Genomic DNA, 67,829 nt, shown 5'->3' on the forward strand with positions numbered 1-67,829 from the left:
TGGAGTCTGCACGTCTGAGTCACAGGTGTTTCGCCCAGTTTCTGAGGACTGAGCATGAGTGTCCCCCAGACGCCACCCCCGTGCAGACCCAGTGCGCGCGGGACGCAGTGGTCCCTTCTTCCCTTTCGTAATCCAGGCCCTCCTTCTCCTCTCTCAGCCTGGGCTCAGCGGGGGAGAACCCACCTAACGCATGTGATTGTAGCTAGTGACCAGGCATGGAGGCAGGGAGGTGGGGGTCAGGAATGTGGCCCCTGGGATGCACCTGCGTGCACAGGTGTGGGTGTGGCATGCGCTGCAGTCTCCCCAACATTCTAGATGACTTAGCCCTGTGCCTGCAATGTCCATTATGTTTTCTGCCCAACTGAAAAAAAACAAAACCAGCCCAGTGCCTTTGGAACCCAAAGGGCAAACAACACAGCTGACCTGGCGCCAGGGGTCCTGCGTCAGCAGCCGAGTTACCAGTGAGGGCAGCACCAGCTACTAAACAGGGCCTTTCGCTTGGTAGATCCCACGATGCCGGGTGAACGTGGGAGGGGTCTGGGTGTAGTCAGGAGGGGCCCCTGAAGCCAACACCATCCTAGGTGTGCAGATGGGGGGTCCGGAGGGGGCATGGTGAGGAGCTGACAGCATCGAGTGTGCAGGGGCCCCTCAGGGGCTGAGGAATGAGCCCTTTGGTCTTCCAGCAGCAGGTTCCAGAGTGACCCCCCAGGACACCCATGGCTAGGGGAGGCCAATTCTGCCCACTCCCCGCCAAGGGGACACCCTGCCATCTGTGTCCAGAGCCTGCCCTCCTTTGTCCTGGACTGTGGCACCAGCGTCCCCACTGGCCTGAGGCCTAGGTCTTGCCCACTCTCCAACCCCCTGCCCCTGCCTCAGGCCTCTTTGGGGTCTACAGAACAAATCCCAGGCCCCTTGGGGGACTTCAAGGCTCCCCGGGGTGTCTCTCAGGTCTGAGCTTCCTGACCCTCCTTGCTCCTCTTCCTGCCGGGAAGCCTCTGCAAACCCCCGCCTTTCCCCAGCTGTCTCCCTCCCGGGACGTCCTCTCCAAGGCCCAGTTCAGGCTACCTCTTAGGAAGGAAGTCTCCGCAGAGGCCTCCCTGCACAACCAAGGGCCTGGGGTCTAAAGCGTCCTCATGCCTGGTCCATCTAGAGGCCAGGAGCATAAGGTCCCGGGGGGCTGGGCCTTCTAACAGAGAGCCTGGCCTCCCCGGCTCCAAGGTAAGAATTCAGCTGGGGCCAGGCCCTGGCACCGCACCGCCTGGGGATCCCAGGGAGAGCTGGGGTCTCTGCTCAGGCGTGTGCTTGCCTGGTCCTGCCCACCCCAGAGGGGACCAAGGGGCCGGATTCCCTCGTCAGGGCACGCGTGGCCGGAGGAGCGGGAAGAGGTCGGCGGGGTGGCGCAGCCCGATCCTCCCTCCTCTTTCTTCCCCCTCCTCCCCTCCCCTTCCCTCCCGCGGCCGGGGCGGCGGCGCAGGAGTTAACGGAGGGGGGGGGGCGGGGCGAGGCGGCGGGCGGAGCCGGCGCGGCCGCGGGCCAGGCGCCCAGGCGCGCGCGGAGCGAGGGGGCCGCAGCGTCCCCGCGCGCGGCCCGGGCCCGGCAGGAGCGCGGAGCCGCCGCCGCCGCCGCCGCCGCCGCCGCCGCCGCCGCCACCGCCACCGCCGCCGCCGCCGCCTCCGCCTCGGCCATGCGGCTCCCGGGCCGGGGAACTGGGCTCGGGCCCGCGCCGCCCCCCGCGCGCCGCCCCCGCTGAGCCCGCGCCCGCCCGGGCGCCGCCCGGCACCATGGTGCAGAAGTCTCGCAACGGCGGCGTGTACCCTGGCCCGAGCGGGGAGAAGAAGCTCAAGGTGGGCTTCGTGGGGCTGGACCCCGGCGCGCCCGACTCCACCCGAGACGGCGCGCTGCTCATCGCCGGCTCCGAGGCCCCCAAGCGCGGCAGCATCCTGAGTAAGCCGCGCGCGGGCGGCGCGGGCGCCGGGAAGCCCCCCAAGCGCAACGCCTTCTACCGCAAGCTGCAGAATTTCCTCTACAACGTGTTGGAGCGGCCGCGCGGCTGGGCTTTCATCTACCACGCCTACGTGTGAGTGCCCACCCGGGCGGCGGGCGCGGGTCGCGACGCACCCGGGCGATCGGCCGCTGGCGGCCCGTGGGCGCGCAGCTGCGGGCTACGAGGGCCTCCGTGTGTGTCCGAGCGCCCGCGTCGGTCACACCGTGTGCCTGGGGTCCCTCGGTTCAAGCGAAGGGCAGAGGCTGGAGAGCGATTTTGGAGACATCTGGTTGGAAGGAGTTCTGGGTCGGGGTGGGGGCGCCTGTCCCCCTCCCGCGCCCTCCAGCGGCCTGGTTGGGTTGCATCAGTCCCTCCCCCGCAGGATGGGGAGATGTGCAGCGCCCCAGCCTCCCCTCCTCAGCCCTGAGAGGCCCCTCCCCACGGCCACTGCACTGAACAAAGGGCCGGCCAGGGAGGGAGGGCGGCGCTGCCCGTCCTGTCACTGGATCTGGACTCCTAGAGGGCCCCCTCTAGATGGGTTCCCTCAAAGAAGGGGAAATGGGGGGAGGGGCTGGCCAACCCTTCCCCATCCCCCCAAGCCGCTCACTCTCCTTCTAGGGTGAGCTTCTGGGGTGCTGAAATGGCGGAGGGGTCCCATCATTACTCTCCTCCCCCAGCCGTAGGCTGAGGGCAGTTAGTTGGCTGTCCTGCCCCGTGGTGCCTGCACCCACCCCTGGCCTGGCCTGCGTCGCCCCACCCGCCCCTCCACCCAGCACAGCCCTGAGCCCCTCTGCAGCTGCTAGCTGGAGGAGCAGGTGCAGGCCTGACGCCCCTGTGCGCATTCTGGGCTCCAGACCCTCTTTATTGCAGAGTGGACCCCCAGGAAGAGGGGTGCCACCATCCTGGGGCCGCCAGCCCTGGCCCTGGGAGGGCTGTCGGTGTCCCTGGGCCCATTGTTCAGGGAACTCCTGGCTCCTGAGGCAGGGCTGGTGGCCACAGGCCGGCATTGTGTGCACACGGGTGTTCGAGCGTGTGGCGTGTGTGTGTGTGCGCGCGCGCCCGTGCTGGCGGCGAGCACGGCCTCTGAGCCTACAGGCGCTCTCTCCCATCCCAGCTAGACTGGGCCCGGGACTCGGCCATTTTGTGAGAAAGAGGCATTTGGGGATGGGAGTGAGGGGTGGATTCTGGGAAACCATCTCCGACCAAGTGCCCACCTGGGATGAGGGGGTGTGTGCCCGTGAGTGTGCCTGTGACCTGTGAGCGTGTGCTCTGGACGGACCCTCTGTGGGTGGGGGAGAAGACCCTGGGAGGAAATGCCAAGCTGCTGGAGGGGTAGGTGTCCTGGGGGTCACCACAGCCCTGGAGGCCTCCTGGCCACTGTCCCCAGACCCAGCGCTGAGCCACCCCGGGAGTCCCAAGAGGCAGAGGCTCCCCTGGCACTGTGTCAGCCCCCGCCTGCCCCAGGGAGGTGACCTGGCTCTTCCTGGGGCGGACATGCCCAGGTGCGCTCTTCCTCCTTGGAAGAGCCCCGTGCCTCCTCTCCCTGCCGGGCGGGGGCCAGCTCTGGTCAGCCAGGTCCTGGCCTGAGGTGACCTCTGGTGTGTGGGCACAGCCCAGCGGTGCCTCCACTCCTGTCTGACCTGTGGTGCGGCTGCTGGAGGGTTTGCTGTGCTTTGGGCACGAAGGTCCCCGCCGGCAGCACTTCCCGGGGTCCCCTCTGTGTGGCCTCTCCCTGCCCAGGCCTGAAGTGGCCGGCCCCGCTGTGCGTCCTGCGTCCTGGAAGCTGCAGCCTCCAGACCTGGAAGCAGAGCGTGGGGACTGGGGCCAGGCAGCTGCTCTCGGGTGTGGGTCTGCATTGCCCCCCCCGTGGGAGTGCCCGAGTCGGGACAGGTGGGCCTGCAGTGTATGCGGGTCCAGGGGCGGTGAATGGGGCACAGCTGCCCCTGCCCCCAGGGCACTGTGGAGGCTACCGCGTGGGGTCTCCACTCTCCCGGCGCTGCCCGGGGGTGCTCCTGAACGGCGACATCTCTGTCCCCCCCCCCCCCGGGTCCCCGGGCCTGCATTCACTAGCTGTCCCCAGGCCCAGCCCATCCTTGGGGCCCAGCCCACTGGACTCAGGAGGCCTTCACTGCCCCCATGCTGGTCCCCAGTGGTGCGGCCTCCCCTGTGCACCCCCCGCCCCCCCAGCAGGGACTGGCCCTCGTCTGTTTGGTTTGTTGATTAAACCAGCTCAAGCCCCTCCTGAGCTGGGCCTGGGGGGGGCAATGGGGGCAGGGAGTAGTCCCAGGGCTGGGGCAGTGCTGCCCTCCTGGGCCACCGTCCTCTGCCTTTTGCCACCAAAGCCTGGCTTCTGGAAGGCGGAGGTGTGCTGAGCCCTCCGGTTGTCAGAGGTGGGGAGGGAGGCGGCCGCCCTCTGGCCCCCGGGCTTGGTGGGCATCAGGCCAGGTGCCCCCCGCCCTTTGCGGAAGGGGCTGTCTTCATGGACGTGCCTCTGGGCCTGGAGCCATCGCCATCACTGCTTCTGCCTGTGAGCGGCTCCACAAGCACTTCTGGGGGCGGGAGGCTTCCCTGAGTCAGGGGGGATCCCGGACCAGGCTGAGGGGAGCCCGCCCGGGCCACCCCTCCCAGCCCCGAGGCCCTTGCAGGGTCCATTCCTCTGCTCCGGCTGGAGAGAGAGAGAGAGCAGTCCCCGCTTGGGCAGGTCCCCGCCCCGCATGACTCCTCAGCCAGATCTGGCTGGGATTCTGGGCGGGCAGGCTGGTGTCGTCTGCAGTGAGTGGGGGCCCTGTTGCGAGGAGCTGGGCCGTGTGGGGTGGGGAAGGGGTGCATCTCAGCTCCCCATTGCCTGCCCTTCACACCCCTAGGCAGGTCTCGGGGCTCCGAGGGTCTGTGCGCCCCTAGAGCAGGGCGTCTTTACATGAGAGGATTTTCTAGCTACGGTCTAGAGTTTTCATCAGTTTCTTAGAGGGGGTGTGAGCCACAGAAAAGGCCCCAAACCACTTCAGGGATGCGTGTTCACGCCAGTGGGGCCCCAGGGGCTACTCATCTGCTTCAGGCAAGCCCTCGGGGGTCCTTTGAGAGCCTGGGTTGGGCGCGCTGCCCCCTCCCCTCTCGGGTGGCAGTGGCAGCTGCTCCATCATGGTGGGGGGGGGTGGGGGGATCTCCCCGAGGCTCAAGTTAGGAGGGGAGGGGAACCGCACGTCTTCTGGGCCGGCCCGCTGTCTGCTGGTCTCAGGGGTTTCTCACTTTGTGGCCCCATTTTCACTGGTGAGGAAACCGAGGCTGAGATGGTCAAGTTCCTGAGTTGCCCCACTCACGCCAGACAGAAGGGGTCTCTGCCCAGTGATGGGAGCTTGGGGTGCAGATCGGTCGACTTTTCCAACATCCAAAAGCCACTTGGAGTTGCCAGGTGAGACTGTGTTTGAAATAGGCGGGATGGAAAATGCCGGTGACTGCAGGGCAGGGACTGGCCCCTGGAGGCCGGGGCTCGCCCGAGCGGCTCACTTTTGTGAGCTGCCTTCTCTCGGGCTGGTCCAACGAGCCCCCTCCGTCCTCGGATGGCGTCCAGGTGGGTCTCGGGGGGCCTCCGACGTTTCGGGGCCTGTGGCTGGGGGCAGCGGGATGGGGGCCTGGGGCCTCAGGGCCCTGCTGCAGTCCCTTGCGTGGCCTCGGATAACCCAAGTGGGGTTCCACATTTGGTCACATGCAGGCCGCCCGCTGCCCCCTCTCACCTGTCCGCCCTCGGGCGGGCAAGTGTGGGCCCACGTGCTGGCCTCTCTTTTCCTCGGTGTGACTGCATTGGGGGGCATGGGGGGGCCCAGAGCAAGTGGCCAGGGTGTCTGCTTCTGAGAGGAGACTGGGGTCTGAATGGCTGTATTCTCAGCTTCTTTCAGCTCCCAGACCTCGCTGCAATCCTGGGGAGGAAATGTCTATTGATTGAAGAGTTGGAGAATCTTATGGAAATTTCCCCAAAGGTGAAAACGGTAGGAGGGTTGTGGTTTCCAGGGAAACCAGGGCTCAGCAGACCGTCCCCGGCCGGCTGTCTGGAGACCTCAGGCCTCCTTGTAGGATTTCTCACCCACAATAAGACAATGAAGTGTTTCTTAATCACGGTGTCTAATTACACTGTCGTGAATCCCTGCAAACGGTCTGTGTCCTCAAGGTAATGGGGTCCGTAGGAAGCTCCGTTCTTGACAGTTTCACAGATCAGAACAAAGAAAAATCTCTGTTTTGTTAGAAACCAGTGCAAGTCAAACATTGAAACTAGTCTCTACGGGGTCTTCGACGTGGGCACCGCCTCTGAAAACACCTAAACCCGGAATGATTGTGAAGAGACGGGATTGTTTCCAAGAGCGAAGCCCGAGTCTGGTGGTGGAGAGAGTGTCTGGGGGTGGGGGTGGGGGTGGGGGTTCTTCCTGACTCGTTTTCGTCAGTAAATGAATCCTAGGCTGTGTTAATCTCTGCGCTCCTGCTTGCCCGCGATGAGGCCCGGCGTCTGCTCCTGGGCATTGCTCACGAGGTGTCCTGAGTCCGTCCTGGTGAGCCCACCCGGCTGCCCCCACCCCCGGAAGCTGCGTTCTGAATGCCCTGGAGAAGGAACAGGGTCCCGAGGACCGAGAGTTCTCTGGGGCCTTTCATGGAAGGTGCTGAGGGCCAGGGTGGCGGTGGGGGACCCCGCGGAGGGCCAAGCCTCTGTTCGCAAGGACGGGCAGGGACGTGCTGCAGGCATTCCGGGCCTGCTGTTCCTCTCCTTGCGGTGGACGGGACGGGTGGGACTGGGGGCCAGGCCTGGGGCTCGCGATGCTGGGTGGGCCCTGGGCTGGAGGCTTCTGCCCCTTCCTGAGGCAAGGCTTATGAGAGACACTGGCCTGTGTCCGATAGCCTCATTATAAACCGTGCTGCCTGGCTTACCTCGTAGGCGGGTCACTTGAAACGTTCTCGAGTGTAAACGGAGGATATTCCCTGCGTGGAAAGCGCCGGGTACGTGCCTCAGTCACAGACGTCACCTCGTCACCCCCACGCCCCCGTCAGGTGTGGTGTGAGGTTGTAACCGGTGATGGTTCAGAGGGCACGTGTGGGCAGAGGATGGCGAGCCGTGGGGACCGTGGGCTCTGGGTGGGCCTGGCGGGGATCCGGCCTGCACTGCCGCTCCTGGCCTGAGGGCCCGGTGTCCCCTCCTCTGGGACGTGGGGACACAGTTCTGTGCTTGTCTCCTGTGAATCACTCAGCACAGTGCTCGGAGCGTGTGACATTCATGGGGTCCTGGCCGCGTTGTTTGTCACTCAGCAAGGAGGAAGACCAGGCGGAGGGAGGTTGGCGCGTCTGGGACAGCACCCTGGGCCGTCCGCCCTCTGCGCGGCCCGGGTACGTTCTCAGTCCCATCGGCCAGTGGCTGGGCCTGGATGGAGGCGTTTGGGGCTGCTGTGAACGTGGCCGCGTGATTAGACACGGGGCCCCCAACTGAAGCTGCGTTTGTCCAGGAGGACTGGCCGTTTTCCTAAAGGACCTCACTGTTCTACAGCTGCCCGGGTATTGGGAGAGGTCTTCCTTCCACGGCTGAAGGGTCCCAGCACCCTGAACCTCCAAGCATGGAGGCCAGAATGGTTTTGGCTTGGAAAGGACCATTGCAGGCGGGTTGAACCAATGGACCCCCAGACCGTAAAGGGGACCTCAGGTTTCCACATGGGCTGCGTCCTGCTGAGCTGCACCCCCTCCTAAGCTGTCGTGTGGTGACTTAGCGTCACGTGGGCCGCCAGGCTGAGCCCACCTCCAGACGGCGCTGCCCCGGAGGCTCCTTCCGGCACGGCCACTCCCTTCTGAAGGCTGGTGCCCGCTGCGCTTTCCAACAGCGGTTTGCCGACAGCTCTGCGGCGTCGGGAAACGGGCCTCACCTGTGCCATGCCGTTCCCTCCCAGCTGTGGGGCACCCGGCCAGCAAGCCCGGGCCCGCTTGGTGGAAAGAAGAGGGGCGTGTAGCCCCGAGGTTGTCCCCCAGGGACTCTGCCTTCCATGCTGAGGGGAGGGTTTGACAAAGCTGCCCCCGGCCCCCCAGGCCCTCTTTCCACTTTTCTGCAGGCGGCCGTGGCCCGATGACCGCTCTCAGCTTGCTCCCCTGGCAGCTGGTGGGGCGGCGGTGAACCCCCAAAACCCCTCTTGGTGAGGTGGGTGCGTGCAGGAGGGGGTCAGGGCAGAGAGAGGACTATTTCTAAAGCCTGTCTGTTCCTCGTGTGAATTAAGACAGCCATGGCCAGAGTTGGAGGGAGGTGGTCCAGGGGCTGTTTTGCAAACGGTCTGGAGTTAGGAAGAGGGCTGGTCTTTGTTGTTTGAAGCTGGGCTGCACCAAGCTTTTAATTCATCCAGGAGGAAGCAGGGCTGGGGATGCCTGGGTCTTGGAGCCCCTGGGTGGGCAGCTCTGGGGCCTGCGTGCCTCCCAGTGGGGGCTGCAGGGCCCACATTCCTCAGTTTGCCCTAGTGCGTTTGGGTGGCTTCATCCACAGCCCAGCCAGAGCCCCGGGGGATGCAGGCCCCAGAGTTCCCTACTGTGAAGGCCTGGGTCCGGCAAGTGAGGGTTCCGTCATGCAAAGGGGGTTCCCCGGGGAACGGGCAGGATGGTGCCTGCCGAAGGGAGAACAGGGACAGCAGCAGGACTTATACCAGGTGTCATGACGCTGCAGGGTGGGGCGGAGGAGAGCCGGGCTGAGTAACGGACCCAAACGCACGCTGGTGAGCGGGGCCAGCAGCGCTCAAGCCCGGCAGAGGCTGGGTGAGGGCTGTGCCTTCTCCAGCAGCCCCAAGGACAGTGGGGAGACCCCTGGTCTGGGGAGGTACCCGCCCACGAGGGGGCTCTCGCTTCTTCTCGGCCACCAGCTGCCCAGAGCCTTGGTCCCACTGCCCGGCAGCTGGGATCGGCCAAAGGGAGGGCACGCTGGAGCGGGCAGGCCTTTTCCGGCAGCTCCTTGCAGAGGCCGTGTTGGCTCCGCTTGGTTGAGACGTGATGGTGGGTGTGTTCCAGCCGCCAGCCCTGAGTCTGACCTTCGTCTCCAGGATGTACTCAGAGCTGAGCGTCCTTAGACTCTGCCAGCTACCCAGCTTGAGTAAAATTAGGTCTTTAATTTTTTCAGATTACCCGGAATAATTTTTTTAAAATATTTATTTATTTATTTATTTATTTGGTTGTGCTGGGTCTTAGTCGCAGCACGTGGGCTCCTTAGTTGCGAACTCTTAGTTGCAGCGTGCATGTGGGATCTAGTTCCCTGGCCAGGGACCGAACCCGGGCCCCCTGCATTGGGAGCACAGAGTCTCAGCCACTGCGCCACCAGGGAAGGGCCCTGGAATAATTCTGTAAATGTACAGAACCGCGTTTGTTCCAGAAAGTCCTACTCGGAGTCACTGGAAACAGCGTCTCCAGGGATTCCTTAATCGTCTGTTGTGGTGACAGGTCTCAGCTCCCAGGTTGTTCCTGGCTGTCTGCTGCGTGTGCCCCCGCCCAGGCCCCTCCCTCCTCCAGGTCCTGTCTGGTCCGCCCCTTCCTTCCCTGGGACCTCAGTCTTGACCTGACTAGAGAGCTTAGAACTTTTGAGTTTGCTTTTACATTTAGGCTTGGAAAAAAATATTTGAAGGGTTTGTCTGAGGAAGAGGCCGGTTGCTCCTGGGATTCCAGGCGTTGGGGGAGGAAGCGGGGGCGGGGGGCAGTGGGATGTGGAAGTGGGAGGAGCCTGGGTGAGCACCTGCTGATCTATTTCTGTTCCTGGGAGCAGGGCTCTGAGCAGGGCCTGGCTGGTCCACTGGCGTTTACAAGTCTGTTCTCCCCAGAGACCAAGCCTTGATGTGGGATGTGGTGGCAGCACCGGGACGGGCCCTCCAGCAGGAGGGCAGGAAGTGAGAGAACTTGGAGCTCAGCCTCTGGCGGGGGTGACCCGGGTGAGCCGATGCAGGACTGGCGTGCAGGGCGCTGGCCACGGTCCTGATCACGAGCCCACGGCCGTCTCTCCAAGTGAGCTCCGTGCAGGACCATGGAAAGTGGGGAAATTTGCCCACCACTGGCTGGCCTGGGGAAGGGGCTCTTGGGGCAGGCGCCCGGCCACCCCTCGTCTGGACCACTTGCTTCCGTCTCCCGATTCGGCCTTTTGTGCTCACAGAGCTCTTTCCTCCTTGGTTAATGTTCTCCAAGACGGTCCTCTCCGATTTGTGTGGTGTGATTAGCCGAGAGCTGAATTAATATCGTGTGGACGGAAATCCAGTGTTCCAGGCCAGGCGGTGGGCAGACAGCACTGCGCGGTCTGAGCGAGAGGGGCTGGCGGCCTCTTAGAGAAACACCTGGTTATGGTCCCTTATCTTTTCTGACTATGAAAGTTATACACGTCCACTGTAGGAAACGGAGGAGATGCAGAAAACCTGAGGAGGAGCGTTTGTCTTTCCCGACTTACTTCCGAGCATCTGTGCCTGTCTCTGCGTTTCTTAAAGGAGATCGGATTCAGGCTCTGTCATCCTCCGTGCTAACAGTGTGTGGTGGGGATTTTCCCGTGGAATCAGACAAGTCTCTGCTGGACGAGTGCTGGGCTTTGTCTCTGTCGTCAGGGCTGCTGGTGCCCCTGGGGTCGGGGGAGAATGAGGTGGCCCTGTCACTCACTGAACCCTCACCCTACGCCCTCAGTGGCTTACGGCTGGGGAGCAGACAGTGCCTCTGGCCTGGAGAAGGACCCCAGGCAAGCACATGCCTGGTGGCCCCCCGGGGTCAGGACCAGGGCTGGTCCAGGAGGGGGCTTGTTAAAACGAGGTCCTGCCCATGGCTGAGCCCTCCGTCGCTGTCGCTGGAGGTGTACAAATGGAGGCCGGCAGAACACCAGGAGTGTTTTTAGGAGACCACTGAGCTATGAGCCGTGGGGCACGGGGGGAGTGGGCCAGCCCGAGAGCCGCTTGGAGGGTGTTCAGGAAGGGTCCGTGGGAGCAGGCCTGGCCGTGCTGTCGACCTGGGGAGGCGGGTCTGTGAGGGGCCCTGGTGTGGGGGTACCCTGAGCGCCTGCATGGGGGCCTGTGCTCACGAAGGGGATGTCAGATGCCGGGGGTGGTCCAAACTGACCCCTCGTGGGGGGAGGAGCACCTCTCCCCCGAAAGATGGTATTTGCCCTGGGTCTTGACCTCAGAGGCCTGTCCACGGCAGTGCCTCCCTCGGGGGACCCCTCCTCTCCTCACCCCGCTCCTGCGCAGGCTTCCATGTGGTGGGGCTATGGGACCCGCAGGGCCGGAGTCAGCCATGGTGACTGTTTCGTCAGGCCAGCTCCCTGGACAGAGCCTGGCACTCGAGGGACCCCAAAGGTGGCTGCGCTGGGGGTGTGTGTGGCAGGCCTAGGGGACGCACCCCAGGACGGGGACCCCCAGAGTGAGCCGGGGCCGGTGGAGACCAGGACTTACAAGGACAGAAGAGCTCAGTGTGGACCATGGAAGAAAACACACCTGGAGGGGGACCCCCGCCCCACAGCTCAGGAAATCACCCAGCCAGCGGTTGCCTGCTCCCCACGTGTGCATGCTAAGGCGTCCCAAGGGGAGGCTGGGACCCTCCTTGCCCCCCAGGAGGCCTCAGAGCAGTGTCCTTCCTTGAAGGATGGGGTCAGGTCCCCTGCCGGCGGGGGGTGCGGGGAGCAGTGTGGGCAGAGGGGTGGGCTCTCCCACCCACATCTGTGCTGACGCAGAGGGGAGCTGAGGCACAGGTGGGGAGGGCTTGCCTGGGCACAGACGGGCGGATGGGCTTTACCCTCTGCTTCAGTCCCTGACAACCTGGCCTGTTTCTCTTTTTTTCTTTAATTGAGGTGAAATCCACAGAATGTGCAATTATTCAATTTAATTTAATTCAAGGGAGGCCTCGAATGCCAAGGCCGGAGCCGGACCTTCCCAGGATCTGGGACTTCCTGGGTCGGGGCCTGTAAGGTCTGAGGCGTTTACTGAGCACTTACTTGCCGCGTACGGGGGTCCTGAGTGCCCGCCTGCTTCACCCCCTACGGCCCAGGCTCGGGTGGGTGCTTCCGAGAACCTTCCATTCTCCTGTCAGCAGGCTCAGACAGGGCCTGGCGGGACTGCAGTGGGCCTGGGTGGGCCGCCCTGTGGGCGGGCCTCGTTTCCAGGGTAGGGTCTGCACACGGCCTCCCGCTCCCTCCGGCCGTGGCGGATCTCAGAGCGATTCCTCGCGTCTGGTTTGCGCCCGGAGCAGCCGTCAGGAGTCCGGGCTTCCTGCCCCCCAGAGATTGGCAGTGGCACCAGGTAGTGGAGGCAGAGCAGTTCATTAGGGGTGAAATCAGATTCCGGGCTGCAGCGCCAACTGCAGTCCTGATGGACGAGGCAGCGGGAGGTTCCCCGGGGACCCGGTGCGGGAGCTCGGGCCTCACGCTGGCGGCTCCTCCCCCCGGCCTCCCCTGGGCTCCCGGGCCACCCGGCCTTATCGGGGTGGACGTTGTTCTGCGGGGACCCCGCCAGTGGAAGCGGTGCTCAGGCTCGGCCCCGCGCGGCCGCGGTGAGCTGCCTCACAGCCTCTGTCTTCTCATCTGTAAAACGGATGAGCATCTTCTTCCAATCCGCTGGGTTGTCGCCTGCCTGGTGCCTAGTTGAATTGTAGCCTGGGGGCTGGTGCTTGATGTCAGGGACCCCCTCCCCATCCTCCTCTCCCGGCTCTGCCAGCCAGGGGCTGGGGGTGAGCAAGTGGGGTGCTGATAACACGACTTCCCTTCCTCCCAACCCTGCCATTCGCTTATAAAAGGTGTATTTCACTAAATACGTAAAATGAGATGAATAATCCCAGTCATCTCCCAACTTAGTCTTGGAAGGGAGCGAGGGAGTCTGGGCTGTGGGCCAGCACCATGGCACCCACCCTGGTGCCCTCCCAACAGTGGAAACCAGACGTGGGAATGAGGTGGCAGAGGCTTTGTCACGTTTTCCGGAAAAGAAATATTCCCTGCAGTCAGATGGGGGGGCTGGGGTGGGAGGGGAGAGCCGAAAGCAGTGGGGTCTCCCTCTGGAGGTGGGCGCTGCCCCCTCCCGCGATGGCGGGGCAGGCAGAACGCACACGTGTGCACCCAGGACCTGCGGCACGGCTGTGGGTGGGCTGACCGCCTCGAGGGGTGTTGTCAGGCCTTGACTGGGGGGCTCCCCTGGCCGATGCCCAAGCCTCCACCACCCTCAGTCCCTCCCGTCACCTCCCGCCTGCCCTGTCTCTCCATGCGTCAAAATCCCTACACTCAGGACCCTGCCGTGCCTCCACCTGTTTCAAAAGAGGGGTCCATCTCTGCCCAGAGCTCAGGCTATGTTAGTCCCTCCTGATGTCTGACTGAGGTCTGTCCTGCTGCTGTGGATCCTGCAGTGCTGGGGTCAAGCCCACCTTGTGGCCACTCGTGAACTGGGGGGCGCAGGCCTGGGTGTGCATCTGGGATGTGGTTCTGTTGCTCACTTTCCGGGTGGCCTACCTCCCCCCCTGCCCAGCTGAGCAAGGTCTGAGGTCCCTGGCTGCCCTGCCCCTCCGCCTGACCCCCGTCACAGCCCCTGGAATCTGGGGCTGGGGACCAGCTGCTTGAGCTGCTTGTCTCCTTGGCAACCGCTGCCAGGGAAGCATCCTGACGTTGAATTCATTATCATGATTAGCCACCATGTTCTGCCTTTGGAGCCACCTCCTGCCTCCCCTCCTTTCTTTTCCTGCAGCCTGGACAGTTCCCAGGCTGGAGGGCGAGAGAACTCCCCTCCCCCAGGGCCCTGGGGCCTCGGTCCCGGTGTTGGGGAGATGTACAGGATGGTGCTGGCCTTTGAGCTGAACCTTGCAGCAGGGGGACGCGTCTCCCAGCCTGTGGGCGGGTGGAACTGCTCACCGGTCCCCTCTGGGGAGGAAGCGGACGCAGCTACTAGCCGCCACGTCCTCTGGGGCCTGGGGGGTCAGTGCTCAGCACACAGCTTGCCTCGCGGGGCCTCCCAGTGGTGCGGGCGGCATCCACCCTGCACCTCCCCAGTGCCTCTCCGGAGGAGGAGAGGGGAGGAGGGGGGGTCCCTTTGATCCACAGCTGCCAGCTCCCATGAGCCTGCCAGGAGCCAGAACCCAGGTCACCGAGGCAAGAGAGGTCTTTGGGAAGGAAGGCCCCTGCCTGGCTCAGATTCCCCAGGGTCTCCAGGACGCTCCGGTGCCCAGGACCCCAGCATAACTGCAGCGGGCGACCCCGCGATGGGCCTCAGGGCTGGGGGTGATCACCTGCGTCGTCATGCGGGAGGGCTGGCCCCCCACCCCCCGGCGCCCTGGGGCTGGGCCCCAGGGAAGTGTCCCCTGTAATGGAGGACGCCGTGCCGGGGACCACGAGGCCAGAGGCGGAGCCCCCTCCAGCCTTGCGGGACGGGGGTGGGCTTCGGAGGTCTCTGGGCCCAGGATGCGGCTGTGTTCTGGGCAGGGGTGGTCGCCGGTCACAGTGTTACCCGCAGACAGGAGGGGACCTGGAAGTAAGTGCCTTTTCCCCATCATGGCTGCCTGTGAGTGGCCGAGGGGTGGGGGACATCACTGCCCTTTGGAGTTGTCCCTCTCTTGATCTGCGGGGGCCCTGCCTGCACCTGGAGGCATGGCTGGGGTGCCCACTGCCCGTGGGAGTCTGCTGCCCGCCTCTCCTTCCTCCTTGTCGTGTGGGTGTGCTGGCCTCTTTCTGGAGTGTCCATCCTGCTGCATCCCCTGCACACCCCAGGCGGTGCCATCTGTGGCCATCTGTCCCAAAACATCAAAAACAAACCTTGGAATGTCGCTGGCACTTCCTGGGGCGGGGCCGCTGGGGAGGTTCCCAGCTTGGGCTGCAGGTTTGTCTCCTGAACTGCTGGTGGGGCTCCCGCTGTCTGCTGGGAAGGGCTGCGCTTCGTGCAGCGTGCCCTGGCCATTCTGGAAGGTTCCGAGATGCTGGTCAGAGCGCCCTGGGGAGGCGGGGCTGAGAGGGCCTGGTCACCTTGGGACCTGGGTCTTTCCTGTTTTTCTTCAGAGGAATGTTTTTATACAGCATGAGGAGCTGGCCTTCGTGGGCGCAGCCCTGGACTCAAGTCTCCCTGACAGGTGACGATGGTGTCAGGCATCCCGGGGCCCCGATCTCCAGTCTGGTCAGACTTGCCCGCTGCCGGGTCCTGGACACACTGTCTCCCCCTCTCCCCCCGCCTGGCGCCACTCCACTTGCCCTTCCCTCTGCCAGGAACACTTTCCCTTCTCCTTTGGCCCCACCAGCCCTTCATCCTGCAGTGTTGTGGACACCTCCTCAGGGAAGCCCGCCATGTTATGCGCCCCCCGGCTCCCGCGCCCAGTGCTGAGCTGAGCTGCGTCCAGGTGCCCCGTCTGAGATGGGGGTCCTGCCAGTCCCTCCCACCGCCCAGGCCCCGGGGTCCTGACTCACCACCCTGGGATCTCCTCTGACCCTGGCAGATCCTCTCTGGGCATGTGGGCTCCTTTCCACCGCAGGCAGAGAATTACGAGTATAAGGCACATGAGACATCTGGACATTTTTTCCCCCAGGGCCCAGCTAATTGAATAAATTGGCTAATGAGCAAAGGAAATTAATTGAGGTTTTGAAACGTGACCGTTTCCCCGCGTGCGTTTTGTCTGCGCCAGCGGCCTCCGTTACCTGTCCGTAGCGCCTCTGCCCTGGAGCTGGGGGTGCGTCCGGAGACATCCTCGGGGCCACGCTCTGGGGAGGGGCCGCATGTGGAGGCGGGTCTGCGCCTCTCTGGGCCCGGTTGTCAGGCCTCTGGGGCACATGGGCAGGGCCGCCGCTCAGTGACGCAGGCTGGGCTGGGCTGGGCAGGGTAGGGCCCGAGTCACTGTCGCTGTGGCCCGGCTGAGGCTGGGCCACGTGGCTTTGGCTCTGAAGGGTCTCATCTCCCCTCCTCCACCACTACCACGGAGGATGGTGGTCTCGACTCCCTGGGGTGGTGGGGGTGTCCCAGTGGTGATGAAGTGGGAGGGGCGTGGTGTGCGGTCCCTGCCCAGCTTCCCGTACCAGGTGCCCTGTGCCTCAGGAGGCCTGGACCCTGTCCTCAGCCCTCGGGGGCTCTGCTCCCTGGGACCCCAGCCCCACCCTGTCCGCTCTGGCTGGACACCTGCTGCCCATCGGCCCCCGGCTCCGTTAGTGCCCCCGCCAGCACCGCCTGCAGACACGGGTCCAGCGGCCAAGGGCGCTGGGACGGTGTGTGTGAGGCTGGTGTGAACCGGGAGACAGGAAGTGTCTACTTCGGGGCCTGGGAGGAAACAGCTGTGGATGAGGAGAGGGGTGACTGCATACGGGGTGCCCTGCGTGGGCGCGGGCTGTGCGGCTCACTCATTTCTTGTTTGCCCAGGGGCCCGGAAGGTGGTGTCCCCCGTTAGTGTTCCCTCTGAGAGGGACGTTGGACGTTGGCGAGGGACGTTGGCGGGGGGAGCACGGTGGGCATCCTGGAGAGCAGCTGGGCCCAGTCATCACTGTGGCGCCCTGGGCTGCCCGTGCCCGCTGCACCGCCCTGTGCCTTCCCGCGCCGGCTGGGCGCCCGGCCTGGCTGACCGCCCTCTGCTCCGGCCCCCAGGTTCCTGCTGGTCTTCTCCTGCCTCGTGCTGTCTGTGTTCTCCACCATCAAAGAGTACGAGAAGAGCTCGGAGGGCGCGCTCTACATCCTGGTGGGTCCCGCAGGTCGGCGCAGACGGGCCTGATGGCGGCGGAGCCCGTGGGCGGCAGCCTGTCCCCGGTCCCGTTGGTCTGATCTCCCAGACGCCCACCGGCAGGGACCCCCGTCCTCCTGGCACCCAGGGCCCCTGCTCTTCCTGGTAGCCCGTGGGTCCCTCCCACCCGCCCCTCCCCCGAACACGCCCAGCACCCTGTTACCCTCCAGCCTAGGCGGGCCCCCCCCGTGTCGTCACAGTGCCTGAGAGCCCCCCGCTGTCCCCACCCCCCTTCCCGCCTTCTGGTCTCACTAGAGCCTGAGGGCCCCGGGGGCCCCCTCCACCTCAGAGCGTGGGGTGTTCCCTGGCAGATGTGGGCGTGGGCTGGGGGTTGTGAAGCTCACAGCAACCCCGTGATAGGTCGGGGCAGGCGCCATGGCAACCACAGGTACTTTCTGTGTTGCTGCTGGTGATGGAGGTACGGGGCCACAGGGAAGCTGATGCCGCCTCCAGACGCACCTCTGGGGAGCCCTCCGCCCCTGCCCGCCCTGCCTGTGTCCTGGGGCTGCCCCGGGCATGGGAGCCCCACCCCCGTGGCAGTTACCTGAGACCCTCCGTCGGCTCTGCCCTCTGTGTCCCCACTCGCACACCAGCTACACAGGACGGGGGTCCCCGCTCGCACACCAGCTCCACAGGACGGGACGGGGGTCCCCGCTCGCACACCAGCTCCACAGGACGGGGGTCCCCGCTCGCACACCAGCTCCACAGGACGGGGGTCCCCGCTCGCACACCAGCTCCACAGGACGGGGGTCCCCGCTCGCACACCAGCTCCACAGGACGGGGTCCCCGCTCCCACACCAGCTACACAACACTCTGCCCTCCCCCCCCACCAGCTGAGCCGGCAGTGGCTCAGCTGTGGCTTCCCCTGCAGGAAATCGTGACCATCGTGGTGTTCGGCGTGGAGTACTTCGTGCGGATCTGGGCCGCCGGCTGCTGCTGCCGGTACCGCGGCTGGAGGGGGCGGCTCAAGTTTGCGCGGAAGCCCTTCTGTGTGATCGGTGAGACCCGGTGCAGGTGGGGGCAGGCAGGACTGCAGGATCGGCTCCTTCTGGAAGTTTCTCGTCACCTGCCCTCTTGGCGTCAGAGCCCCTGGTTATCGTGGCCCGGGTGCAGGGCGATGAGGTGTCGGGCGGCCGTGCCCAGGGCAGGGCTGGGCTGGGCGGACAGCGGAGCCAGGCCCACGCCGGCACTTTGTGCGCGTCCGTCTGTCCGTCCTCCCGGGGCCCTGGCGGGGGGCTGCCCCTCCGCGGCGGGGGCCGCCCTGAGCTCCTCCGCTGTCTCCCGCAGACATCATGGTGCTCATTGCGTCCATCGCCGTGCTGGCCGCCGGCTCCCAGGGCAACGTCTTCGCCACGTCGGCGCTCCGGAGTCTCCGCTTCCTGCAGATCCTGCGCATGATCCGTATGGACCGGCGGGGCGGCACCTGGAAGCTGCTGGGCTCCGTGGTCTACGCGCACAGCAAGGTGAGCCGGCGCCGGGCTGGCTGGCTGGGGCCAGGAGGTCCGGCCAGGCAGGACCCAGCCCCTCGTTTCTTCTGGGCATCTTCCCGTGACTTGACCATCTTCCTCTTCTCTCCAGCTTGTCTGCCAGGTCCGGTCCCTCTGGGCCCCCCCTGGAGCCGGCTCGCTCCTTGGTTGGGTGGCTGTGCTGGATCGGTACCCACTGCCCCCCAACCCCCAGGCTCCGGCCCGTTTAGGCTGAGGCTTGTGGTGGCCGCTGGCCGTGGGACCCGCAAGGTGGCTGCAGCCCCATGTCCCGTCCAGACCCCGTCCCGTCCCTGTGTTGCCAGGGGCCCTGCCCGCCCAGACCCCGCCCTGCCAGGCTCTGCCAGGAGGCCGTCCTCTTGTGGGTGGGCTTATTGGCCCAAGAGTCCCTTCCCCACTACCCTTCCTGTCTGAGCCCGGAGGCTGGGGCTTGGCTGGCAGGACAGAGAGGGTGGTGGTCCCCCAGGAAGGGCAGCCAGTCGGGGTGTCTCCCCCAGGCTCAGGGAAGTTGGGGCAGGGTCCCAGCAGCCCCAAGATTCTCCAGCCTGACTGGCTGACGGCCGCCTGGGGACACTCCCTTCCTGGGTGGATGCAGCACTGAGCCGTCCCTACCCACCGTCCTCCAGGGGTGAGGTGCATAGGTGTGGGACCACCCAGGGCTGGAAATGGAAGACGCGCTCCGCCTCCCGCCTGCCCCGGGCTCGGGGCTGCTGGGGCTCTGCGGCCGGCTCTCGGGAGGGGCACCCACCCGCTGAAGCCCGGGGGATGCAGCGCCCAGCAAACCTCCAGGCAGGCGGGGCCTCCTGCTCCCGGGGGCGAGTCGGGCTGGACGCTGGCCCAGCGGCTGTGATGGGCCTCTTTCAGGAGCTGGTCACTGCCTGGTACATCGGCTTCCTCTGCCTCATCCTGGCCTCGTTTCTGGTGTACTTGGCGGAGAAGGGAGAGAACGATCACTTTGATACCTACGCGGACGCGCTCTGGTGGGGCCTGGTGAGTGCCCGGCCGCTGGGGCCCCTCCCCTTCACTGAGGACACGCTCACCGGGTGTGGCCTTCCTTGGGGTCCCTCCTGCGCACTGTCTGCCCGCCCCCCGCTCCCCACTCCAGGATGTGCCCCTGACCCCTGGGCCTGGACAGGAGACGCACGGCTCTCCCTGGCTGGCCTGGCCAGAGACGTCTCTCTGGGGCCTCCTGCTGGCCCCTGCTGACTGTGATGCCACGTGGACGTGGCGGCCCAGGCGGGGTGGGGGCAGGGGACGCGCTGGTCTGTGTGGGGTGGAGAGAGGCCTGGGCCCAGGGAGCCTGTGCCCAGCCATGGCCAGTCACCTCCCCTCCTTCCTCACTGACCACCTGTGTGACCTCGGTGATGGGGGCAGGGGGGTCCTGCGGTCCTGTTGATGGGCAGGAGAGTTTGAAAAAGGGGAAATGGACGCCCTGGCTCTCCCAGCTCAACCTGCCAGGCTGCCCCCGCCCAGGGTGGGTCCGGAGCTGGTGGATTTTCAGCCCGTGCTCACGGCCACCCACCCCCTGAGCCCCTCGAGGGCCACTCTCCTGTCACCGGGTGCAAGTGGCCTCTTCTAAGAAAAGCCTTCCTGGGCCCCCCTCTGCAGGGCCCCTCCTGCTCTGAGTGGCGATGCCTCGTGTTCTCCGAATGTGCCCTCTGGAGACCAGGCTGGGCCCCGCGGGCCTCGGCCCCAGTGGCTGAATGGACCTCGGCCTGGCTCCTCCTCCCCGTTGCCATGGACGTCCCCAGGCAGGGGGGCCAGAGTGCCCTCCTTTGCGAGCTCCTCCTGGGGGTACTGGACACTCAGCCTGGGGGCACTGGGCCGGGGGTCGTGTGGAGGGTCCCGTGGGTGTGGGACGTTAGAGCCCGTTGTCTCCTGGGACCCCAGACCCAGTTCCGAAAACGAGGACCACGTGACCTCGGGCAGATGCTGCAAATCCAGTCGCTGGCAAGAGGGATGCCTGCTTTCACCTGGCCTTTAAGCCAGAGAGCAATTTACTTGTAGTTATTGTATTAATTGCCGCGAGGCCTGGAGCCTGTGTCCCTCTAGCGACCACGTGGGAAGCAGGGTGATCGGGAGCCTGGGTGGGTGGGGCTCGGCGGGAGAGGGGAGCTGAGGCCCGGGCACCGGGAGCCGCGCATCAGGGCCCACAGCCGCTGAGCGCCCAGCCTCTGACCGGACAGCCCGGGTCTCGCCGCTCTCTTGGCCTGCCCTGCCCAGGCCCTCCGGGGGGGCCTCCCCATCTTTAAGAATTGAATCAAAATCTTAAACACGCCCAATAGTGCCTGAGTGTTACCGTGAAAACGTGCCCCCACTCCCATCCCCCACCTTGTGGTGCCCCCCCCCCCCCAGAAGACGGGGGAACCCTTCTGCGTATTCCCCACCTACACCGGGATTTCCTCTGTGAGCTTTATTTTTATTTTATTTTAGGCCGTGCCTCGCGGCTTTCGGGATCTTAGTCCCCCGAGCAGGGGTTGAACCCAGGCCCTCGGCAGTGAGAGCGCTGAGTCGTAACCGCTGGACCGCCAGGGAGTTCCCTCCCCTGTGACTTTAGACTTCAGAGGCTCACCTTGTGTTGTGATAGGGTGCGATTAGCCCCCTCCGTGTCCCTGTCATTCTTGGAAAGCGTCCTGCCCGAGCCCCCCTTTCTTCTGCTCTGTGGGCCGGGGGCCCTCGGAGGGGCCTCACTGGCGTCGGGCCAGTCCCCCCACTGCAGCGCGCTCAAGCCAGCCCCCCGAACGCTGGCCATGAACGCTGACCCCTGAGGGCTGGGCCCCCCGAATGCTGGGCCCCCAGGTGCCGAGTCTCCCGGCACCACCCCCAGTCTGCCCTTGGTTTGGAGGTCACAGTCTTCTGAGGGAGGAAGTTTGTGAGACGCGTGTGTCTGAAGGTGCCCCAATTCCACGGTCCCGCTGGCGGCCGGGCCCCTCCCCCCCTGACGCTCTTCTGGAACGTGGGCCCTGTGGAGGGGGGGGCTTCCTTCCAGGAGGCTGGTGCCCTTTGCGGCTTCAAAGTCTACAGCTTCCTCCTTCCCTCCTTCCCGGGGCTCCGAGGCCGCTGGTGAGACCGCTGGACCGTGGAACGTGTCCTATCTGGATTCCTCATCTCTTTGCCTACATCCTGGGAGGTGTCTTCCACCTGACCCTGTGTGATTTGGGTCTCGTTTTCAAGACTCTTTGTTTTATGGATACACTTTCGTCTCTCTGTGCAGGGATAACGGAATTTTTAGGAAGTCTTTGCCCCGTTGGAGGCTTTCTGACCAGCTCTGGGGTCCCAAGAGTAGGGCCAGGCATGGGGCATACAGGCCCGGCTGCTGGTGGGTGGGCAGGAGGGGAAGGGTCTCCCCTCTCGCTGCCCCAGTGATCGCCGGTGTTGGGAGGACATGGGTCTGCGGTCCTGGGGCGGGTGCAGGCGCCCTGGCACAGACTCGCCGTCCTGCCCTGCGCGCCCTGCGCCTACATCAGCGCCAGGTCTGGGGGCCTCTCCTTGAGCCCCGAGAGCCCTTGGCTTTCTCCCCACCTCCTGGCCTGGAGTCAGGCCCGCATCGGCCTCCGTCTTGCCCGGTTCGCTGCCCTCGCCCTCGGCTTGTGTCCTTTCACAGCCTTTCCTGTCATGCTGCCGAGTTTTGGGAGGGGGGGCGTGATTTTAAGTATTTTACGTCTTTAAAATGTGTTTAGTTTCTGTTGAAAGCAGTCGAATAGAGGAGCCCAATCACCGGGAGGTTTCTGGTGAGAAGCGAGTGTCCTTCTCACTCCACCCAGCTCCCTGTTACCTGCGCCCAGCTCGCTGGCGCCTTCCCAGAACCTTCTACGCAGGCCCGAATGCCTTGGCTGTGATTTCGCAGGTGACGGGCACAGAAGTCCCTGCTGGCGAAGCCATGATTATTCAGCCCCGTTTTGCAGACTTTTCTCAGACTGCACAGTGGGCTTTGGGTGGACTCTCTGCATGACCCCAGAGTCGGGGGGATGGATCCCCAGGGTGGACGGTGGGTGGGTGGTGAGAGGTGTCCGTGCCTGTGGCGCATGGGCCAGTTGACCCTGCTGTCCGGGTCCCCCGATGAGGAAGGTCTGCTGCTCTCCCATTGCCCGGCCAGGGCCGCCGATGCCCCCAGCCCCCACTCCTGCTCACACCTCGGCCCCTCCCGCAGTATGGCTAAGACCCCCCCCCCCCCACCCCCCCCCGTCTCAGGGCCCGCCTGGGCCCGCCTCCCAGCCCAGCCGGCCACGTGGTCTGTCCTGAGCCTCCGTGCCTGCCTCTGTGTGTGGCCTTGGTGGTCCTGCACACCAGGCCTGAGTCTCCACTTTGGCGGGTTTTGTGGGAGCTACCTGAAAATGGCCCCCTCCGTTTGGGCTCCCGGGAAGGCCCGTCCGGGCCCCACTTCCTCCCTGCCCACTCCCCGCCGCAGAGCAATTCTAAACACAAACCCTTGGCTCCCCCAGCGCCTCCAAGGCCCTGCCTGCCACACCCTGGGGAGGGGCCTTTTCCTTCTCCAGTCTCTCCCCTCCTGTCGCCTCCTCCAGCCCCACCCCCGGCCCCTCCCGCTCTCCTGGCCTCAGCTTACAAGCCTCCCTCCGAAGGGCCCCACGCGACCCTCTCCGCGTCCCTGGAGGGTCCCTCGGCACTGTCACCTCTCAGGCCCCTGGCTCTCTCCTAGCCTCCTGGCTCCGGGCTGGGTGTGAAATGAGAGCAGAGCCTGACCCCTGCGCCCAGCGCATAGGGAAGGAGCAGAGGCTCGGAGTTTGGACGTGATTGTTGAGGGGGAAGGGCGGCCAACAGTGACCCTGGCCTCTCGGGCCCTGGGAGGGCGGCGTCGCTGGGGGGGGGGCGGTTTGTCCAGCTGCCCTGAGGCCTCAGGAGGAGGGTCCGGCTCAGGTCCCTGGCCTCCAGGCGGCCACTGTCCGGCCTGGCTGAGCGATGGGGCCTGCTGTCCGCAGATCACCCTGACGACCATCGGCTACGGGGACAAGTACCCCCAGACCTGGAACGGGAGGCTCCTGGCGGCAACTTTCACCCTCATCGGCGTCTCCTTCTTTGCTCTTCCTGCTGTGAGTCGTGCCCCTTCCTGCCTTTGCTGGGGACGGGGTCTGGGCTCCCCTGGTGACCACAGCTGCCCTCGGGGCCATGTGGGGCGGGGGCAGGGCTCCCAGCAGGTCCACGGGCCCCAGGAGTGGACGTGGCAGCCTGCACAACCTGCCGCCCCAGGCTGTACCTTCTGACCCGTGTCTGCGGGTCCCTGTCAGTGCCTCCCAGCCTTGCGGGATTGGCCAGTCGGGTCCTTGTGACCAGGAGCGGTGCTGTACGGTGACACAGCCCCGTCAGGTCTCCTTCAGAAGAGGCAAGGGCCCTGTTAACCCTCTACCCGCAGCTGCGGGGGCGGGGCTGGCGATGCTGTCCTCCCGGTGGCCCTTCTCTGTGACCCCGGCCACGCCCCTGCACTCACTCCAGTGTGGACAAATCGGGGAGGAGGATTAATCTCTGGGCCCAGATGTGTTCACAGTGGGCCCCGCCAGGCTCCTGGAAGCCTGAAGCTCCCTTCACCCCAAATCCAAGCCTTTCCCCCAGCCTGTCTCCTGGCATTGGGGGCTGAGGAGGCAGGAAGGTGGAGCCAGAAGTGTGCAGGCAAGGGTGGGGTGGGGGTGCGGTCCCCCGGACGTGGTCCGACCCTGAGGAGCTCAGTGTGGGGCTGTGGTCCCCGGGGGAATCGTCTGACCCCAGTGACTTGCAGGGCATTTTGGGGTCTGGCTTTGCCCTGAAGGTTCAAGAGCAGCACCGTCAGAAGCACTTTGAGAAGAGGCGGAACCCTGCCGCAGGCCTGATCCAGGTGAGTCCAGGTGGCCCCCCACAGGGAGTGCCGCGTGGACCTCCATGTAGACCGGCAGAACCCCTGGCCTGGGCCCACGGTGTTGGAGTGGAGCCCTGCTTGGCATCTGTCTCCCTGTTGGGGGATTCGAGTCTGTGCTGAGAACCAGCTTAGATGCCCGCAGCTGTCTGGCAGCTACAGCACAGGCAGCAGCAAGGCGGGTGCTGGCCAGCGCTCTGTGGGCCCTGGGTCCTGGGCCAGGCTGTCACAGGTGCCCCCGAGGTGTCCCTTCACAGCGCTGACACCCATCCTGCACTTGTGGAATCAGGGTTCAGAGATCCCCACGCAGGTAGGTGCCAGAGCGAAGCCTGTGCTGCCCCAGCTCACACTGCCCACCCCATCGCTGGGGGTCACAGCGGCCACTCGGCCTCCAGTAGTGCTTCATGAGCCATCCTGAGAGTGTGGGCCCGAGCACAGGCTGCCTGATGGGCCCAGCGTTCCTGCAGCCCCTCCCAAAGCCCAGGGGACCCAGCGGACCTTTGGAGTTGACTGGCCTTTACTGCTGGCTGGACACTGCCCTGGCCCCTCAAGTGCATTTCTTTTTTAAAGGTGTGGTCTTGCCCTGGGTGCAGCCTACTTTTGTGTATGTATGTATGCATGTGTCTTTCACCATGACAACTTCAAATGGCTACTTCTTTTAAATGCAAAAGAGTGTGAAGAAGAACAAAAATGCCCCCCAGTCCCACCCACTATTGACAATAAAGTCACAGCACTACGTGTGGTTCAGAGGTTTGAGTGGCACAGGGAAGGAGCATGGCCTGAACACGCAGCACCTACCCTCTGCCCCTCCTCTCCGAGAAGCTCGGAGGTTTGGGAAGGAGACGTGGAAGAATTCGGGCTTGGGAAGGACCCCCATACACTGGGGGATCTAGGAGGCACACACATGCCCAGTGCTGGATGCAGGCTCAGAAGTGACTGGAGGAGACGCTAATTGCTCACCTCAGGCTGATCTTTAGACTCCATGCAAGCAGGAAGTGATGGCTAAGGCAGAGCTGTAAGTGACCTTCTCAGATGTTGGAGGAGTGCCCCAACACAGGGCTGGTCTGCAGAGGCTGAGAGCATTTGTTTCCTCTTTGGTTCTTTGGGTTTAAGGGAACGTCTTTCAAGTCACCATCTGACCACTGAGCTAAGGGAACAGAGACTTCAGTGACCACACACAACAAAGAATACAGCGTTTACGGAAGAGCTTAGAAAAGTCACTTAACAAACTACTACAATCAACAACAAGCAGCAGCAACAAACTCCGGGGATGGGGAGGAATCTGACTTCCAGAGGTACCACATTACAATACTCAAAATGTCTAGTTTTCAACAAAAAATTGTGAGGCATGCGAAGAAACAAGGAAGTATGATCCAGTCACAGGAAAAAAAAATTAATAGAAACTATCCCTGAAGAAGCCCTGATGTTTGATTTACTAGACAAAGACTTTCAATTAGCTGTTTAAATATGCACGAAAGACTAAAGGAATCCATGGAAATGAACTAAAGGAAATCAGAAGAATGATGTCTCACCAAATAGAGAATGTCCATAGAGACAGAAATAATATAAAGGAAACAGATAGAAATTCTGGAGCTGAAGAGTACAATAACTGAAATGAAAAATGCAGTAGAGGGTTCAGCAGCAGATCTGAGCAGGCAGAAGGAAGAATCGCAGACTTGAAGACAGGTGAGTTGAAGTCACCCAGTCTGAGGAGCAGAAAGAGAACAAGTGAAGAAAAATGAGCAGAGCCCATGAGACCTGTGGGATACCATTTAATGTACCAATATTTGCATAATGGGAGTCCCAGAAAGAGAAGAGGGGTTGGGCAAAAAGAATACCTGAAAAAATAAGGCAGAAAACTTCCCAGATTTGATGAAAGACGTGAATCTGTACATCCAAGTAGTATAAAGTCAAAGAGATTCACACCAGGACTCATTATGATCAAACTGTTGAAGCCCACAGACAGGGGGGAGTCTTGGAAGCAGCAGGAGAGAAAGGACTCTTGGTGCCCAAGGGTCCTCCGTGAGGGTAACTGCCGATTTCTCATCAGAAACCATGGGGACCAGAAGGCAGCGGGACGACGTGTTTAAAGTCTGCAAAGAAAAAAGTGTCGACCCAGAATTCTGGTCTGGCAAAATTATGCTTCAAAAGAGAAATCACAGCATTCCCATAAAAACAAAAGCTGAGGGAGTTTGTAGCTGATAGACCTGCCGTACAGGAAATGCTGAGGAGGGCTCTTCAGACAGAAGTGAAAGGACCCTGGGCAGTAACTCAAGCCACACAGACACTGGTAAAGTTAACTACACAGGTAAACGTGAAAGCGAGTAGTAGTATATTTTTGATTTGTAACTCATTTTTTCCCTTATATGAGTTAAAAACAAAGGCATAAAGCAATAATCATAAATCTGTATATCTGGGTGCACACTGTAGAGAGTGTAATTTGTAACAGTTACAACATAAAGGGGGCGGACCACACAAGAGCAGAGTCTCTGTTCACTATTGAAGCTGAGTTGGTGTTAATTCAAACTAGATTGTTACAAATTTAAGATGGAATTAATCATAATCCCAGGGTAGCCCTTAAGAAAACAACTAAAAAATACCAGAAAAGGAAACGAGAAGGGACTCAGTAATGACTAGAAAAAAATGAAACTCTACAGAAGGCAATAATGGAGGAATTGAGAAACAAAAAAACAGCAGAAGCAAGTCCTTCCTTATAAGTAATTACTTTAAATGTAAATGGATTAAACTCCCCAATTAAAAGGTAGAGATTGGAGGAATGGATTAAAAATCTATTCAACTATACTAGATCCAAAGACGACAATACACTGAAAGTGAAAGAATGGAAAAAGATATTCCATGCAAACAGTGACCTAGAGCCAGGTTGGCCACACTTGTATCAGACAAAATAGACAAGTCAAGACAAAGAAGGCTGTTATGTATTGATAAGAGTCAATTTATAAAGATGATTAACAATCATAAACATTTATATACTAACAACAGAGTCCTAAAAATACATGAAGCAAAAACTGACAGAATTAAAGGATGAAATAGACATTTCTACAGTAATACCTGGAGAATTCAATACCCCACTTTCAAAATGGGTAGAAAGGTACTTCCCTGGGGGCACAGTGGTTGAGAATTCCCCTGCCAATGCAGGGGACACGGGTTTGAGCCCTGGTCTGGGAAGATCCCACATGCCATGGAGCAAATAAGCCCGTGCATCACAGCTACTGAGCCTGCGCTCTAGAGCCCGCGAGCCAGAACTACTGAGCCTGCGTGCCACAACTACTGAAGCCCATGCGCTTAGAGCCCGTGCTCCACAACAAAGAGAAGCCACCGCAATGAGAAGCTCGCACACCACAATGAAGAGTAGCTCCTGCTCGCTGCAACTAGAGAAAGCCCGCAGGCAGCAACGAAGACCCAATGCAGCCAAAAATAAATACGTAAAAAAAAAAAAGGGTAGAAAAACCAGACAAAAGATCCTAAGGAGACAGAGGACTTGAACAAACCACGACCCAGCTAGACCTGCAGACATCTGTCATTAGACATGTGTCACCAACCACAGAGAACACATCCTTCTCAAGTGCACGTGGAACGTTCCCCAGGATAGACCATGGGTTGGGCCAAAACAAGTCTCGATAGTTGGGTGCCACATCTATCCAATGAGGAAAGGACAGTCTCTTTGACGGTGGTTCTGGGATACTGTATACCCATTTTTAAAGGAGTGAAGTTTGACCCTTACCTCACACCAATACAAAATTAACTCCAAATGGATTAAAAACCTAAATATAAGAGCTAAAACTAAAATTCTTAGATGAAATTATGGATGTAAATCTCTATGACTTTGGTTTCTTAGATATGACACCAAAAGCACAAGCAATAAAAGAAAAAATAAATAAGACTTCAGCAAAATTAAAAACTTTTGTACGTTAAAGGACACTATTCATAGTGTCTCTTTAGAGAGCGAAAAGACAACCCACAGAATGGGAGAAAATATTTGCAAATCATATATCTGATACGGGTCTGGTATCCAAAATATATGAAGGACTCATACAGCTGAACAACAGACATACACACAACCCAATTAAGAAATGGGCAGAGGATTTAAGTAGACATCTCCCCAAAGAAGATACACAGATGGCTAATAACATTAAAAGATTTTCAGCATCATTCTTCATGAAGGAAATGCAAATCAAAAGCACTTCACATCCACCAGGTGGCTAAAATTAAAAGAAAAAGTGTTGATGAGGATGTGGCGAAATCAGAATCCTCGTACGTTGCTGGGGGGATGTGAAATGGTGCAGCCACTGTAGAAAACAGTTTGGTGGTTCCTCAAAAAGTTAAACATATCACATGACCCAGGAATCCCACTCCTAGGTATACACCCAACAGAATTGAAAACAGGTGTTCAGCCAAAAAGCTTCACACAGGTGTTTGTAGCAGCACTATTCACAGGAGCTGAAAGGTGGAGACAGCTCAGATGTCCCTCGGTGGGTGAAAGGATACACAGATGTGGTCCATCCATACGCTTGAATATTGCTCAGCCTTAAAAAGAACGAGGCCCGGACGCAGGCTCCAGCAGGGATGGGCCTTGAGAATGTGCTAAATGAAGGAGGCCAGAGACAGAAGGCCAGAAGGCCACGCGCTACGATTCCATCGCTACAAAGTGCCTGGAGTAGGGAAAGCCACAGGGACTGATGCAGATTGGGGGTGGCAGGCCGGGGGCAGGAGGGGGCGGGGAGCCACGCTGGTGGGTTGGGGGCGCTTGTTTTTGAGGTGGTAAAAATGTGGGGTTGGCTGGAGGGGACAGTTGCACAGCAACGGGAATGGACTCAGCGCCAGTTAATTGCACGCTTTAAAGTGGTGAATTTTAGTCAATGTGTATTTTACCCCAGTTAACAAAAAGAGTGAGGAGCAGAAGCCCAGGCCGGGTTGAGGTTGGTGTACAGGGCAGGCCTGCGCCTGGCAGGGGCTCAGTCTCAAAGTGGGGAGGATGAGGGCTGTCCCTGGCTCTGCCCTCCACCCCGTCCCCCGGGGAGGAAAGGAAGGTGACCACGATGCCGGGTGACGGCTTCCAAGCGTCAGGTAGGACAGATGGAAGGAAAGAACCGAAGCTCCCTGCAGACTCGCCGGGTGCACGGGGATGTGCAGGGGCGAGGCCCTGGGGGAGGCCGGTGGACCCCTTAGTGCCCAGCTGACGTCCTGTCCTCCCCGCAGTCCGCCTGGAGGTTCTACGCCACCAACCTGTCACGCACGGACCTGCACTCCACGTGGCAGTACTATGAGCGCACGGTGACCGTCCCCATGTACAGGTACCTCCCGCACCTCCCCAGCACTGCCTGTGTGCAGCCCCCTTTGTTCTTAAACCCCATTTTCGGTTGTCGTTCATCATTTTGATTATTTTTTGTTTCTTTTTCTTTAAAACGTATGTACTTTTCAAAAAGGAATCGTGCGTGATTATTTTATTAATTTTGTTCTCTGTTTTATAGTTTGCGGCTTTTATTTTTCACCTTCATTCCGCCCCCTGCTTAGTGTCCTTGCTGTCAGGTGCGTAGTGTGTAAACCTTGTGACGACAGCCCCCCAGAGCTTGCGGAGGTAAATGCCAGCTGGTTCCGGGGACCGCAGCCCCTCCAGGGGGCCCTGCGTTTCGAAGCAAAGGGATAGCCTTGACCCCCTGACCCCCAGCGAGGGCAAGAGTCTCTGCTCAAGGAAGGAGAGCACCCCAGACCCCACAGCGAGGTCCCGACAGGACAAAGCACAGACACCCCCAGGCGCCCTGAGGGGGAGAGGAGGGGGCCGGGGAGCCCTCCCTGGGGGGCTGCGTGGTCAGCAGGCGGCTTTCCAGGCACTGCTTGTGCCCCCCGGGGTTTGTCTGTGCCAGGCTCTGGCTTAGAACGAGGTCTGAGGTGAGAAGGGCGAGGGCTGGCCGGCGTCCATGCAGGTCAGGTGCCCCCGGGCTGGGCGCTGCCCTGCCAGCCCGCCCTCCCCGCTAGGGGCTGACGCTGAGCCCTGGGGCCTCTCAGCCCGAGGAGTCCCCTTACCTGCCCCTGGGGGTGTCCACCCACGGAGCCCTCTCCCTGGGGCAGGGTCCTCCTGCGGGTCCCCACCTGCCACCTGCCTCTCTCGGGATCTGCCCGCTCCCTCCTCCAGCACCGTCCCACTGGCACTTTCGGGGACGCTCAGCTTCGGGGTGGTGGGGGCCTGGTGCCACCCGCTTCCCGGAAATGCTGAAGGCACTGCGCCCTCAGCCCTCCGGCCGAGGCAGGACTGACCCTCGTGCTAATTTTCTTTGTTCTGTTGTTTCCCCCACTTTCCTGGACTATTTTTTTTTCATTTTCTTTTTTTTTATCCCGTTCTTTTAAAATCTTTCATTCCTTTCCCTTTGTGTGTGTGTGAAAACACTTGAAAAAGCTCGCAAACTCAAACCTACGGGGCCTCCAGGTAGGACTGCATGGGCGGAAAGCGTGTGGTGTGGTGTGGTTCTGTTCTGTTGGGGACTGTTCCGGGGCCACCCCGAGCCCACCCCGCCCAGCCTGTGGCCCCCGCCTGGAGCCACGTGCGCCCTCCTCGCTGCCCGGGTTCCCCCTCCCGACCACCCCCTCCCCACCAGCTGCTTTCTCGTGCTGGGTCTGTCTGTCCAGGTGTCCCCCGTTCCTTGTCCTGCTTCCTGCCTTGTCTCAGTGGCTGGGGTCCCGCCCCACGGGCCCCACTTACTCCCAATGCAGAGGTGGTGGAGATGGGGCATCAGCCATCCCAGCTCAGGGGCACCCCAGCCAGCCGCCCCCGGTCCTGGAAGGCAGCCCTGGGCTTGGGGTCTCCCTCTCTGCATCCGCCCCCCGCCCCGAGTCTTCTCACTGCAGCGAGAGGGAGACGTGAGGCCCTGGGCCGAGGGGGCCTGCGGTCCATCCGTGTGGCCCCACTGACCGTGTCTGCCCCGGACGGCTCTCTTCCTGCTGCACTTTCAGTCTGGGGCCCCGTTGCCAGACGGGGGCGCTGAACTGCTCCACGAGGACCCCCGTGCCCGGGACCAGGTCCCTTTGTAGGCCCTGTCCTTCCCCTCAGAGTGGTGGCACCGTGCTGCGCCCTGCAGAGCCGGGGCGGGGGGCGGTCTCTCATCCTCCCCTGGCGCCCTGCGTGGGAACCGTGTTAGAAAGTTAACCCCTCCGCTCCCAGGAGGGAAGAGGGTGCCGTGATGGGCAGTGTAGGGCCAGGCTCCAGGGGTGGGAGGGTCCTGACCCCTCCCTCGGCATCTCCGCCCCAGCAGTGCCTGCCTTTCACCGTTGGCCACGGGCCCCAGGGGCTTCACTCAGAGGCGGAGGTGGCAGTGGGCACAGCATCCTTCCTGTCTGCTGGCCCTGGACCTCTGGGGCTCCAGGCTGCCGGGCAGTTGGGGGGACCCTGCTTCAGAGCCCGACAGGCTCCTCCCAGACCCGGTGGCCCCCTCGGTCCATCTTCTCCAGCAGCCCCCCATCCCCCGACGTCTGTGGAAGCACCCCATCCCCACCCTGGGCCTGGGGGCTGGCCTCGTCCTCCGGCGGCGTCTGACCCCAGACTAGCCGCTGCTCGCTCCTGGGGATGCCCCCCGATGTGTCCCCCACTCCCATCGCCCACTGCACCCTCGTCCTCCACGACTGGGGCTGTGTGGGCGTGGCCCTCACGTGTGTGGTGCCTGCACGTCCCTGTCCGCGGCCCCGCCCATCCGTGTTCTGTCCCCTGCCTCTGTGTGTCCAAGGCATGGCGTCCTAACTGCGTGCCCCTACCCTGGACCTGCGTGTGTGGCGGCCGAGTGGGGCCAGCTGCCCAGGGTCTCTGTTCCAGGCCCCGTGGTGGGTGGCCAAGGGGGTGGGGAGGCCAGCTCTGTCCCGGTGTCCAGTCCTGGGGCTCTGCTGCGCCCATGGCGTGAGCCGACCTGACTGCGCAGGCCTCCTGCTTGGTCAGGACCTACGAGGACAGGAGAGACCTGGAGGGGGGAGTGGGGAGGGGGAGAGAGAGGGCTAGCGTTCCCAGGGTCCAGGCCTGGCCAGGCTTGGGCTGCAGAAGGAAGAGAGGGGCGGGGCCGCCCCTGCGGGCCCTGGAGATGGCAGTGACTGGGGCAGGCCCGGCGGAGGGGGCACTCGCATGGGCGCTAGGGGGCGTGGCTGGGTAGAGGAGGCGTCGGGAGGGACCAGAGCAAAGCCGGACGGGCAGGTGGGCGGGGCGGGGCGGGGCCGTGGGTGCAGGGGCGTCACGCGAGGAGGGCGGGCACCCAGGGAGAGGAGGACACGAGGGGGGGGGGATGGGGGAGGGGACAGGAGCGGGTGAGGGCTGGAGCCAGGGCTGTGTGTGTGGCGGGTGGTGGTGCTGTGGACCGGGTGAGGGTGCCCAGGAGGGACAGGGGTCCCCAGGGTCAAGAAGGCCTGAGGCTCAGGACTGGGTTTGGGGGCTGGGGCTGAGTGGGGGGTGTCACAGGGCAGGTGGGGATGTCACAGACAGTGGGGTATCACAGAGCAGGTGGGAAGTCACAGGGCAGGTGGGGGTGTCACTGAGCAGGTCGGGTGTCACAGGGCAGGTGGGGATGTCACAGACAGTGGGGTGTCACAGGGCAGGTGGGGATGTCACAGACGGTGGGTGTCACAGGGCAGGTGGGGTGTCACAGAGCAGGTGGGGTGTCACAGGGTAGGAGGGGTGTCAGAGAGCAGGCGGAGTTGTCACAGCAGGTGGGGGCTGAGTCAGGAAAGAGAGACCAGTGCCTGGAAACGCACAGGGTCACTGATGGCATGGAAGCTGTGTGAGGGCCGAAGGTGGCCAGGATCCGCGAGGAGGGTGGAGAGTGGGGTGGGATGGGGTGGGGGACAGAGGTGTCCCCAGACATTGTGGGGACTTGTGTCTCGGGTGAGTCTCCTGCAGCTGGAGGTGGGAGGCCTGGGCTTCCCCAGGAACCTCCCTGGTATACAAACCCCTGCCTGGCATCCCAGGGGGACTGTTCACCTCTCGGCTCCCTGGCCAGTGGCCGCAGCACTGAATGCTGGGCCGGCAGGCGGGCCTGGCGTGCGGCTGTCCCGGTAGGTGTGAGTGCGTCTGGGAGGAGGGGCTCGGAGCAGGGCCAGGCCAGCCGTGCAGGAGGCCCGCTTGCAGCCCTGTGGGCTCTGCCCGGCACAGTCCTTTCCTGTGACCTCGGCCCCGCTCAGCCTTGGCAGGGAGAGTGGCTCTGCAGAGAGGGGTCTGGGAGCCCCACTATGTTGGGGGCTGCGTTTGCAACTGTGCTTCCCCTGGGGGTGTTCAGGGATTGGGAAGGGGGAGGGGCGGGAGCCCCCTGTCCTCCCTGCAGGACCGGCTCCACATGGGCATCCCCTCTAGCGATGGCCTGGGCCCCGTGCACTCCCAGGGCTGGGGCCCCCGGGGCGAGGGAGCCCAGAGATGAAGACAGTGGCCCAGCCCCAGAGGTGGAGGCCCCGGGCTCCCCGGGATCTGCCGCCGCCGTGCGCTCCTCCCCTCTCTGCCTGTGACGGGCCACAGCCCGTGTCCCCGTGTGAGACGCGGGTGCTCGTGAGAGCTGGGCTGAGGGCCCCTGGGGCTCTGGCGGGCGGGGGCCCACTCTCCTGTCCTCCTGCCGCAGACTGATCCCGCCACTCAACCAGCTAGAGCTGCTTCGGAACCTCAAGAGCAAGTCTGGACTCACCTTCAGGTGAGCGGGGGCGCCGGGGCTGGCGCTCGGGGCACGGCGTCTCGGGGCTTGGCAAGGCGCTGGCAGCTGCAGGATGCTGGTGGCCGGGCTGCCGTGGGACCCGGTGATGCTGGTGGTTTCCCGCTTTTGCTGACCCCGGTCTCGGCTCCCATCCTGAGGGCGGCCGGTTGCGGGGTGGGCGCAGAGAGGGGAGCTCCACGTGGGGCCGGGAGGCTGGCGCTCTGGCCTCGGGCGGGAAGAAGAGTCCGACCCGGCATGTCCCTGGAGCGTCGGGTGGACACACGCGGTGGCACCTGCTGGTTCTCCCAGTCGCAAACCCTGCGACTCCTCGAGCGCTCGACGCGGGGAGGGGCGTGCGGAGGGGGCGGGCTGGGCCGCAGGAGAGGGCAGGGGAGGGTGCCCGTGACCAGGCCTGTTTGCCGACACGGAAGGGCTCTCAGTGGGCGGAGCGGCTGGAGCGGGTTGAATGGTGCCCCCCCGCCTGCCCCGCAAAGACGCATCCATGCCCTGGAACCTGTGAACGTGACCTCGCCTGGAAAAGTCTTCGTGGGTGTGACGAAGTGCAGGGCCTCAGCTGTCCTGAGCGTCGGCTGTGAAGGAGCTTCCTCTCTGAAAGTCTGTTAACGTCGGCCATTCTGATGAACGCGCATGTCCACAAACACGGGGCGGTGGCAACCGCAGCCTCAGGACTTCTCGTGACCCATTCCGGATTCCCCGTCCCCTGGGACCCGCCTCCTCCGGCCCCCAGGGCGCTCTCGGGGTGGGCGGGCTGTTCCTGCCCCCTCACACGCAGCCCCCGGCCTGTGGGAGCGTGGCGGGGTCAGCTGGGCTCTGCACGGGGTCGACCCGGAGGGCTGGCCGCGACCGGGCCCGTGCTTCTGTTTGCAGGAAGGAGCCCCAGCCGGAGCCATCCCCAAGGTCAGTGCCACCTTCTCCCGCTGCCTCCGCGCCTGCCCTGTGTGTCCTCGGGGAGCGCGGGCTGCCTCGGGGCTGTGCATGCTCCTGTGTGCTGCTGAGGGTGGACCCCTGCCTGCTGGCGATGTGGGCCCTTAAACCACGCTTCCTGGGTCCACGCCCCCTCCCAGGCCCCGGACCTGCTCGGCAGCTGAGGGGCAGCTCCTGCCCTCCCGTGACTGTAGCCCCTCGGACCGGACGCGGGGGGCTTCTGGGGGAGCAGTCCTACCAGCTCCAGCACAGGGCCTGGGCTGTTCTGGGCCGAGGGCGACCCAGGTGGACACTCCCACGGGGTGTCCCGCCGACATTGCAGGTCAGGGTCAGACGGTGGGAGGGGGGGCAGCTCTGAGGAGGGGTCTTCGCATCACCTCTGTCAGGTCTTGGTTTGTGGAAGGTTTCTGGAGGAGTGGGAGAGGGTCCCCTTTGGGGCAGGGTCTCCTGCCCTGCCTCACAACCCCTCGGTGAGGACCGGTCTCCCCCTCCCTGGGTCTGTCCAGGCCCCTGCGGTTCTGTTTGCTTTAGGCGAGTTCGAGACTGGGACCCCGAACGGGGACTCCCAGGGATGACTTCTGCTGGGGGCAGAGGAGGGACGACAGCACCCTGCTGTTTTCCTAGTGTTGAGAAAAAAATCCAGATCAATTCACAACGTTCAAGTTGGTGACCTCCAGCCCGTCTGTGTATCGCTGTGTACCTCTGAGCTCAGGGTCCCCCGGCGCCCCGTCTACACCTGCGGAGGGAGCCCTGTCCCCGAGGCCGTGGGCCAGAGACGCTGCCTGCCCACATTAGTGCCCTCCGGGATCAAAGGCGGCTCGGCTGGCTGCCCGATTGGGGAGGCGTTGGGCTGAGCCCACCCTCGGCGTCCATCGGAAGGGGGCACGTGTCCCCACCCCCAGGTCCCCAGAGGGGGATGTCAGCTGGGGCCTAGGCTTGGAAAGGTGGGCAGCGCTTTTGCCCGGAAGCAGCCCGAAGAGCGGCAGACCTGGACCAGAGTGGGTTAGGCCCAGGCAGTGACCTGGGCAGGCTGGGAGCGAGGCGGGCCCGACGCGGGGCTGTGGTCAGGGCGGGCTGGGAGGGGCGTGCAGCAGGGCCTCGCGTGCTTTGTGGGATCCTGTCGGTGCTGCCATCTGCCCCTTCCTGGAGCCCCGGGACCCTGAGGCCGGGGGGGGGCGGCGCGGCTGCCCTTGGCTCTGCCAGGGTGGGCGCCTCTCTGGCCCTCAGCGCGGCCCGCCCACCCGTCCGGCCCCTCTGGCCTGACGCGGCTTCCTGTGCTCGTCGCCCTGCTTTATCTCCTCTCCCGACAATTTTCGTCTCAGCCTCTCTCTCTCTCTCTCTCCTCTCCTGCCCTCCCTCCCCCAATCTGGAAAATCTTGCCTGCCCCCCAAGTGCCTTTAATCATGTCACTGCCCTTCTCGGGCCCCTTTCACGTCTGCTCTGTCTTTGGGGATGAGGTGGCTGACCCTGAAAGCAGGACTCAAGGTGAGGATACGCGGGAGCCCCCCGGCTCTCCGGCACGTTCTGTGGCTACCCCCCCGCCCCCCCCCCCCGCTTCCTGCTCCTCCCTCCCTCCCCTTGTGTCCGTGTGTCCCTGCCTGTGACCCAGCGGCTTCCCCTGGGGGCCCCGGGCTGAGGCCCTGGGACAGAGGGCCTGCCTCTCCTGGATGCACACCTGTCAGCCGGGCAACAGGTGGCATTTCTGTTCCCTGACTGGAGCAGCCATGAGCCCCTTTGTAGCACCCAGTGCATAGTAGGTCTGCAGGAAATGATCCTGCCACTGGACCCATGGCAGGGTGGGCCTGTCCCTGGGCTGCCTGGTGAGGGGACCCTGTCCCGTAAAGCGCGGGTGGACGGGGTGGACGCAGGGACCCTCCCTCAGCTGCCGTGAGACCCCCGGTCCTGGCTCAGGATGGGGACACGCCCCGTGGCTGTGTGGGCGTCGGACCAAGGCGTGGGGCTGGGGGCGGGGCAGGCGGGGGTCTCGGGCTGTGCTGCTCTGGGTGTGGCTCGGACCTGCCCTTTGACCCACCCCGTTTCTGACTGCCCCCGCCCCTCCCGTGCCTGGAGGAACCCCTGTGCCCCAGCCGCTTTGCCCCTGTCCTGTGGCCCCCCTCTTCGTCGCGGGGGGCAGTGTGCCGTGTTCGGGTGCGTGTCTGTCCAGTCTGGTCTTGGTGAGTGTCCGTGGGCGCCTCTTCCACCCCCTCGAGCCCGGGCCCCCCGGGCTTGCCTGCCGGCAGTTCTGATGGAGTGAAGCTCCACTTGGCTGCTGTGGGCAGGAAACCCCAGCACCAGCCTGGAACCCAGAGGCAACGGGCTGCAGTTGGGCTCCTCGCCCCCCGAAGCAGAGGGGCAGTGCTCGGGGGGGCCAGGCCACCAGCAGCCCACCTCCCCCCGCTCTTGCCCCGCTCTCAGGCTGCGCTGTCCCATGCAGGAGCTGCTGGCCACGTGAGACTGTTCATATTTTCGTTAACGTTAAAGATAGTCACTGCGGTCCGAGAGCCTTTCCCCCGGTCTCGTGTGCTTGGGAGCCAGGCGTGGGGCGGTCGCCTAGGAGACGGTGGGTTTGGCGGTGCTGGGCTGTGGGCAGGCGACTGCTGGGAGTTCTGAAGGCAGCAAAGCTGGTCAAGGCGGGGGCTTGGTCAAGGCGGTGGGCAAAGACGCCGCCCCGCTTGGTCCTCTTTCCCAGGGGAGGAGCCTCCAGGTGGGGCGGGGGCGGGTCCTGTGTGCAGGCCTGGGGACCCCTGGGGGGAGCTGGCCATGGGGGTCCTGGTCTTTAGGGTCCTTATCTGTCCTGCAGGCCCTGGTGGGACCGCGGCTGCCTCGGGGGTGCACCCTGGAAGAGCATGTTTGCCCTGAATTTGAGGGGCCCCTGCTGGGCGGGGGGTCCAAGTCCTGGGGAGGTCTGCCCCTGTGTGGGTGCGCTCGGTGGACAGCTGGACCCCGGCTCCCTCCGCCCGGGGTCGACCTCTGGTTAGTTTTGTCCTACAACCCGAAGTGACTGGGGAAGGTCCCGCTGGGGAGGCACGCACGCTCGCAGGGGGCTCCGCGGAGGGCGAGGCAGGGCCAGCCGAGCGAGGGTTCCTTGAGGAAACTTGACCTTGGCTTGCCGGCGTTTAGTGGGGAGATCCTCGTCCGGACACTGGCAGGTGCCGTCGGTGTTTAAGTGAGTGTGTGGACACTGAACACTTGTGGGTCAAGACCGTTGGCCGCGTCTGGGTTCCTCAGGTACAGAGTTTGAGAACCACTGTCTCAGCAGCAACAGCTACAAAGGTGGGGGCAGAGAGCGAGGCCCCAGGGAAGCGAAGGGTTTCTTGAAGTTCTTGCTGGTTCTTTTCATTTTTGCTTAAAAGTTTTCAGGTTCTAGTGCAGCGCTGAGTCTTGGGCCTTTGGGGAGGTGCTTGGGCAGGCTGACCACGGGCAGCGTTTCCTGAAGAGCCGCCCGCAGGTCCGTCTCTGCCCTCAGCACGGGGTGGACTTCACCCCAGGTCCGACCTTGGCGGCCCTTTCACGTCCAGGAGCCCCAAGCCCCCTTCTCCTTAGCTCCCCTCCAGGGAGGGGCAGCCGCTGCCTTCTGGGTAAACCGAGGCCACTTCTGATCGGGCCGCTGGCTGGGTTGGTTTGTGCAGCCAAACGTGCACGTTTTTCCTCTGAAAACGTGAGCTTTCTGGGATCCTGGCCCTCTGGAACCAGCACAGCCTCAGCCCATGTATTATTTTTGTTGTTGTTGGCATGAATGTAGCAAAAAAATAATACATCTTTTGAAAGATGTGGCCCCAAACTGACGCTGGAAGGAAAAGGTATTTTTGGAGGGAAAAACAGGGAATTTTTTTTTTTTTTCTCCAAAAATAGGGACCACTTTTTTTCCAGGCCGGCGGAGGACTTTACGCGCGGCTCCCTCGTTCTTCTCTTCTCGCTGAGACGCGAACTCTGTAGCGGGTGCGGCTTGAGCACAGAGCCGCCCCGGGGGGGCTGGGGCCTCGTGTCCCTGCGCCTCGTGCCCGCGCGCGCGGCCCGGGCTCCCTCTGGTCGCGTCCGGTCGCCGGCGCCCCCGGGACTAACTGTCCTCTCCTCGTTTCCAGTAAAGGCAGACGGCGCACAGAGCCCCTGTGTGGATGCTGCCCAGGACGCGCTAGGTACCAGACACGCCGCTCGGGCGGCCATTGCTGCACGGCTCTTGCCCCCTCCCGCTCCAAGCACTCTGCTTATTAGAGGTTCTAGATGCGCCAGGGAGAGGCTGGCGCCCGCCCGGCCCCCCAGGCCCCGATTCTGATTGGCAGCTCGCCTCCCGGCCCCTTGGTGGAGCCCTAGGCCCCCTCTGACTCCAGACGACCGCCTGGGTGACGGTGGCCGTGGAGCTGACCCCTTTTCCTTCTCCCCATGCCAAACGATGCTGTGCTCCAAGCAGGAGGGGGGCCGGCCAGGGGCTCTGAAAACCAGAAAGGGCGCCTTCAGGGGCCTGATTGCTCTCCCGCGAGCCTTTGCTCCACGGCTCATCCATCTAGCACCTCTACTACGCACGGGAGGGCCGCTGCCCTCAACCCGGAGCCCGCCCGCCCACCGGGAGGCAGCTCTGTCGTGTGTGTGCCCGCTCCCCGCGGTCCTGGCACACCAGACACACCGGAAAGCCAGAGGTCCACGGCTCCCCCTCCCACGTGCAGGCCTGGTTTAGGGCAGGCTGGAAACGGGTCGGTGAAAGGCCGCCCGATCTTTGCCCCGTGGGCGCCCTGACTGCCGGCACGTTTCCTCTCTCTGTCCCCTCTCTGCTCTCGGGGGTGTGGAAGCGTCTGTCCCCTTGCTTGCTCTGGGGCCCCCTCCTGCCCGCCCCTCCCTGCCCCGTGCGGCCCTGCAGGTGCTGGCAGCTGCACTCACCGGTCATCGTGTGCATGTGGTCCGTGATGGCCCTGGAAGCAGGGGTGCCGAGCGGCGGGCATGGGGAGGGGCCGGGCAGCAGGGTCGGGGCTCCAGGGCGGCGGCATGCTTGCACACCTGCATCCGTGCATGCTCTGAATCCTTCTCGCCCTCGAGAGGGGCCCGGAGGGTCGCCTGCCCCCACCTGCCCGTGCTGCCTGTGTGTTCCCGACGTAGGGCACCGTGGGGGAGGCTTTTGCAGCCCCAGGAGGGGAGATCTGGGGCCCCGGCAGAAGCCGTCCTGCTTGCCCAGAGCTGGTGTCCAGGGTGCTTCTGGCCACAGGCTGGCCAGTCGGGTCTGGGGCTGTGCTCAGGCTGCTTGGGAACCAGAAGGGCCAGAGGTGCCCTCGGCCGGGCCAGGAGCCCAGGCCTCACTTGGCCCTGCTGTGTGCGTCTCACGGACGTCACTTCATCCCCCCACCACCCCCGCCTTCCCTGGGCATCCGCAGTCCAGCTGTGGGCCGGGCGGTTCTCTCTGGATGCCGGCTCCTTCCCCGCTGAGCTGGGCCCCGGCCGGCCGTGCAGACCAGGGTGCAGCCGAGCTCAGCCGGGGCCCCCGCTCGCCTGTCCCTGTTGATGGCTGGCTTCACTTGTTGGGAGTTTTGCCCTGGGGAGGGTGGCAGGCAGGGGAGGAGAGGCTGGGCCTCGCTTTCTCTCCCAGACCGTCCTGAGCTTGCCCCCTGGCCCCGTGTAAATGCCCTCCCACTCGGAGGGTGGGCTGGCCTTGTGCTCCTTCCCTGGGGGCAGGCTGCCGGGGCCCCATCCTGCGTGTGCTTTCTGTCCTTGGCTTGTGAGGTGAGGGACGGTCTCTCTCGACACCTGCAGGACCGTCGGCGTTCAGGCATCTGGAGTTGAGGCAGGCGTGGGGTGTCTGGGGGCTGCGTGCCTGGGAGCCCTGAGCTGTGATGACCGTGGAAGTCCAGACAGCCACCCGTGGCCTCCTCCAGCAGGGCACCCCTCCCCGGTCTGAGCAGGCTGAGAGCCGGGGACGCAGGGCCGGGCCAAGGCCAGGCAAGGCTCTGTCATCGCGGTCAGCTGCGTGGGCCCGAGTTCTGGGGGTCCCTGTTGTGCACGGGACAGCAGGTCCAGCGGGGGTCCCCAGCAGTCCTGGCTTGGTGGGGCCCTTGTTTCATGGTCTCCCTGGACCAGCTGGTGGTCTCCTTCGGGAACAAAGGAAGGAGAGGGTTATCTTCATAGCAGCCCCCGTAGCCTGGCTCTGGCTGCCCCTCGGTCCCCCATCCCTGTCTTGGCCTCGTGCCGGGCGCAGCGGTTACAGGCTTGGGGCCAGCGTCCTGAGCAAGCAGACACCCCGGCTCCTGTGTTCATGGGGACACGGGACACCCAGGGTCTCTGGAGGAGCCACCCCTCTGAGTGAGCGCCGTGCCTCGGGCCCGAGAACTAGCACAGATGGCCTTAGCTGCCTGGGGGGGCGGGGCGGGGGCACCGACCTGGGCCGCCGCGTGCGGGCTGGTTCTTGTCCATGGTGGGTCACTTCTACGCTGTCTGACGACGTGTCTCTGCTGTGGGTCCCCCTCGGGCCGATGGAAGCAGCTGACCTGGGCCATCTGCGGTGGGGCTGGCGCTGTCTGAGGGATTAGCGGCTTCCCAGCGACAGCAGAGGCCCTGCCCAGGCACCCCTGCGGGCTGGTCCCAGGCCCCAGGGCAGCGCAGAGGCCCCTCGGGCGGTTCTGAGTGTGGCCCCTGAGCGTGGTCGCGTGAGTGGGTCCACGGTTCATGGGGGCCTCGCTCTCCTCCTGGGCAGATGGTGGAAACTGTCCACGGGAGGAAATGAGTGGCCGCCTGGCCCCGGGCCTGACCTCACCCTGACCAGAGACCGCCCTTGTCTCCTGCTTGCTGCCTGGAGGGTGTTAGAACCAACAAACGTGGGGTGTCAGACCCGTCTCCATGGTTACCGGGAGACGGGGCAACGAGGCCCGAAGACCCTCACGGGGCTGTGGCTGGACGGCCGTGGTTGCCCCCTCTCTGCGGCCTCGGGCCGGGGCTCTGCCGGCGCCCGTATCATCCCTCCGGAAGTGTGGACGTTCTGTGCCCGGACGTGTCCTGGTGGGGGTGGAGCCTGTGCCGCCCTGGGTGGAGGGGAGGTGGGCACACCCTGGCCCTCCGTGCTCCCCCTCCCCCCGACCTGTTTCGCCAGGCAGCTCCCTGGGGTTCGGCCGAGGGGCCCGGGGGTCAGCTGCAGACCTCACCCTCCTGACCCGGGGCAGTTACGGGGGTGGAGGGGCAGGCACGGTAACTGCTGGAGTGGCCGGGGGCCCTCAGGAGGTGCCCAGGGAACAGCCGTCATCGCCCAGGGCGTTTGAAGAGGGAGCCCTGGCTGACAGTGTGGCGAGGTCTCAGGCACCTTTTGGTGGTAGCTGAAGGTGATTTCAGAGTCCACTGACCACTCCCCGGCCAGGCTGAGCGCTGAGCGGGCCCCGGGGGGCCTGTGGTGGAGCTGACCTGTCCCCGCTCACCCTAGCGACCCTCCCGCCCCGGCCCGTGCTCCATCCCACGGCCGGGGCACCCCGTCCACCCGCCAGGAGCCAGCGGGAGTGAGTGTTCTTTGCAGAGTGACCTCTCTTGCTGTCTTTCTGTGTGTCTGTCCGTCTGTCGGTTCTCGCGGGAGCAGTCAGAAGGTCAGTTTGAAAGACCGTGTCTTCTCCAGCCCCCGCGGCGCGGCTGCCAAGGGCAAGGGGTCCCCTCAGGCCCAGACCGTCCGGCGGTCGCCCAGCGCCGACCAGAGCCTGGAGGACAGTCCGAACAAGGTGCCCAAGAGCTGGAGCTTCGGGGAGCGCGGCCGCGCACGGCAGGCCTTCCGGGCCAGGGGCGCCGCTTCCCGGCAGAACTCGGAAGGTAGGTCGGGCGGCCCTCGAGTGGGGGTTTGCTGTCCCGGAGCTCCATGCGATGGGGCCACACGTGCTTGTCCTCCCGCGTCGGGCTCTGCTCGCCGAGCTCCGTGTTTTCCAGGCTCACCCGTGGAGCGGGTGCCGGCGCATCGCTGCTTTTACGGCTGACGTTCCCCGAGTACTCTGTGTGCACGTGGCCCACTTTGTCCTTCTGTCTGTGCACAGGGATGCCCTCTTACACCCTCGTGGTGGCCGCTCCCTGAGGAGCACAGTGGAGGGGAGCAGGCTGGGAAAGCAGGACGGGGGGCGGGCTGGAGTGGGGGTGTGCCCGGCGGAGGTCCCCTCGGACACGCGTGCGCTGCGGGGCCGGAGCACTAGGCCCCCTCCGTCCCGGGGGTGGCCCGGCCCCTCACGGGCTGTGTCCTTCCACCCAGAAGCAAGTCTCCCAGGGGAGGACATTGTGGACGACAACAAGAGCTGCAACTGCGAGTTTGTGACGGAGGATCTGACCCCGGGCCTCAAAGTCAGCATCCGGGCCGTGTGGTGAGGACCCAGCGGGCTCCCTCGCAGTCGTCCACGGACGCGGGGCCTTGGGGGGCCGGGGTGAGGGCACGCGCTCGGGAGGGATGCCTCACGGCCGACACCCCTTCAGTCCGGCCCCCGCGGCTCGCAAGGCACCTGCTGTCCCAGCCGTCGCCTGCGTCCCAGGGGCCGGGTGCCCAAGGCTGTTAGTGGACGGCTGGGAGCTGCCACTGCACAGGGGTTCCCGGGTGGACAAGGGTCCTCTGCGCAGTGGGGCCCAAGGGTGGCTGGGGTACAAGACAGGTGGGTGGCCCAGATGACAGGGCCAAGTCATCCAGCAGACATTCTCGGAGATGCTGGGCGGCCCAAGGCAGGTGGACGTTGGGGGGCTGCCTTCGGTGGTCTCTGCCCAGGGCTCACAGCCTCCTGACCACCCCCTCCAGTGTCATGCGGTTCCTGGTGTCCAAGCGCAAGTTCAAGGAGAGCCTACGGCCCTACGATGTGATGGACGTGATTGAGCAGTACTCGGCTGGCCACCTGGACATGCTGTCCCGCATCAAAAACCTGCAGTCCAGGCAAGAGCACCTCCCCTGCCTGCCTGGCCCCGGGGGCGGGGAGCTGGGTCCTCTGGGCCAAAGCCGGGTGCGGGCTGGGGACGGGCACGGCGCAGCTGCACACTCCTGCCAGAGGTGGGGCGGCGACGCGCTGTGGACGCAGCGGCCGGCCCTGCTAGCTGCCACATCTGGGCCCTTCCTCTCCGGCCCCACGCCGGCCCCGCGTGGGCTTTCTGCCATGTGCTTGTGTGGTCTGATTTTAACCTTTCTGTTGTCTCTCTCTTCTCTCCTGCCCGTGCTGCGATGGGCAAGCGTGTATGTGTTGTGCGCACACACGAGCGTGCATATGCACATGTGTGAATGCACGTGTGTGCTTGCACGTGTTCAGGCCTCAGGTGCACGTGTGTGTACACACGTGTATGTGTACGAGTGCATGCATGTGCATGTGTGCACACGGGTGCAACACGTTTTGGCAAACGTGTGGGTGCATGCGTGTGTCTGTGTGTGCTGTGCCATGTGTGTCATGTGTCCATGCACGTATGTTGCCCATGTGTACCCGTGTGTGCTGGGGAGAGAAGTTAGTCCTGTTGAGAGGTGAAGGTGCAGGTTTCCGTGGGCCCATCAGGCAGCAGTTAGGCCACGTGGTACCTCTTCCTCCCCACCGCACAGAGGGATTCCCACGGCCGGAGCAGGCAGTGGGGCTGGACATGTGCCTGGCGGGCCGTGGCCGGGCACACGCTGGCGCTGCCATCTCTGGCCCCACGTGAGCACTGGCTTGCTCACCCAGGAGTCAGCTGTATACACGTGTGTACAGACACAGCAAGGACCCAGGACGTGCACACACACAGACCCATGTCTGATCCCACATGCCCACGTGTGCCAGCACGCATGTGCACACACATAGCCATGCTCTAAGGCTTGTGCTCACGTGTGTGTCCTCTAGGACCGACATACGCACGCCTAGTACGTGTGTGCTCACAGGCACGCGCCATCCATACACAGACGAGCGGGCGCACACACGTGTGTCTGGTGCCCGTGAGGAGGCCCGTGGCTGCCGTGGGTCTCTCCCGGAACGGACCCCACCTTCCCGCTGGTCAAGCCCTCCCGGCCAGGGCCCCTGCAATGAGGCGGCTGCCAGTTCTCTGGCCCTGAAGCCTGGGCCCTGGCCGTGGGGGGTCTGGATGGTGGGGGCAGTCCTGGGGGTCAGCCCAGATCCCGGCCCCGTGGCAGGTGGCGTCTCCCCGTCCTGCTCAGCGTCCCAGGGGAGGGGCCCCTCTGGGCCTCCAGCTGCTCCCGTTGGGTGAGGCCAGGGGACAACCCCTTCCTGTCCCCAGGCTCAAGCTGGGAGGCCCACTGCCCAGCGTCCTCCTGGAGCATCGAGTAGACCTGTGTGTCTGCGCAAACGTGCGTGCAGTTGTGCACATGTAAATAACGTGTGAGAGCGTGCACGTGTATACACGAGTATGTAAACGTGTGCCCGTGCGTGCAAACTTGCGGGTGTGTACGTGTGTGAGCGTGCATGTGTCCACGTGTGTGTGCAGGTGTGAGCACACGTGTGTGCGTGAGAGGCCGCCCCGGGTCTCGACGGCTGGCCCGCCTCCGCTCTCGGCAGCGGTGTTTGTTCACGAGGCTCTTCTGTCCTAGACCGTCCCCTCTCCCTCCCTTTCTGTCTGGAAAACAGACGAGACAAACCGACCCCCGCGGGAGCCAGACGTCTGTCGCTTGCTGGCAGGGCCTTGGTGTCTTTCCCGGGGCCCTTTGGCACTCTGCTGCCAGCTGCCACGTGTCCTTGCACGTGCACCCTTGCCTGGGCAGACGGGGCGCCGCGAGCTCGTGGCCTCCCCTAGTGCTCGCTTGACCACATCTGAGGTCACGGGAGCGCGGTGTCCCTGCATCCCGTTTGTAAGAAAGGTCACGGCTGCTCTCAGCGGGTCGTGCATTCTGTCTCTGCAAGTTTCCGGCTGCCTCCCCTTTCATGTTGCTTCACGATGCATTTTCCTGGTGTCTCTTTTCTTGTTTACTCGCCAGGATAGATATGATTGTGGGCCCCCCACCCCCTTCAACTCCCCGGCACAAGAAGTACCCCACCAAAGGACCCACGGCCCCTCCGAGAGAGTCACCCCAGTACTCACCTAGGTCAGGATGCCGAGCGTCCCGCCTGTCTCTGGAATGGCCAGCCCCCTTCGCTCCAGCCACACGACGGCAGCACCCGCTCTGCTCCGCGGGACGGAGGGGCTCTTTCTCTGTCCCTGACAAAACGACGTCCTCTGCAGGCCCTGGCGGGCTGCGTGGGGTGCCCTTGAGCTGCTCCTCTTGGCGGGGTCCTGCGGAGGCTGTCGGGGGGCTCCTTTCCACCGACACCTGTGTGGCGTCCACGGGGGGTGGGGGCTCCCTGGGCAGAAGAGGGCAGCAGTCCCCCAAGGATCAGGTGTGTTCAGACGTGGGGCCCTGCCCCAGCACCGACCCAGACCCCCCCCGCCACCACCTGCCGGTGGGTCGACCTGGGCTGCTGTGTGGACTGAGAGGGTCCTGGCGGGAGCCCAGCCCCCGGGGAGTCCCCAGAGCTTTGGTGGCTCTCTTTCCAGTTTTCACCATGGTCAGGGTTATTGAAGAAGACGGTCCCAGCCAGTGGGCAGAGTGGGGGGCGGGCAGTGAGGTGGTGAGTCAGCAGAGGCAGGCTCTTTGGTGATGAATTCAGACTTCGGAGCCTTCCTGCTCCCCTGGACTATGGAGATGATGGCTGTGACCTGCCCCCCTGGCAGGTCTGGGAGAGCAGAGCCCAGGGCAAGGATGTGGGGTGAGGGCAGACACGCCTGGCCGAGCGGGCAGAGGGGCTCAGGGGCGTCCCGGAGGCCGGCAGGGATGCTGGCAGCTGGGCCATTGGAGCGACTGGGGGTGCCTGACCCCTGTGTGCCAGGGTTTCTGTGCGTGAGGCCGAGGGTCAGTGTGTGCTGGGCATCTCAGCCTGGCAGCTCTCCCATGAGAAAGGAATTTCCGGGGGAGCAGGGCAGCCCAGACAGTGTTTGCCGCGTCCCCCACTCTGCCCGTGTCCTCCAGCCCCAAGGAAGCTGTACCCTGAGACAGAAGCCCACCCTCCTGGGCATTGCTGCAGGGCACAGGGGCTGGGCGTTCAGAGCCACGGGCTGGGAAGGCCCTGCCAGCCCTTGGAACCCCGCAGGCCTCCCGGACCACTGCAGCCAGATGCCCACAGAGAAGGAGCCAGAAGGACAGGGGTTAAGCCCGACTCCTCAGCCTGAGGCCCAGGGGAGGGGGTGGCACAGGCTCCACGGAAGACCCACCAGGGGCAGCTCCAGGCCGACCCTGGGCCAAGGCTCCCAGGGGAGCGGCCAGGAGGGCGGCCCGTCATGTGGCAGGGGTGAAGGCGCTGCGTGCCTGTGCCTGGACTGTGTAGACGCCTGGAACACCAGTGAGCCCTCCTCCCGCTCTGCCCCCACTGCCGTCTGCGTGGAGCCCGAGGGCCCCACGTCCGCCCTGCCACCGCATGATCAAGCATGACGCCCCGTGGCCGACGCAAGCCTGATCCCCTCCTGCTTCCTGTGACAGAAAGGACAGACCACCCTGAGCCCCGACAGGCAGTTAGGGCGGCCCTGTGGGTGAGGACGGCAGCTGAGCAGGCCGGCAGCCCCCGTGGCGCTGCCTGGGGGGGTAGGAGCCGGCGCCCCTCCCCACTCGGGAGCTTGGGTGGCACACTTCATGCATGAGGCTCCAGAGAAGCGGCAGGGCTGTGTGGCCTGTGCCTGGGTGGCCGTCCTGCCCAGCTGCACCCTGGCCCTGGTGCCTTTGCCCAGCATCCATGTGGCTGCACTTCTGGGGCTCAGAGTGTCGGGCGCCCACGCTGCTACTCCCAAGGTCCCTTCCGAGCCCCTCAGTGGCCCTTCCTGTTCAGCACAGGGGACAGGGGATGCCGCATGGGTCAAGCAGAAGCCCCCGTCCCTGAAGGAGGCCTCCTTCCCCTCTTGTTGGCACTCGTGATCGATGGCCTCGTTTGAGGTCACCTCAGCTGTGTTCTGCATCTCCCACGTGCGTGCGCACACACAGGCCCACACACACTCACACAAGTGCACGCACAGGCACGCACAGTCAGCACACACGTGCCCACGCACGAGCACACGCGGACCTCCTCTCTGGTTGCCAGTGGCTCTGTCTGTCCCCTCCTCTGGTTGTGCGTTGTGGTTTCCTGTGTTGGTCTGTGTCCCCTCCCCCGTCTGGCGCATGGCGCGAAGTCCTCACGTCCCCCCTGCTTCTGTGGTTCCCGCTGCAGACGTTTAACTCGGTCCCCTCCAGACCCCGGGTGGGCAGGGGCCACAGTGGCACGTTATCCAGGAGCAGAGCTCGGGGGTGGGGGCGGGGGAGCTGAGGGGTGCTTGGCCCCAACTCCCTTCTCTTTACCCCTTGCTAATGTGCCAGCCCCACTGGAATGGAACGGTCGGGGGACAGGCCCCGGGGGCGGCGGAGAGCAGGACAAGGACCAGGTGCCCAGGGTCCATCTGTCCTGGTTCCTCGCTGCCCCCTGGTCGGCTCTGGACTCAGCCCGGAGCCTGGATCTGGCGGCTGCGGCCTGGCCCAGGAGGAGAGGGCCACGGGCTCCGCCTATCCCACCTGAACTCACGCGGGGGACGGGGTCTCTTCCCGGCAGAGTGGACCAAATCGTGGGGCGTGGCCCGGCGATAGCAGACAAAGACCGAGGCAAGGGCCCGGCTGAGGCGGAGCTGCCCGAGGACCCCAGCATGATGGGACGGCTGGGGAAGGTGGAGAAGCAGGTGGGAGAGGCTGGGGTCCTGGGGTGTCGGCACGGACACTGTGGGAGGGAGCTTGAGTTTTGGGGGGAGGGAGGGCTGCTGTTTTGAGACCCTGGGCCCCCAGGAGCGCCCCCCCGGGCCTGGGGCACTTCCCTGACGGGAGCTGAGGCAAGGAATGGCCGGTTCTTTCCCTCTGTGGAGTTTGCTCTAAGGGGTGAACCCACAGCGGACACAGGGCGGCCCAGACAAGCAGGAGGGTCCATGCTTTGAAGTCTCCTGAGGCCACACACACTGACGGGTGGGGTCAGAGGCTGAGCTGCTGTTGGGGGGGGGTCTGCCCTCCATTGCCTCTGCACCTCTGTGGGAAACATCCTGGGCCGCCCCCCACTCCGGGGAGCAGCCCAGTTTCCCCCCCACCTCCGGGGAGCAGCCCCGTTTCCCCACCCCCTCCAGGGAGCAGCCCGGGCCCCCCCCTCCGGGGAGCAGCCCAGCGTGGCCCAGCAGCCCCTCTTGCAGGTCCTGTCCATGGAGAAGAAGCTGGATTTCCTGGTGAACATCTACACGCAGCGCATGGGCGTCCCCCCGACGGAGACCGAGGCCTACTTCGGGGCCAAGGAGCCAGAGCCGGCGCCGCCATACCACAGCCCCGAGGACAGCCGGGACCATGGCGGCAGGAACGGCTGCATCATCAAGCTCATCCGCTCCGCCAGCTCCATGGGCCAGAAGAACTTCTCGGCACCCCCAGCCGCGCCGCCCGCCCAGTGCCCGCCCTCCACCTCGTGGCAGCAGCAGTGCCACCCGCGCCAGGGCCACGGCACCTCACCCGTGGGGGACCACGGCTCGCTGGTGCGCATCCCGCCGCCACCCGCCCACGAGCGGTCCCTGTCCGCCTACAGCGGGGGCCACCGGGCCAGCACGGAGTTCCTGAGGTCGGAGGACGCCCCGGCCTGCAGGCCCCACGAGGGCGCCCTGCGGGACAGCGACACGTCCATCTCCATCCCGTCCGTGGACCACGAGGAGCTCGAGCGCTCCTTCAGTGGCTTCAGTATCTCCCAGTCCAAGGAGAACCTGGACGCCCTCGGCAGCTGCTACGCCGCCGTCGCACCGTGTGCCAAAGTCAGGCCCTACATTGCGGAGGGCGAGTCGGACACGGACTCGGACCTCTGCACCCCGTGCGGGCCCCCGCCGCGCTCTGCCACGGGCGAGGGCCCCTTCGGCGACATGGGCTGGGCCGGGCCCCGGAAGTGAGGCCGCCCGCCGGCCTGCCCCGACTCCTGGCCTCCCGGTCTCGAGGCGGACCCTCCGGGGCCCTTTGCTTAGAGTAACGCGGTGCGGGTGCCCGTGTGGGGTGCTGGGCAGGCGCGGCCCTTGGCCTCTCGCGCTGAAGGTCGGCAGACGTTCTTTTCCAGCGAGGGGCAGCCAGGCTGGCTGTGCCCGCTCTGCAGACTGTTGGCCTGCGCGTGACAGAGGCCGGGGTCGAGGCTGAGGACGGGCCCCTGGCGGCTGGGTCGGGGCGTGGGCTGGGAGCAGGGCCGGGTGAGGGTGGCAGCGAGGGGCAGGCCTGTCTCGTGAGGCTCAGCGGCCTTGAGGCCTGGGTGGGCGCTGGCTGGCCCCTCGGGTGTGGCTTGTCTCCGCCCCCCCGTTCCTGTCCTGCCCCATCTGTCTTGGGTGCCCGCCCAGAGCTGCTGGTCAGTGTCGCCCTCCTTCCTGTGGGTTCTGAGTGTCCTGTGATGGGAGCCGCCCGGAGTCCAGTACCCTGGCCTGGAGGGGGCAGGGTGGCGGGGCTTGGGACCACCCCAGAGCAGAGCAACCCTCGGGCCTCCCGAACTCGGCTCCTGGGGGGAGGGGCCCGCTCCACAGGCACCTGGAAGGGGGTTCTTGGGGTCCCTTCCAGATGTGGAGGATGGCGGGTGTGCCCCGTGTCCTCTCCCCCCTGCCCTGGCCGGGTGCTGGTCGCCAGGCTGTGGCCAGCCCTGCGATACGGACCTGCCTGCGGGGAGAGGTGCTGGGCGGCCGGGCTGCTGCCCCAGGCTGGCCTTGTGCTCTGGGGCCCTGGGCCGGGCGGGTCGTGGTGAGCAGGCGTGCACGCTGTCCTCCTCTGGGGACCCTGCCTCGCCTGCCCCCCATCGGCCCCTGATGGGGCCCGGGCTGGACAGTGCCGCAGCCATCGGGGACATCTTCAGTAGGGCAACCCGCGCCGTCCAGAGACGAAGGCAGCGCTGTCTTGTAGGTGTCTCTCCTGTCCCCGCAGAGCTCACCGTCCCCCACCTGCTCCCCTCCACTGACCGGCCCCTTGGCTGTGACCTCTTGGTGTCTTGGGGTCAGAGACACCCATCCCCACCCTGTATCCTGGGAAGCAGTTGCCCCCATCATTCCTGTCCCGGGCACCGGGGTCTGTGGGGCAGCAGCTTTGAGCTGGGATTCCAACCCCAGGAGGCGGAGCGGACCCCGTCCCGGGCCCCCAGCTGTCAGTGCACGGGGGCCTCTGGCATTTGGGGTGACGGGACAGCAAGCCTGGGCCCCTAGCGCCCTCTGGGGCAGTGACCTGTGCACCAGGGCTGGGCCCGCTGAGCCCCCCACACAGCGACTTGCCCCGAAACATGAGGTTCAGGGAGAGCCTCACTGTCTCCTCAGCACGCGTGTCCGTCCTGGTCGGTGAGGGAATCCGCTTGCTCTCCGGGAAGGACTTTGAAACCAGCATCACGTGCCCCTGGCCGTCAGGGTCCTGACGCTCTGAGATCTCTGGGGAGCAGGGTCTGCAGTAGCCTCTGCGCGTGGCCCCCGCCCTCGCTGGGACACCCAGGGTCCCACCCGAGCGCACCTCTCTGCTGGGGCTGCTGGCCAGGCGGCTGGAGGGTGGGCTGGGCCCAGTGCAGGAGGACCCAGGCTCAGAGTCGGAAACCGTGGTCTGTGCTCAGGGCCGCAGCACGAGGACACCCCTCTCTTCCGGCCTCCCGGCAGGGGTTGGGCGTGGAACCTTCCCTGCAGCCCCCCTGGCCCCCTCCGCCCGGCGTGTCCACTCCGCGCCCCCTCTCTTCCGGCGTCCCGGGAGGGGTTGGGCGTGGAACCTTCCACGGCCCGCTCCGCCCGGCGTGTCCGCTCCGCCCCCTCTTGTTCTCGAAGGCAATGTGTCTCCACCTCAGATCCTCAGTGGTGAGAAGAGCCCCTCCCAGTGTGGACACGCGGGTGCTTGGCGTGGCTGGCTTGAAGGGGCCCCGGCAAGCGGCCGCTCCTCTGCGTGAGGTCTGAGCCCCCTTCGCCCTCCTGCTGCGGGAGAGGGAGGCCCCAGCTGCAGGCCCCTGGGCCAAGCACGTCCACTTCCTGCCCAGCCCCAGTCCCTGCTCTCTGGCCCTGGGAGGGTCAGATTCAGGCCGCCAGCAGCAGGGACCCTCCCCTGTGGATCTGGGTGGGCGTGGGTGCCCGGCCCTACTAGGAGGGGCCGTTGGCCACTGGAGAGAGTTTCGTGTCCTGTCCCACACGCTCCCTGTGCCGTGGGCCCCTGGTGATGGGAGGTGCCAGCCCAGACATACCTCTTGTCCCCAGAGCTGCTGAGCCAGACGCGGGCACCAAGGCCACTGCTGGGAGGGTCTCCGAGGTTGCGGCAGGAGGGGTTGAGGCTAGACTGTCGACGTGCTGCACTTAGCAAGGGGGCTGTGACGTCTCCTCTCTGAAATCCCGGCCCCTTGGAAGACAGGAGACCCATGTCTCCGCTTGAGGGACGGTTTGGGGGTGCAGTTTTGGGGGATGATGGGGTAGAGACTCCTTCTCAGGGGCCCCCAGACCCCGGCCCGAGCAGTGCGTGACCCTCCCGGCGTCCGTCCACTGCCCCGGGGTCCCCACCTTCAGGAGGTGTAGAAGGAAAGAGGCTGGGCGCTTTGGGAAGTCGGCGTGCTTCCTGGGCGCGCGTGTGTGTGACTGTGCCTGAGGACCCGCCCTGCTCCTCAGCAGGTGTGGCGAACGTTTCCCAGGACAAGTGTTTTAGTTACTAGAGCACGCACCGTCCCCCAGCCCCTGACACATGCCTGTGCTCACACTCACACCTGTGAACGTGTAGCACACACGCACTCACGCATGCACACATGCCGGCACACAGAGTCATGCACATGCATTCTCACCCCCCCCCGCCACACGTGCACACACACTCATACACACCCACGTGCACAGACACCTCGTCTGGCTCTGTGTCTCTGCCTGCTTTAAGTCAGAGGAATGAACGACTCTGGAGTTGCAGACGGTCCTGGGACGTTGACCCCTGGGTCGGGGTTCCAGCTGTCCCAGGCCTCTGGGCAGCACCGGAGACGGTCCACTCGAGCCCATCCAGGTCCCACCTGCCCCCTCCTCCTCCTCAGCTGCCCTGGAGGCCGTCCAGGACGTCGGGTCAGCCAGAGGCCAAGATAGCTTGGCTGGACCAAGGAGGTCCTGGCATCCGTGGGCGTCCAGCTGTGATGCGGGGGCTCTGGCGCCTCCCTCTGCCCTCCTTAGCCATGTGGCCAGGCCCCGGCACCCTCTCCCTTCTCCGGTCCAACGTCCCCTTCTTCTGTCCGCGTGACAGCGTGAGCTGTGGCTCTCCTGGAGGACGGAGGGACCTCAGCCAGGTGGCAGGGGCCTCCCTTCCGGGCCTGCCTGCCTGGCGCTTCCCCATGGGAGACCACAGCGGCCCCACCCTCCTTTGGGGGTACTTGCCTGTGAGTCCACATCACGAGGGGCCCCCCTGGTTAGAACGAAGAGCCAGCAACTGACCTGTAATCACCACGTCCAGCCCGGAGCAGAGGCACCGGCCAGGCAGTTCCTCACAGCTTTCACACGTTGGTTTGTTTTAACTTCTCCGTTCCCTGGGCTTGTGCCCCAGTGGTCACTGACCTGAGACGTAAACACGGGAGAGAGAGGGGAAAGCGTCCTGCTTTCTCCTGCTCCCCGCCCCGTGAGGCAGACCCCCCCCCTACCCCCGTCCATGCTGTTTGTGGACAGAACAAGGCGCTGGGACATCTCTGGATGCTTCCGAAGCCCTGAAAGGTGGAGGCTGCGGGGAGGCCTCCGTAGGAACCTTGTTTGTACTGTTTCGCACTCGCCCCAAATGTAAAGAAGGTGCTGGGTGCTCGTGGAGGCATCTGGCCCGGATTTCCCGCTGCAAAGTCAAGATCGGTTCTGCCCCCATGCCAGACCCTTGAATGAACAAGGTGCGAAGAGGGCGGGTCTGGCAGTGAGGACCCACCTGGAGGGTTTGGTGCACCTCGTGCCCGGGGAGTTCTGAGCAACAGGAGGGGCTTCGTGACCCCGTAATCCCCAGAGCACACTGGTTCCCAATCAAACACTCCCTTCCCTGGCCAGCGCTGTCCCGCGTGGTCCTCACTGCCCTCAGCAGTGGTGTGGACAGCCCTGCTCTCTGAGACCCCTGAGCAGACCTCCAGGCCGCCTGCTTGGATATACGGGTGTTCGGTGTGGGGCAGGGGTGCTGGGTGAGGCCCCGCGGGGCTGGGCTGCCTGCTTGTGGTGCCCAGGGGAGCCTGCGTGGCTGTCCCAGGACAGCTGCCTCCTGCGTTCCTGCCCCCAGGGGCAGGCTCCAGTGGGGCCGCTCGCCACCAAGTGCCAAGTGGGAGAGACAACTAGGGAGGGCTTCCTGGAGGAGGTGGTGTGCTGGGATCAGGGGCTCATGCCTGCCTTCTCTCCAAGGTATCTGGGAGAGCTGCTGCCCAGGCCCGGATACTGTCGTCCCTGGGACCTGCCGCCCCCGAGTGGGGCCCACAGTTGGCTGGATTCTGCCGTCTTGTGAGGGGCGGGGGCTGGCGGCGGACGCCAGAGGAGGGGACGCCGGAGGGAGGGGAGCTCACGAAGCCGGTAGAGAGCGTGAGAAAGAGATGTTCCACGGGGGAGAGACCCCTCTGGGTCAGAGGAGGAGTTGGGTGGTCTCTTGTCTTGGACACTTGCATGGGTGCCCCCGCCCGACAGAGGGCTGGCTGGATGGCCCTGTCCAGAGGCACCCTCGGGACGGGCAGATCAGGTGCCAGGAGAGGAGGGGACCCTCCTGGGGGGTGGTCCTCGGTCCTGGGGTTTCCAGGTGGGTGCGTGGACTTTGCCAATCGCTGCACGTCCAGCTCTGACTGGGTTTCATGAAGTTGTTGCCTTAATGCACGTTGATGAAGATTCACCAAGGTCACCCCCTGCCCCCTTGGCCTCCTCCAGGCACCAACACAGGACCCTGCTGCCTATCTCCGTTCAGGGTCTGCAGGACCACGTCCATAGCAAGCGCAGAGTGGGCGGCGGGCCTCGCGGCATCACTCCTGCAGGGGCCCAGCCCACCCGCCCGCCCGGGGGTCCCTGTGCCCCCATCCCACGCCGTCCTCACAGCCATCGCCCTCCGGCCCCAAGGTGGCTGCAGCCCCCCATCTGCGCTGTTGCTTTGGCTGCCTTTGCACTTTTGTTCATGTTCATGCTCCAAAGAATATGTCATGATGCCTTCGGTACTGATGAGCACCGTCTCACTCAAGTCCCTGCGGCACAGCCGGGCCCCTTCTCCTGGATGTGTCACACCCTGCCCCGTGACAGGTGACGTGTGCGCCGTCCGTCTTCTAGGGACAGACGCCCAGGGAAAGAACTCTAGTTTTCTATGGACCAGCCGAGATTCTCACTCCACTCACTGTCAGGTTGACACTTGTGCCGCCAGGAGGGCCCAGCGCGGGTCTGCCGGGGGGCTGTAGGTGTGGAATCTGGCGGCAGGGACGCATGTGGGAAGTTCTGGAAAGCTCTACCGCCACGGGGATGAGTTCGGATGCCCGGTGGACCTGTGCACTTAGTAAAACACAGTGATTCAACCTGGACAGTGTGTGGTCTCTTTCCTTGCGTCTCGGGGCTGCTGGCCTGTGGCAGGGCTCGTGCAGGGTTCCGCCCTCCAGGGTGAGGGCGCTGGGCACTGCTGAGGTCCTTAATGAAGGACCACAAGCCAGTGGCTTACACAACAGAAACCCACGCTCACGGAGCTGGGCCTGGGGCCTGAGTCCGTCGCGCTCCCCACCTGGCCCTTCTCTCCACCACTGGGACGGCAGGGGCCCTGGCACCGGACCTTCCAGCTTGGGGCCCTCAGGAAATGGTGGGTGGGTGCCCATGCGCGGGGCCCTGTTCTCGGGCATGGGCTCCGCGCACGTGGGTCTGCACGGTGGGTGGAGACCCAGAACTCGCTGCTGGTGCCCGGCCTGGGCTCCGATGTCCTCGGAGCCCCTCCTGCTGTGCGTGGCACCTGCTCGGTCCTGCGCCCATACCTTCTCTCCAGCGGGGGGAGGGGCTGGAGGGTGGTGGGCGAGGCCATCCCATCTCCCACCAGGAGGGCTGCAGCGAGGGCCCGGCTGCGGGTGGGTCTGAGACGCGGCAGTGAGCTGAGCCTCTGTGTGTGTGCAACTCTGCTGCCCACTGCCTTCTGGAACTTTCCACCCCACTGGCCCCCTCCCTGGGCCTCCCGGGGGTCAGCTGAGTGGGAAGAGCAGCTCGGCAGGACAGGACCCTGAGAGGCAGTGACCGGGCCTGGACTGCTGCCCCGCAGCCTCTTCCCAGGCAACCTGGCCTGCAGCAGGGGGTTAGGGAGGGGCCTGGCAGGCCCAGGCCACCCACCAGAGGCCTCTGGGCTGCAAGGCTTCCAGAAAGTTCTGGGCTGGGGCGTCCTTGGGGAGAGCTGGGCTCCTGGTGCAGCTGGGCTTCTGCCTGCAGGCCCGGGGTCGTCTGCTGGGTTCACCTCTGTCCACCCGGAGCACCAATCAGGGTCCTGCCACGTCCTTGCCCATCTGCTAGAGCCAAAGGGCGGAGGGTTCCAGAGATGAGGCGTCATGGCAGACCCGGGAGGCCGAGCTCTCCCTCCCAGAGGTGCTGGCCCAGGGGCGTGATGGGCGCCTGCTGCCACAGGGCCACTTGGGCACGTCTCGTCCGCTGGCCCCTCTCCCATCCTGAAATCTCCCCACCACGCCTGCCACGTCCTGCCCCTTCCACCTGCCTGGGGGCAGGGAGATGATGTCCCCCCCGCCGTGGTGCATTCCCAGATGGCTGATGAGCTCTTGGGGCACCTCTGAGTGCCCACGGGTGAACGGGGCAGGGGATTCAGCACGTGAGCGCTGGCCCGGGGGGATCAGATGGGGCTGTGGTCACGGAGTGACAGGACACGTGGCGGACAGGCGCTGTGGGCAGGGGCGGGCTGGCGGGAGGCTGGCGGGGAATGCCAACCCCCAGGGGTGCTAGGCCGCTGCCCGCCTCTAAGCCCCTCCAGGAAGGACGCCCCCTCTGGCCCTTCCTGGGCCCCAGGGCCGCCGCGTCCAGATGCCACTAGGTGGCAGCACTCACCCGGGGGACGGGGACCTGGAGCCCACCTGGGGCAGCCCTGCTGCTCCCAGGGACCCATCAACTCTGAGGTCGGTGCACGGCTTGGAAAGGCTGCCTGGCGGCTTCTGCTGGACGGAGGTCCCCAGGCCTGGCCCTGGACTCTGTGGCGCCTCGGGAAGGGCCTGAGGGGTCAGAGGAGGGCTCGTGCCGTGCGGGCTCCTGCGGAGGGTGGGCTGGAGGGGAGGGGGCTGGGGCGCTAGCTGGGCCTCAGGCCTCAGGACAGCCGGAGGAGCTGCTCGCTCCAACCCCCTCGGCCTGGGTCCCCGCGACCATCCACTTGCCCAGTGTCTGCGGCCCAGCTCCTTCCACTGCTCTGCAACCTGGGGGCTCACGCGGCCCCAGCCCCGCCTGGACCCTCGAGCCTGCAGCCCACGGGGTCCCAGGGCCACGAGGGGGATGCCCTCGGAATTGGCCCGGCTCCGCCCAGGACAGGCCCAAAGGCTTCTCTGGGAGTGGTGCCCTTCATTCATTCACTCATGCATTCATTCATGAACAGGTTAGCCTCGGTCCCCAGGAGCAGCGACCAGAATGAGGCAGACACAGGCCTTGGGCTCACGGAGTCTGAAACCCAGATTGTGGACACCACCTGTGAAGCCTGACCTTTCATGACAGCTGCTGGAGCACAGACGTTACGGACAGAAGTGCCACTGTGCGCATGAGGTCAGAGGTCAGACAGCTCAATGGGGTGGTCACGGGCTGCCCTCACTGGCTTGCAGGGCACGTTTGTCTCAAGGCGGAGCCCAATCCAACCCTGGGTTAGCGATCCATATGGGCTCTGGGTGCAGCAGGCCCTGGGGCAAGCCTTGACCCTCGACCCTCCGGGGACCCAGCCAATGATGTCCGCTGCTGGGGACTACCCCTGCAAGGAGCTGAAACGCAGGGCGGGGGCTCGGGCACAGGGCTGGCCAGTACCAAATGGAGCCATCTCCTGTTACTGGGACTGCTGCCCGGAGCAAGGCCTCTGTTGTTACCGTCTCCCTTTCCGGAAGCTGGTGGAGCAAATCTCCCTGACCTTCTCCTAACACAGCTCAGCTCAGACCCGTGCCAGGAGCGCAAGAGGCAGGCAGGGGCGCTGGGCTTGTCTGCAAACTTTATTACATCCGCGAGGCTGGCCCTGCAGGTCAGGGCCCTGGGCTCTGGCGACACCCGGGGAGGGAGGAGGTGGCACTGCCCCGTCCAGCTCTCCACCCGGGGCCCCGCTGCAAAATTCGGAGCTTTCACGGGCAGGGCAGAGGGTTCACTGAGCAGGGACCCAGCCCGAGTCACTGCCTGGTGTTTCAGGAGCCCCCAGACCGCACCTCAAACGCAAGCATGGGGCTTTACGGGAAACCAGCTGTCCACACCCGCCCACCCCGCTGCGGGCTCAGAAACTGCACATTCTCGCTTCTCCCGGCAGAGGGCAGGCCTGGAAGCTTCTGTGTGTGTGAGCAGAGGCGTTCCTACCTCACCGAGTCCTGCTTTTCTCCCCTGCGACCCCTCTGCCTGGCTGGCCTCGCCCCTCCTGCAGCCCAGCCCCGGGCTCCCCCCTCCATGCTTCTGTACTCTGCTCCCTTTGACCTGGGCACCATCCTGCTCTGAAGCCTTCCGTGGCTCCCCAGTGCCTGCAGGGAAAAGTCCAAACCCTTCCTCCCCACACTGGGGCCTTCCCCGGGGGACTCTGCCCGTCCCCGCAGCACGCAAGGGTCGTGCTTCTCTCCGTGCACAGCCCACCCCTCCCCTCCCCCCATTCCCCTCCCCTCTGGTCCTTCCGGGGGCCACCTCCGCTCCTGCTTCCTCCTCGTGGCCTCTGCGCTGCCCTGCACCAGTGCCCCTCCCTCGCGTGGACTTGCATCCCGGGGCTGGCGTTCAGCCCCTCCGTCCCCCCATCCTCCTCTCCATGGGCCCCTTCTCCTGAGGCCCTCCCATCTCTCCAGGGCCAGCTCCTTGAGCCTGCGGACCTGAGTCCCTGAAGACCCGCTGGGGTTAGACTCCAGGAAAGTCCCGAAATCCGGGCACAGCTGGGTCCTCAGGAAACCCTGCCGCGTAGCAGCCATCATCTGCTTTTACAAGATGCAAAACTATCATTTCTTTTTCAATTTAAGATGAAACGGTTTAGCTCAAGCAACTGGCATTTTACTTCTGCACGTGCAGAGGGAGGTCTAGCTGGTGATGCTGGCACGTGGCTTGTTCTTCTCAGACACTTGTAGGCGGAAAATGCCTGTCGGTCTTCGTGGATGGCCTTGAGACCGGGCCGGGCTGGGAGCAGTGAGCCCAGGGGCAGTTTGGGACCCTCGCCTCCTGCCTGGAGAGACCCTGGGTGGGACCTGCCCGGGGCTGCCACAGGCCAGTGGACAGAGAGGGAGCTGGGTGCAGGACTCATGCTCACTAGAGCCAGAGACCACGTGGCCAAGAGCATCTATGGAGCACCTACTGAATGCATCCTTTGTTCTCCGCACTGTGGAGAGGCAGGGGAGAAGGCACGGCCCCGCCCCTGAGCCCCTCAGGGACCTGCTGGACTGGGGGTGCTGAGGGGACAGTGGGCGCTCCGACAGCCCAGTGGCCAGCCTGCACCCAACAGTGGCCCCGACCCAGCCGCCTCTTCCCTTGGCCCCCAGCCCAGGAGCTGGAGAAAATAGCTCAGCCCCATCCGCCCCGCCCACTGGAGCCAGACAGCTGGAGCTGGGACTCCCTCCTTGACATTCAGAGCTGCTAATTTTTCATCACGGGGTGGGTTTGACATTTGCATTGGAATCGTTTCTGTTAACTTCCTCCCCGTGGCTGGCGCAGAGGCTGAGTCCTCCTGGCTGCCCGCACCACCGTCTGCTGTCCACCCCACCCTGGGGGCCCCGGCCACCTAGGCGCAGACCTGGTGCTGCGGGGCACCTGGGGGCCCCATCCTCCACCCGGCCCCTGCCCCCACCTTGACCTCAGGACATGGCTGCCCACCCTGCCCCCCGGCCGCGGTCCAGGGCAGACTCCCCCATACGGGTCCCCGGTGGGTCCTGGTCCCGGCGCCGCCTTCCCTGGCAAAGCCCCATCACACCTGCTCCTCCCAAGTCCCCATCCCCTGCCTTAGGTCGGGCGTGGCTCTGTCCTTCCCACCGCAGCGCCCGCACTCGTGGGTATCCCCTCGGCGCCCAACCAGCCGAGGTGCACACTCCCTGCAGCACCCGTGCCTCACGTGCCTCACCCCTGCCCACTCTCCCGGATTCTGCTGTGCCTGCACCCGGGAACGGGTGACCGCCAACCCCGGGCGGGAAAGCTCGCCTGTTTGTAGACAAGGGCCCAGGGGGATGGGGCCTGTGACCCCCAGCCTTGCCTCTCCCCAGGCTTCTGATGGGGTTGGGGCAGGGAGGGAGAGGGCTGCCTAAGGAGAGAGGTGTAGGTGGGTGCGCAGAGTAGGGCCGATGACGGCTTTGCAGGGGGGAGTGGGCCTGACGGAGCCCCGTGTTGAGAGCCCAGTGCCTCCCACCCCAAGGCTGACCTGGGAACCCGGCCCAGCGCCCGCCCCTCCTCTACCAGGACAAGTCCCCCTGCCGGGAGTTCGTCCTCCATTTGCCGCTTGGCCTGCGTTCAGAGCCCCCTCCCTATTTAGGCGAAAAACCTGAGGCTCAGAGAAGCTAGGCAGCCTGGCTGGAGGTGCCGGGGGAGACGGGGGGGACAGGAGGCCCCCACGGGGACACGGCGGAGTTGGCTGAGTGCCTCTGCCCGTGGGCATAGCTCCCCTGAGTTCTCAGAGAGCCACCCTGACGGTGACAGGCTGGCTTCCGGAAGAAGCGGGTCCACGGTGTCGGAGAGGTTGGTTCCCGGAAAGCCTCAGAGCTTGAAGATAGCAGAGTGAGCCAGCTGGGGGGCGGCGAGGGGCCTCAGACCCCTGGGGCCCCTGCCTGGCCCTCCAGAAACAGGACGGGAGGCAGAAACGGTGGGGCAGACACCTGTGCCCTCCTTCTGTGAGGGGAAGACCCACCCCCAGGCTGGAGGGAACCCGAGCGGCCTCCCCGGGCGCTGCAGATGGGCACCCCAGGCTGTGGCCTCCACGGGGATGGGGTCCCTGTCGGAGAGGAGGAGGGCCTCCCACCCATCCAGGGACTGGCCTGGATCCCCACCCCAGATGCTCCCCACCAGGACTCTCGGAGCCCGGGGACCCCGGCGGCATCCCCATGGCTCCCGCTGTACTGAAAACGCCCAGAGTGGGGAAGGTGCAGGCATCATGGGTGTTCACAGGACAAATGAACCAGGCAGGGTGTCTCCTAGTGGTGGCCACAGCACACACCCCACGGGCTCCTCTCTCAGGGGACCCTCACTTCTGGAATCCAGCCAAGGCCACCAGGGACCCACGTGGGGGCGTCCTGGCCGACTGCTAGTGCCAACGCCAGCTTGCAGGTGACGCTCCCAGCCCCCGGCTGAGGCCCCAGAACTTTGTCCCCTCTGTGACCTGTCCAGACCCCTTCCTGGTCTTCGGAAGCCGTGGGAGATAATACGTGGGTACCGTTGTTTGAAGCCGCTAGGTTCGGGGTCATTTGTCGTGCAGCCGCAGATACACAAACACAAGATCACAGGGCAAGGGACACGGATCCTTGGCACAGGGGTGTGGCCCCCGAGGGCACAGGGGAGAGTGGCGAGGTGCCTGCTGTCTCCCTTCTCGGAGACAGGGTTTGTGCAATGCTGATGGCGTGGAGACGGCGTGGACAGTGGGTCTCTTCTTAGTCAGCGGAAGCTTCTCATCAGGAGTGGATGCCGAATTTTGCCAAATGTTTTCTCCGCGTCTATTGAGATGATCATAGGGTTTTTCTTCTTTGGTCTGTTAATACGTTGAATTACACCAAATACTTTCTGAGCCCTGAACCAGCCTTGCATCCTGGTTGAGCCCTAAGTGGTGTGATGTATCAATATTATTCTCTCCATCTGTGGCTGGGTGCATATGACGATGAGCCGTCCTGCAACCTCCTGGTTTCGAGCTCATCGGGGAAACGGACAGGAGTGTGTCCTCTCCTTCTGAAAGTGATTGTGTAACACTGGCATTATTACTTCTCACCTATTTGTTGGAATTTACCAGAGAAACCCTGTGGGCCTGGAGTTTTCTTTGTTGGAAGGCTTTAACCTCAAGTTCAATGTCTTTAGACACGTGCAGGGCCGTTGCGGCTCCGCGTCTTTGAGACCCAGCATTGGTGGTTGGTGTCTTTCAGGCAATTGGTCCGTTTCCTCTAAGTTGTTGAATATACGTAGCATTCCCTCCCTTAGCACTTTTAATCACCGTGGCATCGACAGTGGTGCCCCCGCCCCCTGCCGGCCTCCCTTATGTTAGTAATTGGTGTCTTACTCCCTTTTCTGTTGATTAGTTGTCGAAAGGTTTAGCAGTTTTGTTGCCTTTTTCAAAGAAACAGATTCTGGTTTGAAGAGCTTTATTGTTTTTCTGTTTTCGATTTCACGGATTTCAGCTTTAATCTTTATTTTTTCCTTCCTTCTGCTTTCTTTAGGGTTAACCTTCTCTTTTTAGTTTCTTTAGGGAGAAGCTTAGGTTACTTATTTAAACCTCTCTTCTTTTCTAATATAAGCATTTAACTATGAATTTCCTCTAAGCCCTGCTTTACCTGCCTCCCATAAATTTTTTTTTTGCCTTTTTGTTTTAGTTTAATATTTTCAAATTTCCTGTGAGACTTCCTTTTCTGTGGGTTATTTGGGGGTGTGCTGTTTAATTTCCAAATATTTGTGGGGTTTTCCACACATCATTCTGTTTTGATTTCTAGTTTGAGCCCCTTATGTTCTGAGGCTGCACTTTGTACGATTTCTATCCTTTAGGATTGGCTGGGGTTTGTTTTATGACCCAGAATACGGCATTTCTTGGTGAGTGCCACGTGTCTGCTGCTGTTCTGGAAACGTCAATTCGATTGAGCTGGTTGACGGTGCCTGTTACTGGTTTCAGTTTGATACGATCACGGGCAGTCTCTCGCGGTGGCTCTGAAGGTGCCAGAGGGGAAGGTGGTGGCCGCAGGTGGGACCGGGGCAAACAGGAGGGGCTCAATGAGCCACTTTGTGTTCGGCTCCCCGCACCCCAACCCCCGGCCCTGGCTGGTGCTCACTTATTACATAACAGACCTTGGACCTGGCTCCGCAGTAAATAGGATCCCAGAGTGATGCTGGCTCACGCAGACCGTCCCGGGGCACCCTGGAGACGGGCCCCCTCCTGTGGTGGTTCCTGCAATGCGGCACCTGTGAATTCTGGGTGTGCTTGCTTTCCCCAGGGGCTGGGATGGACCAGTGGGTTTACAGACGGTGCACCCCACAAGGACAGGTGCTGGGAAAGGGGCTCCCGGACTCAGATCTCTGTGGCCCCTGAGTCAGAGGACACCTGCCTCCTCGGAGCTACACAGAGGGTTCTTGGCGAATCCTCAGCGCCCAGGTGGTGGGTGAGGCTCTGGTCATACCCGCCCTGCAGCCCAGGGAAGGAGCAGCGTCCAGGTGTGAGGCCATGCCTGCGGTGTCCCGTGGGGACACGTCGCCCGCGAGCATGTGGGGGGAGCTGGGGCTGCCTGGGGGAAATGAAAAATTAAATCTGCTGGGCGGGCACCAAGGCTGGGGCCCCTGGCCAGGCAGGTGCCTTGGAAAACAGTTTGCTGGGTCTGTGTCCCAGGGCCAAAGGGGGCGTGGCTGCTGGGGACGTGAAAATGAATCATTTTCTTCAGGCAGCCAGAAGGGATCAGGCAAATATTGTATGTGCCCTTTAAAAAAATTTGGCTGAGAGAGGCTTCTGTTCGTCAGACAGCCCTGCGGGTGACAGGGCCGGTGACGCGGAAACCGCAGGCGTGTCACAGCTCTGAGGCCTGCCTGTCACCCACCTGCTCCCCCGGGGTCGGGGGAGGGTGCCTGGACCCCCGGGCAGCTGGGCCGCGGGTGGGGGTGTCTTCCGCCGCAGGACCCTCACCTGAAGGGCGGGCGCCGGGTCAAGGGCAGACCGACTGTCTCGGTGGGAGGGGTCTACCTGGGTGACAGCTCACGCCGTGGCATGGGGCAGGGGTCCAGCTGCACAAGCCCATTTGCCCACACAACCTGGGAGCCAGGGCTTGGAATGCAGGGGTCTTTCGGGTGCTGGTGCCCCTCACGGAGGGGGATTGCCTTCCCTGGGGGCAGACGAGGGATTCCTGGTCCTTCCCAGCGCCCTCTTCCCCATGTCACCCAGGGCCGGCAGGACCAGGGTCTTCTGGTGGGGGGGGCCCGTGCTGCCCTCCCCCCTGCGAGCAGGGCCTGAGCCCGGACCAGGTGGGAGCCTCAGTCCCAGGGGGTGGGCAGCCCTCCCGTCTTGAAAAGGCCAGGAGGGCCCTGACCTCTGGTTTATTCATCTTTCTTTCCAAGGGTCCCACCGACTCTGCCCAACACATGCTCCCCAGCACAAGGGCATGGAACACCTGGGGTGCTGGAGCCCCACTTTAGAGATCAAACTGGGGAACCCCCCTGCCAATACCCTGGGTGCCGTCGAACAGGTGGTGCTGCCGGGCACCCGCTCTCCCAGCTCTGTGAGGGGCTTGGCGCTGCTCGGGGTCCTGGGGTGGGCTGGGTTAGGGTCTCCTGCCAGCAGCCTGGGGCGGGGGGTGGGGGGGCGTCCGGCTCCTCGGCAGTGAACTGCATCCGCAGCTGCCTTTTTCCAGAGGGGAGTACAAGCCCCGAGAGCCTCGTGGGAAAATCCATCTTCTTCCCCAACGTGAAACTGACTTCCACTTAAACCACAGCTTGGAAGGAAGGAGGTGATGTAGGGTGCCCTGGGGTCCCATCACAGAGGGCGCTCTTCAGGTCAGCCTTCCCCTCGGGGAGCCCCTGTCCCACTATCCTCCACCAAGACGTGCTCCACCCCCCGCAGCAGGTCCTTCCCTTCCCAGGCTCCCCAGACTGAAAACTGAAAGGCAGCCCCGCTTGGAAGGAAGGGGGCTCATGCAGGAGGTGAGGGCGGGTGGCTGGGAGGCGCCAGCGGCTCCCTCTGTGTCTCTCTGAGCTGAAACGTCCATGGGGACCAGGCCAGGCCAGACGCTCCGACTTCTGGGGTCAAGTCTAAACGCCCACCTTTCCCTTCTTTCTCTGTTGAATGTCAGGGGCCGGCAGGGAAAGGAGGCTGACCCCCCAGACTCAAATGAGTCTGACACTCAGCTCATGGTGACCCAAGAGTACGGCATTTCACGTCCAGTGGGCCACCATCCCATCAGTTCCTGTGTGTCCTGGGCCTGGGGTTATGGAAGGACCCATGCTTCCAGTTTTTATTCCCAACTCAGGCAAATTCCAGCAATTTCTGTGGGCTGAGAAATTTGCATCAGAAATGACTTTAGTATCAAAAATTGAAATGTAGGACCTGTGTGTGTTTGAAATGATACTCGTTATTCAAATGCCCTGAGGAAAGAGCCCCAACGGGCCACTGAGGCGCTTCATCAGTTGCCAAGTTCGTCTGCTCAACAGGACAAAGGGCACGGGCTGGACTGCGGCTGTGCCCGCCCCTCGCAGGACCCGGCGGCCTCTCTGCTGAGATTTGCTCCTCCCCGCGGCTCAGCCCCTCTGCTGGGCCCTGGGCCTCTCCTGGGTGCAAGGCTGGGCGCCTTGTTATTAGGGGGAAAGCCCACCAGACAGAAAACCCGCTGCTCCGGAAGTGTTCCTGGCACGGGGCTGCTGCCCTCAGCAGAGGCGGGAGGCCGTCCCCCGCCCCCCGTTTATCCTCAGCCTCCCCTAGGCTCGAAGCAGCAGATAACGGGCCTGCCTCCTGGCCTTGAGTCCCTGGACAAGGAGGCCAGGGACGGACAGGGCCCACCCAGCACCCCACGCGGGGGTCCAGCGCCTGGCCTTCCTCTCCCAGGGATGTGAGAGATTGGACCCTTCTCATCGGTGACTTCTGTCTCCTGGTGGGCTTCCTAGAAGGGGGCGTGGTTGTCCCTGGACAGCATGACCCCTGCCCCCCCCGCACTGTAGTGAAAGGGGAGGTTCCCTCTCTCTGGGCCTCAGCGTCCTATCTTCAAGATGGCTCTGGTTGGACGAGGTCCTGGACAGACTGGAGGTAGGGGAGCCCGTGCTCCCTCGCCGCGCTCACTCATTCAGGGTCACGGTGCCCCAGCCCCACTCTCATCAGCTCAGGGTCCCGCCTTCAAAGGGCTCACAGTCCAATGAGATGCGACCAACAGAGGCACCTGCATGTTGCTATGGAAACACGCTGCGAGCTATGGGCTGGGGATGGGCCCGGAGGGTCTGCGATGAGGTACTGAAAGATGAATGAGTTTCCAAGCCCAGAGACCTCAGAGGAGGTGGGTCAGGAAGTGTGTCCTCCTGGGCGAGCGAGAAGCTTCTGGGATGGACGAGAAACTCCCACACGTGGGATCACTCAGCCTGGTCCACGCCTGGCGCCAGGCGCCTGTTTATCTGAAAACCTCCCAGCAAAGTCGGTCGCAGAGCTCAGGCCATTCTGTCTTCTCCCTGGTTTGGGTGCGCAGACAGACCCGTGGCCACGCGCGTGGAGCGCCGGGCAGACAGCTGGGCTGGAGAGGTGTGGGTGTCCCGGCTGCCAGCCAGGCCCAGCGTGGAAGAACTGGGCCGTCCAGGAGCCAGGCTCCACCCCCTCCCCTGCAGGGGGCTACGTGGGCCAAAGTCATGGGCCAGGGTCCACCGGCTGGGCCTCAAGGTGCTTATTTGCCCCCATCAAAGCCCCCACCAGCTTGTCCCAGAGTTCAAGAGATCAGTGGGGAGGGGTCCTGCCCGGGCACAGCTCCGTGGTGGGTCCCGGGGCACCCTGGTCCACGCGAGTCCCTGGCAAGCGCCCGGCAAGCAGGTGGCCATCCTGCTGCGGCTGCAGTTAGGACAGGGAGGCCCCTCGGGCGGAGGGTCTCACCACGGCAGCTCAGCCCACAGGTCGCAAGCGGAGAACCCACCTCCTCAGGAACAGCCTGGTGACATCCTGCAGGGTTGCCGGTGGGTGAGCGTGGCTGAGAATGGGTGAGTGGGGCCGGTGGAGCCCCTCTACACCACCGCCACCTGCCCTCAGCCCGCCCACCTCCCTCTTTCAGAAGGCAAGCGTCCGTGGCAGCTCTCCTCTGCTTAAAGGGGCAGGCCCCCGAAGGCACCTGGTCAGGGCCATGGTGGTCTGCGGAGAAGCGGGAGGGCCCCCTTTGTGCTCAGGCGATGGTTTGTAAGCTCTGGGGGCTGGGGCCCTGCAGAGACACCCCCAGGCCAGCCAGGGCCCCAGGTCCCTCTGCTGTGCCTTTCTTGGGAAAGCCCTTCTCCTGTGTCCAGCCTCCCCGAGGTCAGTTCCCATCGTGGGTGGTGCTGGCTGGACAGCAGGACCCCGTGTGGGGCCCCGGCTGCAGTGTGCACGGTGATTCTAGGGGTAAGTACGACTTTCAGCCCCAGCTGCCGAAGAGGAAAGGGAGGCTCAGGCCGGTTACCGCTTGCTGAGGGCTGGACTCGAACCTGGGCCCCGCGGACGGTGCTCTCGGCTGTGGCACCAGCGGCTCTCCCTCAGTGCCACCCTGGGAGTTTTCTTTAAATCTGCGTCTCCAGGGCTCCACCTCCGGCCCATGAGTGGTCTGCGGGCTGAGGCCCAGGAGCCGGCCTTCCGTCCTGTGCTGGAAACACAGCGGCCTGCAGCGCCCGCCCACCTGTCTGTCTGAGCCGGGCCTGGGACGCAGGGACCCCAGGGGAGAGGCAGGTGGGAGAAGTGCAGCCGGCTGAGGCCTGGCTGGGGGCGGCCTGGAGGGGAGGCTGCCGGGCTCCCTTCACCCCGAGGCCTGCCCTCCTGGTTACTTCATGAAGGTGACCGCCGAGGCTGCCGGGTGGGCCCACGGCGGGAGGAGGTTGGACGACGGCTGTCTGACCGCTCTCCTGGGCTGGAAGGGCCCCAAGGTGGGCGCCGTGACCCGAGCAGCCCAGGCCGCCCCCCAACCTGGCCCGAGCCATGGCCACAGCCGCCCGCTGGGGTCCCGCTGCCACAGACCCCTCGTCCCCAGTCCTCCGCCCTGAACCACACACCAGGCCCCGTCCCGGGGGAGGGTCGGCAGGGACCCCATCCTCTGAGAGGGATGTCGGGAGGCCTTCTGGTAGGTGGCCTTTCATCCAGGACCCGAATGACAGGAAGCAGCCAGGCGTTGGCGGGGGCATGGGCAGGCGAGCAGGGAAGGGCCCAGCTAGAACCTTCTAGAACCTCGCACTGTACACATGGAGGCGAGAGAGGACCCTGGCAGATCCCTGGGGTCCCCTTGGGCCCGGGAACGGGGGCAACGTGGTCCCAGGTTCCCCTGTCCCTCTGTCCTCGAGACCCTCCTGGACTGAAGCTCCGTCCG

At 64.0% G+C, this 67,829-nt stretch overlaps 1 protein-coding gene across 5 annotated transcripts; it reads left to right on the plus strand.

Moving 5' to 3' along the window:
• Positions 1 to 1,781: 1,781 nt before the first annotated feature.
• KCNQ2 (potassium voltage-gated channel subfamily Q member 2) lies at positions 1,782 to 49,440 on the plus strand. Of its 5 annotated transcripts, none has more exons than XM_068565716.1 (17): positions 1,782 to 2,077; positions 16,531 to 16,621; positions 17,535 to 17,661; positions 17,951 to 18,126; positions 19,012 to 19,137; positions 23,085 to 23,195; positions 23,876 to 23,971; positions 29,207 to 29,301; positions 30,402 to 30,431; positions 33,586 to 33,654; positions 34,543 to 34,572; positions 38,682 to 38,735; positions 42,140 to 42,363; positions 42,791 to 42,899; positions 43,322 to 43,453; positions 48,090 to 48,213; positions 48,709 to 49,440. In XM_068565716.1, exons 1-17 carry the CDS (start codon positions 1,782 to 1,784, stop codon positions 49,438 to 49,440), a joined length of 2,622 nt encoding a protein of 873 aa, XP_068421817.1. The 5 variants fall into 5 exon arrangements, with proteins under 5 accessions (XP_068421817.1, XP_068421816.1, XP_068421818.1 ...); XM_068565715.1 differs by lacking the exon at positions 38,682 to 38,735 and adding an exon at positions 45,461 to 45,568; XM_068565717.1 differs by lacking the exon at positions 38,682 to 38,735.
• Positions 49,441 to 67,829: the final 18,389 nt, after the last annotated feature.

Source organism: Eschrichtius robustus, chromosome 16 (assembly GCF_028021215.1).
Source record: "Eschrichtius robustus isolate mEscRob2 chromosome 16, mEscRob2.pri, whole genome shotgun sequence".
In the NCBI taxonomy this organism is placed as follows: domain Eukaryota; kingdom Metazoa; phylum Chordata; class Mammalia; order Artiodactyla; family Eschrichtiidae; genus Eschrichtius; species Eschrichtius robustus.

Bases quoted from the DNA above. Each gene is read 5' to 3' on its own strand.
- KCNQ2 (XM_068565715.1), top strand. From the start codon at position 1,782: ATGGTGCAGAAGTCTCGCAACGGCGGCGTGTACCCTGGCCCGAGCGGG. The intron at 2,078-16,530 runs GTGAGTGCCCAC...TCCGGCCCCCAG, and splicing joins TTCATCTACCACGCCTACGT to GTTCCTGCTGGTCTTCTCCT. The intron at 23,972-29,206 runs GTGAGTCCAGGT...TCCTCCCCGCAG, and splicing joins CTGCCGCAGGCCTGATCCAG to TCCGCCTGGAGGTTCTACGC.